At 43.2% G+C, this 72,089-nt stretch overlaps 3 protein-coding genes across 4 annotated transcripts; 1 reads left to right on the forward strand and 2 right to left on the reverse strand.

Moving 5' to 3' along the window:
- The first annotated feature begins 33,350 nt into the window (after nt 1–33,350).
- On the forward strand, nt 33,351–37,565 carry LOC123403822. 2 transcript variants are annotated; one of them, XM_045097738.1, is made up of 12 exons: nt 33,351–34,203; nt 34,447–34,713; nt 34,815–34,889; nt 34,974–35,032; nt 35,120–35,255; nt 35,364–35,460; nt 35,548–35,614; nt 35,834–35,932; nt 36,089–36,178; nt 36,586–36,740; nt 36,979–37,080; nt 37,166–37,565. In XM_045097738.1, exons 2-12 carry the CDS (start codon nt 34,461–34,463, stop codon nt 37,296–37,298), a joined length of 1,266 nt encoding a protein of 421 aa, XP_044953673.1. In that variant the 5' UTR covers nt 33,351–34,203; nt 34,447–34,460; the 3' UTR covers nt 37,299–37,565. The 2 variants fall into 2 exon arrangements, with proteins under 2 accessions (XP_044953673.1, XP_044953674.1); XM_045097739.1 differs by lacking the exon at nt 33,351–34,203 and adding an exon at nt 34,219–34,364.
- Nucleotides 37,566–37,970: 405 nt separating this feature from the next.
- On the reverse strand, nt 37,971–41,117 carry LOC123403823 (alcohol dehydrogenase-like 6). The gene is made up of 10 exons (XM_045097740.1): nt 40,945–41,117; nt 40,734–40,870; nt 40,586–40,632; nt 40,173–40,495; nt 39,959–40,041; nt 39,798–39,873; nt 39,653–39,714; nt 39,052–39,147; nt 38,790–38,951; nt 37,971–38,467 (listed from the first exon to the last, which is right to left on the reverse strand). The coding sequence occupies exons 1-10, from the start codon at nt 40,994–40,996 to the stop codon at nt 38,351–38,353; spliced, it is 1,155 nt and encodes a 384-aa protein (XP_044953675.1). The 5' UTR covers nt 40,997–41,117; the 3' UTR covers nt 37,971–38,350.
- A 286-nt stretch (nt 41,118–41,403) lies between these two features.
- On the reverse strand, nt 41,404–46,862 carry LOC123403820. The gene is made up of 10 exons (XM_045097737.1): nt 46,494–46,862; nt 44,687–44,921; nt 44,422–44,508; nt 44,161–44,330; nt 43,665–43,807; nt 43,402–43,579; nt 42,699–43,296; nt 42,499–42,611; nt 42,171–42,414; nt 41,404–41,862 (listed from the first exon to the last, which is right to left on the reverse strand). Exons 1-10 carry the CDS (start codon nt 46,691–46,693, stop codon nt 41,635–41,637), a joined length of 2,196 nt encoding a protein of 731 aa, XP_044953672.1. The 5' UTR covers nt 46,694–46,862; the 3' UTR covers nt 41,404–41,634.
- Nucleotides 46,863–72,089: the final 25,227 nt, after the last annotated feature.

Genomic DNA, 72,089 nt, shown 5'->3' on the forward strand with positions numbered 1-72,089 from the left:
GTCCTCACAATCCGGCACGCTGCGGAACTCTATCGAGACGAAGCAAACCGGAAACACAAATCAACACACGGAATTCACCACACGATGCACAACACAAATGATGCATGAGCAGCTGAAAACATGCAAGTCACGGCATGACAAATCACACAAACAAACACTACACATTAAGTGAAGTTCAATATACAACATGTTGCATATTGACGAAACTCCACGTTTAATTATTTAGTTCTATCCCGATTAAATACACGGCAATATTAAATGTGGTTAAACATGGCAAGAGGTGAAGCGTAAATAAACTACCTATCTAGGCATTTTAAATGAGGTCGGAAATGACATATAGCACCTCCGGGACGACCTCACATGTTAATTTATAATTCTGTCCAGATCTGAACTAATGCATTTAATTAGTTGTTAAACAGCAAAACAAATAGGTTCACGTGATTCTATGCATCGAGACAAGCAATTTACACATAGAAATCATCTCCAACGGAGCTACGGTTCAAAAGATACAAGCACCGCAAGATATGATGGCATGAATGCAATATGTGTGCAATGACGGTCACGAGCACTACAAAACATACAACCAGCAAGAGATAATGAAACTACATGAGATTCTAAGCAAGTTTCATGTAGGACACGATCAAATCGGAGCTACAGTTCAACAACTACGAGCAAAAGAAGAAATGACTACAATCTGTCAAAATCAGCCACATAACATTTCCTACACCCCACAACTACGGGCTACGCAACTCCGATAAACTCAAGCAAAGCATGACACGAAAGAAGGCAAGAAGCACTACTACAAACAACTAACAACAACTAGCATGGCATCATGGATCACTAGGGAAAGAAGACACAAAATGGCATCCCACACGCCATTTCAGACTTGGTGAAAATTACACCTCATGAAAGTGCAGTTTTTGATCTGAAGCTATATTGACAGCAGCAAAACCTATAGCTATAGGACTCCAAATGGCATGAAAATTCACAGCATGCTAGATAAACATAAGGGCTACAACTAACTCCATTGCACCAACCTCAAAAGAGCTACAGAACAAAAGATAGAAGCAACAGAAGACAGCAACAAAATATAACAGATTCCAGACTTAGAAATATTTCAGCTCCTCAAAATCAGCACTATTTCTAGCAACTTGAGGGCAATCAATCCACACCTAAACATGCTTTTATATTGCAACTAAAAATACCAGGGGCTAGACAAAACATCAAAGAACAAGTCTCTAGTTGACAACTTAATCAAACGGAGCACGGAATAAATCCTACGAAATAGACAAAAGGGCAACATGGCAAAATATCTCGCGAACTAACTTCCTCAAAAGCTAAAACTAATTGCATAGAAAAATCTATAAATGGGATTTTTCTACCCCGGAAACATATAAAATATGTGGGGTTGCAACACAAAATAAAGCCACACATAAATGCGGGAAAATAACCTATATACGGTAAAATAAACTAGAGGCAATTCCCTACACGCAAAAATACAAATGACCGCTCTAAAATGCATGGAAAAATGGTTTCTAAAAGATGGGCATTTTACCTAAGGCGCTCGAGCAATCCGGACCGCAAGAAAAATAAATACGGGACTTTCCCCTATTGGGACAGCACGCTAAACTAGGCGTTTGGCACGTAACACTACGTCAAATAATTATGCAAGTTGAAAAATCGTGTTCTACTCGAAAAGTTACACGAGATACATATGCTACACGTCGCGATCCGATTTACGGATTAAAAGTTACGGGCATTTTAAAATAGCTTTTTTTCTGGAATTTAAATAATTCCGAAAAAACACCTAAATAACTAACGGGCCGGCTGGGGCGCAATATAGGGAAAAGTGCACAGGCGGTGAATACTCACCTCGGGGCCTGGGGAAAGGAGGCCGAGGCTTGGGCCGAATTGGAGGGGCTGGAGGCCACCCCCAGCTGGGCCGGCTCGGGCAAATCGGCCCACTGGCCAGGGCGAAGCGAGGCAGGCCTCAGCCTAGCTCGCGACTGGGCCGACGAGGGGGGGCTGGCGTGGCCCGCTCGGCGCTGGGGCGAGGCGCTCGCCTCCTCCGTCGTTCTCCTCGATCCACAGGGCGGCGGCGCTTGAGTTGGCTCTCCCGTGGACAGAACAGGAGATGGGGCAAGGCACCGGCGCGGGGCGGCCCGTGACGTGCAGCTGGCGCCGGTTGCGCCCGGGATCCGGCGAGGGCGAGGCTCCGGCGGCGGAGGGAGCTGGGCAACGGCCTCCGGCGAGAACGGCGGCGGCTGGCAGAGACGGCCGGAGCTCCGGGCTGCGGGGCGTCCTCCGGCGACGGGTACCGGTAAGGGGCAGCGCTGGATCCGGCGCGGCACGGCGACCGCCTTGGCGGGGCACCTCGGAAGCTGCGGCTCGGGAGCACGGCGAGGAGCGGGGCGGCGGCAGATGGGCTCGGCCGGGCCCGATCTGGGCTCGGCCGGGCCCGATCTGGGCTCGGCCAGGCCCAATCTGGGCTCGGCGGGCCCTGGCGGCGGCTAGGGGTCCGATGGGAGGAGAGAGAGGGTGCGGGAGGCTAGGGTTGGCACGGATTTCGAGGAGAGAGAGAGGGGGTTGTCTAAAATTATGAGGGGGTACTTATAGAGAAAAGGGGGGGCTAGGTTAACCGGAATCGCGTTCCGGATCCAACCGTGCGGTCGGATTCGGACGATTCCGGACGCGGGAATGGGTACGCGGCCGTGTAGAGGGTATATCCGGAGACGAGAGGGAAAACGGGTGATGCAGCAACGCGATTTTAAAACACCAACACACGTCTGACGGTAGACCGAATACGGTGCCGCTACGGTCGACCGTTCGGGTACCAGACGAACTCCGGTTGTGACGAAACTTGACAGGCGGCCTACCTATATTAAAACAACACCGCACGTCAAATCTTAACCCAATCAGAGAAAGTTTTACGCACACTTTAAAAATAGGGTTTCGACGATGTCGCGGGCGCGTGCATGTGCGGTCGGACTCAGAACGGACAACGACGAGAACCGGCAACTACTAACGAATGCAAGTTTTGAAAACTGGCGACAACGGAGATGCCGATGCAATGCATATGATGTGCATGATGCGATGATGATGCGACAAATAAAAATAGACACACGACGAAAACGGAAAGAGAGGGGAATCTTCTGGGCGTCGGTCTCGGGCTGTCACAACTCTCCTACACTACAAGAGGATCTCGCCCCAAGATCCAAGAATGAAAGGGGGAGAGGATGAGAAAGAACAAGAGGTAAAAACTTAGTCGCTTCTTTGACAAACGAGTGAAACCAACGATCCTTGAAGGTTGCAAGGCGATGAGGAATGATATGAGAAAGAAGCAAGAATTCATGGAAAATTTCGGCAGCACTTCCGTAGGAAAATGGGACAAAAAATTCGAAAAGGTAGAAGAAATAGACAATATTCATAACAAACAACTAAATAGAGCAAGGGAACACCATGATCTTGATAGAACAACATGATAGACCCAAAAGAGAAACATCACAAGGCCTCCGGAACAATAGAATAGGAACTAGCTCAAACAGAAGAAGAGGATGAAGAAAAGAATGACAACAATCATCACCATAGAACTGAAGAGCCTACGGACAGAGAATTGACGTAGCAATTGGAAAACCAACAACGAAAAGAACAAGGTAGTAGTGGGCTTATGAAAATCATCTCAACAAATATGAGGTGACAACCAACCACTAAAAGAAACAAGGGTAGAAGAAAGCAAGGATATCAAAACTTCTTACACCAAGAGGGTGCATGAGAACTGGGATTAATGACAAGCACCATGATAGCACAATCCATAGGAAAAGCTTTAGGTTAAATCCAAATGAATATAGCACAATGAAGAAACCATGAGTTAAGAATAATCTCATGATCAAAGGATTGGTGGATTTAATTATCTCATACTTGAAAGGAAATCTCTTCGAGGCTCCTACACTAACAAGAATGTTATAATACCACCTCAAAGGATAAAGGAAGAACAAATGCACTTGGAAATGCAAGATAAGAAAACTTGAGGTTCTCCAATTGAATCATGAAGAACACTTTGAGAATGAATTGATATCACGATGAACCACCATGAAGGACCTCCGTATACAAATGAATGATGCAAAGATATGAAGGAAGAAAGAATAAGATTATGACCTTGCCAAGATTTAGATGAAGCCTCACAAAGAGATACTTAAAAGAACTTGAAACTCCGGAAAAGAAAAGAAAAGAACACTTGAGAAAAAGGAATTGATATTATGAGCCACTCCTGAAGAAGAATTGAAATCTCTTGGAAGAAGGAAGGACAATAGTAAGAATTATGTTATGCTCATCCTTCGTCAAATTAAATTGATGACAAGCAACGGATCTAGCATACAACTTATTCTTCTAGAAATGATTGAGGAGAGATATGAGCACAAACTAGAAGAATTCTTGAAAGAGACACCGGTGAGAATTGAAATGAATGAGGCAACCATGAATGACAGGAGATACATGAGAATGATGAGATCATGATCCACTTAACAGAAAACTTGAATAAGGCACCGGAATAATCAAGAGACGAACGAAGAGGCAACAATTGAGAAGATTTGAGGATGAAAGCTGAAAGCTGAGAATGAAGAATCTTCTGAAATGATGGCCTTTGGAGGATCGATAATGAAACAACTCAGAAATGCACCGGATAGGAAGAAAGGGATACTCATGACACAAACAATTGAGAGGGGGAAAACGAAGCTGAGATGACAATCTTCACAAGAATGGAGCAAGATTTGAGAGAAACACTCCTTCGAATTTGCAAGCTGAGAATGATGACGAGAACAACACCAAGGATAATGAGACACTCCGGAATAAAGAAGAATGCAAGTTTGAGCCAAATATGAGAATTAACTCAAATAGATCTTGAAGAAGGGATATGACTGATGAAAATCATACTTATGTCATAGTTGAAAATTTTATGATCTCCGGGAAAAGATTAAAAGAGCCAGATAAGATCCTGGGAAAACCTGTGGGTTATGGGCCCACTCGGAGAAACCACCGTTAGAAAATATTGCTTGGAAGAGAGATATTTCACTGGTACGAAGAGAACTAGATGAGGTTGAGAACCTCGAAATACTTGAAAGAATTGAAAACACGAAACTTCCGAGATATCTTCAACACCCCGGATAGAAAAAAAAGGAATGAATAACCAAAATCGGTTGACAAGGAACTCCAACATAGGAAGAATTACAAGGATGAAAAGGATATGATGAACACGGATAGCTGAATTAAATTCACTCGTAAAGATGAAAAGAATGAACAAATAAGACACGAAGCTCCTGAGAATCTTCACGATGAATCACCGGTTACGAAAGAAAGAAGAGATAGCGGAAGCATCACTGAAATGGAATGCAGTTGGATGAAATCCAATCACTGAAGAAAGAAAAAGGGCGGGAGGGCGGGGAAAAACAAAGACAACTTGGGATGGATGAGATGAACTCCGGAATAAAATGAGAGAATGATCTTGCAAAATTGGAGAGGATAGAATTACTTGAAGAGAAACACACCGATTGAAAAAGAATTAGCACGACGACTCTGGTTGACAAGAAATGATAAGACAATCTGATTGAGCAAAGAATTGCATTCACATAAAAATATGAGAACACCTCTTGGAAAGATCTGAAATCACCACTTGACATCGAAGCAACTTGAATTACCACATTCAACAAAACAAAGGGTGCGGCTTGCAATTAGCCAGAACAAACTCATGAGAAAGATTTCGTCCGATATTTTCGTGGACAGGAATCCCCTAGATGTCGAATCCCAACCTAACATCATGCATTTGTTGGAAGATTGTCCTATAAGTAACTACATGAATTCCCACCTAAGAATTCCCGAAATTTCTGGTCATGCAATCTGGTACACGGATACAAGGAGTAATATCACACAACTCCTATACTAACCCGTCACCTGTATCACATCCGTCAACACACGACCAGAATCTCACACCTTCATCTACAACAGACCCTCGTGATCACAATGATACAAAGTATGGCAGTACTCCCGAACAATTTGCACCAGTACTGGGGACATCGGGGTTATCTCGCCACTACTAGTATTGAACCAATTACGAACATCCTTCGTTCTGAGATACTAAGAAATCTGAATGATAACGATGTGCTCGAGAATCCCCTAGAGCTCAACTCCCCTGAGACTTAGAGCAGATAGGAGGCACCAAGACAGAACTCCGTCACATCGGCATCATATAGATTCCAAAAATATATGTGTGATCCTAAAAAAATTGAGTGAGAAAAGGAGTAGAGTAAATTATTACGTCAAGATTCCTCACCAGAGCATAGAAGAGGAGAAAAGATAATCCTACTCTCTGATATATAACTAGACTCAAATAGTTTTTCACTAGACTCGACTCGGCCAAGTTCGATCAATCAAGGGGGCTCCTAGGTCGGTACTGCTCTGATACCAACTTGTCACGCCCAAGATGCAACCCTATCCTCAATTTGGCACGAAGGCCTAGTCAGGGATAGAAGCGCATCTCGTCGTGTCGCAAGAATGGATATCGTTACAAGTACATGTACTGAAAAGAAGAGATATATAACAGAGTTGGCTTACACTCGCCACAAGCTACATCAGAGTCACATCAGTACATTACATAATCATCAAGAGTAAGAGCAGGGTCCAACTACGGACGAAAACAAACGAGAAAAAAAAAGAACGACGTCCATCCTTGCTATCCCAGGCTGCCGGCCTGGAACCCATCCTAGATCGATGACGAAGAAGAAGAAGAAGCAACTCCAAATGAGCAATCAACGCGCTCGCGTCAAGTAACCTTTACATGTACCTGCAACTGGTGTTGTAGTAATCTGTGAGCCACAGGGGACTCAGCAATCTCACTTCCAAAGGTATCAAGACTATCAAAGCTTAGTAGGTGAGGCAAGGTTAAGTGGTGAGGTTGCAGCAGCGGCTAAGCAATATATTTGGTGGCTAAACTTACGAGTACAAGAAATAAGGGGGAGAAGATCTACGCATAACGGACGTGAACTACTCATGATCAAATGAATGATCCTGAACACCTACCTACGTCAGACATAACCCCACCGTGTCCTCGATTGGAGAAGGAACTCACGAAAGAGACAGTCACGGTTACGCACACAGTTGGCATATTTTAATTAAGTTAACATCAAGTAATCTAGAACCAATGTTAAACAAAGTTTCCACGTTGCCACATAACCGCGGGCACGGCTTTCCAAAAAGATTTAACCCTGCAGGGGTGCTCCAACTAGTCCATCACAAATTACCACAAGCCGCATAGAAATCCTCAATCACGAAGCTCGCGATCTCGTCGGATTCCCTAGTGGAAAACCTCAACTCTGAGATTACCCAAAGCATCACCGGAATCCCGATGCACAAGATATCTCGTCAAAGGTAAAACTAATCCAGCAAGGCCACCAGGTGTGTCGACGAACCCGATAGGAGCCGCGTATCTCGTTCTCAGGACACACCGTCTATGCATAGTGGACGGTAGCCAAACGTTGAGTTGCCCCGAGGTGGCACCGCCGACTGCTAGGTGGGTGGACCAACACTCATGCGGAGCACTCGCCCGGGGGTTGATTAAATTATCCTCGGGGTCCGGAAAGTCCCTATGCAAGTTTACTAGGTTATTAGGCAAATGTAGTACCAAAGTTGGGCCTTGCCAGACCAGCTTTAATCTAAAACGAATTATCAAGGGGGTCCCCATAACAACCCCGATCATGTTAGGAGCGCTTAATTATGGAACATAACACCGGTAGCCGGAAACTAAGGGGGCAAAGGTGGAACAAAACACCACGCTAGAAAGGCCGAGCCTTCCACATTTTACCAAGTATATAGGTCCATTAAATTAAATAGCATTAATATGGTGATATAACAAGGAACCCATGTTTTCACATGGAAGTAACTGCACCTGCAACTAGCAACGCTAACACAGGGTTAAGCAAGCAGTAACATAGCCAATCAGTGGTTTGCTAGGTTGAACAGGTTGAAGGTTTTCATGGCATTGTTGAGAGGCTGATATTTAACATGTGGTAGGCAACGAGACATAATCGATAGAAACGGTAAACTAGCATGGCAATGATAGTAATGGTATTTGGGGAAATGGTCATCTTGCCTGAGATCTTGCTTGGAAGAAGAATGCCTCCGTGAAGCAGACGAACCGACGTAGTCGAACGGGTTCGCACAATCCGGCACGCTGCGGAACTCTATCGAGACGAAGCAAACCGGAAACACAAATCAACACACAGAATTCACCACACGATGCACAACACAAATGATGCATGAGCAGCTGAAAACATGCAAGTCACGGCATGACAAATCACACAAACAAACACTACACATTAAGTGAAGTTCAATATACAATGGGTTGCATATTGACGAAACTCCACGTTTAATTATTTAGTTCTATCCCGATTAAATACACGGCAATATTAAATGTGGTTAAACATGGCAAGAGGTGAAGCGTAAATAAACTACCTATCTAGGCATTTTAAATGAGGTCGGAAATGACATATAGCACCTCCGAGATGACCTCACATGTTAATTTACAATTCTGTCCAGATCTGAACTAATGCATTTAATTAGTTGTTAAACAGAAAAACAAATAGGTTCACGTGATTCTACGCGTCGAGACAAGCAATTTACACATAGAAATCATCTCCAACGGAGCTACGGTTCAAAAGATACAAGCACCGCAAGATGTGATGGCATGAATGCAATATGTGTGCAATGACGGTCACGAGCACTTCAAAACATACAACCAGCAAGAGATAATGAAACTACATGAGATTCTAAGCAAGTTTCATGTAGGACACGATCAAATCGGAGCTACGGTTCAACAACTACGAGCAAAACAAGAAATGACTACGATCTGTCAAAATCAGCCACATAGCATTTCCTACATCCCACAACTACGGGCTACGCAACTCCGATAAACTCAAGCAAAGCATGACACGAAAGAGGGCAAGAAGCACTACTACAAACAACTAACAACAAATAGCATGGCATCATGGATCACTAGGGAAAGAAGACACAAAATGGCATCCCACACCCCATTTCACACTTAGTGAAAATTACACCTCATGAAAGTGCAGTTTTCGATCTGAAGCTATATTGACAGCAGCAAAACCTATAGCTACAGGACTCCAAATGGCATGAAAATTCACAGCATGCTAGAGAAACATAAGGGTTACAACTAACTCCATTGCACCAACCTTAAAAGAGCTACAGAACAAAAGATAGAAGCAAGAGAAGACAGCAACAAAATATAACAGATTCCAGACTTAGAAATATTTCAGCTCCTCAAAATCAGCACTATTTCTAGCAACTTGAGGGCAATCAATCCACACCTAAACATATTTTTCTATTGCAACTAAAAATACCAGGGGCTAGACAAAACATCAAAGAACAAGTCTCTAGTTGATAACTTAATCAAACGGAGCACGGAATAAATCCTACGAAATAGACAAAAGGGAAACATGGCAAAATATCTCGCGAACTAACTTCCTCAAAAGCTAAAACTAATTGCACAGAAAAATCCATGGGATTTTTCTACCCCAGAAACATATAAAATATGTGGGGTTGCAACACAAAATAAAGCCACACATAAATGCGGGAAAATAACCTATATACGGTAATATAAACTAGAGGCAATTCCCTACACGCAAAAATACAAATGACCGCTCTATAATGCATGGAAAAATGGTTCCTAAAGGATGGGCATTTTACCTAAGGCGCTCGAGCAATCCGGACCGCAAGAAAAATAAATACGGGACGTTCCCCTATTGGGACAGCACGCTAAACTAGGCGTTTGGCACGTAAAACTACGTCAAATAATTATGCAAGTTGGAAAATCGTGTTCTACTCGAAAAGTTACACGAGATACATATGCTACACGTCGCGATCCGATTTACGGATTAAAAGTTACGGGCATTTTAAAATAGCTTTTTTCTGGAATTTAAATAATTCCGAAAAAACACCTAAATAACTAACGGGACGGCTGGGGCGCAATATAGGGAAAAGTGCACAGGCGGGGAATACTCACCTCGGGGCCTGGGAGAGGAGGCCGAGGCTTGGGCCGAATTGGAGGGGCTGGAGGCCACCCCCAGCTGGGCCGGCTCGGGCAAATCGGCCCACTGGCCAGGGCGAAGCGAGGCAGGCCTCGGCCTAGCTCGCGACTGGGCCGACGAGGGGGGGCTGGCGTGGCCTGCTCGGCGCTGGGGCGAGGCGCTCACCTCCTCCGTCGTTCTCCTCGATCCAGGGGGCGGTGGCGCTCGAGTTGGCTCTCCCGTGGACAGAACAGGAGACGGGGCGAGGCACCGGCGCGGGGCGGCCCTCGAGGTGCAGCTGGAGCCGGTTGTGCCCGGGATCCGGCGAGGGCGAGGCTCCGGCGGCGGAGGCAGCTGGGCAATGGCCTCCGGCGAGAACGGCGACGGCTGGCAGAGACGGCCGGAGCTCCGGGCTGCGGGGCGTCCTCCCGCGACGGGTACCGGCAAGGGGCAGCGCTGGATCCGGCGCGGCACGGCGACCGCCTTGATGGGGCACCTCGGAAGCTGCGGCTCGGGAGCACGGCGAGGAGCGGGGCGGCGCGGGAGCACGCGAGGCGGCGGCGGATGGGCTCGGTCGGGCCCGATCTGGGCTCGGCGGGCCCTGGCGGTGGCTGGGGGTCCGATGGGAGGAGAGAGAGGGTGCGGGAGGCTAGGGTTGGCACGGATTTTGAGGAGAGAGAGAGAGGGTTGTCTAAAATTATGAGGGGGGTACTTATAGAGAAAAGGGGGGGCTAGGTTAACCGGAATCGCGTTCCGGATCCAACCGTGCGGTCGGATTCGGACGATTCCGAACGCGGGAATGGATCCGGAACGCGATTCCGGTTAACCTAGCCCCCCCTTTTCTCTATAAGTACCCCCCCCCCCCCTCATAATTTTAGACAACCCTCTCTCTCTCTCCTCAAAATCCGTGCCAACCCTAGCCTCCCGCACCCTGAATGGGTACGCAACCGTGTAGAGGGGATATCCGGAGACGAGAGGGAAAACGGGCGACGCGGCAACGCGATTTTAAAACACCAACACACGTCCGACGGTAGACCGAATACGGTGCCGTTACGGTCGACCGTTCGGGTACCAGACGAACTCCGGTTGCGACGAAACTTGACAGGCGGCCTACCTATATTAAAACAACACCGCACATCAAATCTCAACCCAATCAGAGAAAGTTTTACGCACACTTTAAAAACAGGGTTTCAACGATGCCGCGGGCGCGTGCGTGTGCGGTCGGACTCAGAACGGACAACGACGAGAACCGGCAACTACTAACGAATGCAATTTTTGAAAACTGGCGACAACGGAGATGCCGATGCAATGCAGATGATGTACATGATGCGATGATGATGCGACAAATAAAATTAGACACACGACGAAAACGGAAAGAGAGGGGAATCTTCTAGGCGTCGGTCTCGGGCTGTCACACACCATCACCACCAAAGGGAGACAACTAAGCATTGGTATGGGCAATCCCCTTGGATTTTTTTCAAGCTTGGGGGAGTTGCCCTGGTATCGTATCACCTTTATATCTTTTTCTTTTACATTTGTTTTAGTTCTTTCCTTTTCAGTTTTATTTCTTCTCTTAGTGGAATAAGTCTTTAGTGTTTAGTTTGAGTCTTTTGCCTTGTGTCTCCCCCGATGTATCCGAGCTTGCGAGCTATATAATAAAGAGTATCTTAGTCAAGGATTTTGCTTTGTGCCGTGATCAAAAGTATGAAAAGAATGATAGCATGAAAGATCATGAGGTGATCTTATGGAAAGTGATAGCTTCACATATAACAAGTATGATGATTGAAATTTGTTGAGAATAGACCAACATAGGCCCCAGTCATTGTTGCAACTAATAAGAAGTAATAAGGAAAGAGAGGTTCACATATAAATATATCATCTTAGACACTTTCTATAATTGTGAGCACTCACCAAACTATTACATGCTTAGAAGTAGATGTTGGACAAGGAAGACAACATAATGAATTGTGTTTGCTTGATTCCAAACAATGTTATATGATTAGAGATCCCTTAGCATGTGACGATTGCTTCCACCTCATATTAGCCAAAACTCCCACACCAAGTAGAGATACTACTTGTGCATCCATAAACCTTCAACCCAGTTTTGCCATGAGTGTCCATCATACCTACCTATGGATTGAATAAGATCCCTCAAGTAAGTTTTCATCGGTGTAAGCAATAAAATTGCTCTCTAATATGTATGATCTGTTAGCGTGTGGAAAATAAGCTTTATACGAACATGTGATGAGGAAGACATAAAAGCGACAGACTGCATAATAAAGTTCTTTATCACAGGGGGCAATATAAAGTGACGTTCCTCCACACTAAGAGGACACACATCCAAACCTCAAAAGCGCATGACAACCTCTGCTTCCCTCTGCGAAGGGCCTATCTTGTACCTTTACTTTTTGCCCTTGTAAGAGTCATGGTGATCTTCACCAATTCCTTATTTAGCCTTTTTCTTGGTGAACGTCATATGCTTGGGAAAGATCTATATTCATATATCAACTTGGAGTTGAGTACTTATGATTTATTATTGTTGACTTTACCCTTGAGGTAAATGGTTGGGAGGCAAAACTATAAGCCCCTATCTTTCTCTGTGTCCAACTGAAACTTTGATACCATGAGTACCACGTGAGTTCTAGAAATTGTGGAAAACAAAAGAGATGATTGAGTATGTGGATTTGCTTTGCAAGCTCTTATTTGACTCTTTCTGACAATATGATAAATTGCAATTGCTTCAATTACTATGGACTCTTGTTGGCTACTTCTCGGTAAGGTTTTTGTTTCATACTTTGCTTAGTGAAGGAATTGTACTTTCCCATAAGAATCTCTATGATGTATTGCTGTTCTATGTGTGATCATGATGCCCTCATGTCCGTATTTTGTTTTATCGACACCTTCATCCCTAAACATGTGGACATGTTTTGGGTCTTGGTTTTCGCTTGAGGACAAGCGAGGTCTAAGCTTGGGGGAGTTGATACGTCCATTTTGCATCATGCTTTCATGTTGAAATTTATCGCTTTATGGACTGTTATTATACTTTGTGGAACCTTACTTATGCCTTTTCTCTCTTATTTTGCAAGGTTTATCTGAAGAGGGAGAATACCGGCAGCTGGAATTCTGGATGGAAAAGGAGCAAGTCTGAGTCCTCTATTCTGCGCAACTCCAAATGCCCTGAAAATCAACGTGGATTTTTTAGGAATATATAAAAAATACTGGGCGAAAGAAGTGTCACAGGGGAGCAACCAGGGGCTCACAAGCCTGGTTGCCGCGGCCTACCCCCCTAGCCGCGGCAACAGGGCATGTGGGCACCCTGGTGGCCCACTGGCCCCCCTCTTTTTCTATATGAAGGGTTTCGTCCGAGAAAAAATGAGGGTGGAGCTTTTTCGTGGATTCGCCACCGCCACGACGCGGAACTTGAGCAAAACCAATCTAGGGCTCCGGCAGGACGATCCTGCCAAGGAAACTTCCCTCCCGGAGGGGGAAATCGTCGCCTTCGTCATCACCAACACTCCTCTCGTCGGAAGGGAGTCATCTCCATCAACATCTTCATCAGCACCATCTCCTCTCCAAACACTAGTTCATCTCTTGTAACCAATCTCCGTCTCACGACTGTGATTGGTACTTGTAAGGTTGCTAGTAGTGTTGATTACTCTTTGTAGTTGATGCTAGTTGGATTACTTGGTGGAAGAGTTTATGTTCAGATCCTTGATGCTATTCATTACACCTCTGATCATGATTATGATTATGCTTTGTGAGTAGTTACTTTTGTTCCTGAGGACATGGGATAAGTCATGCTAATAATAGTCATGTGAATTTGGTATTCGTTCGGTATTTTGATATGTTGTATGTTGTTTTTCCTCTAGTGGTGTTATGTGAACGTCGACTGCATAACACTTCACCATATTTGGGCCTAGAGGAAGGCATTGGGGAGTAGTAAGTAGATGATGGGTTTCTAGAGTGACAGAAGCTTAAACCCCAGTCTATGTGTTGCTTCGTAAGGGGCTGATTTGGATCCACTAGTTTAATGCTATGGTTAGGCGTTGTCTTAATTCTTCTTTCGTAGTTGCAGATACTTGCGAGAGGGGTAAATCATAAGTGGGATTCTTGTCCAAGTAAGGGCAGTACCCAAGAGCCGGTCCACCCACATATCAAACTATCAAAGTAACGAACGTGAATCATATGAACATGATGAAACTAGCATGACAGAAATTCTCGTGTGTCCTCGGGAGCGTTTTTCCTCTTATAAGACTTTGCTCAGGCTTGTCCCTTGCTACAAAAGGGATTGGGCCACTTTGCTGCACCGTTGCTACTACTTGTCACTTGTTACTTTTCGCTTGCTACGTTTCACCTCACTACACCATCACTTGTTACCGCTACTTTCAGTGCTTGCAGTTATTACCTTGCTGAAAACCGTTTATCTGAGCCTTCTCCTCCTCGTTGGGTTCGACACTCTTACTTATCGAAAGGACTACGATTGATCCCCTATACTTGTGGGTCATCAACGCTCTTCTCCCACGCCAAAGTCCAGCTGCATGTGGCTCTGGATATCATCTTACATCTGGACGAGGCACAAGACTCAAGAGAGTTAAGGATGGAGGAACAAGACCTACAAAAGAGACTCAAGAAAAGAGTTGTTGGGCTAGCCTTGTTGGAGCATGCTAAGAAAAGGCAAAACTTGAGGATAACAAATATCAAAGAGGGGGACACTAGCACATGTTTCTTTCATCTTCAAATCAACGGGCAGCAACGGGAAAACCTTATTCATAGGCTCAAGCATGGGGTGGCTCGGTCACAAGCCATGAACATAAAAGCAACATCGTCTAGGCACACTTTTCTAACATCATCAAAAAGGGCATGCCGCGTCTCAAGACTATCAACTGGGTTGTTTTACCCGCCTTGGGCCATGACCTTTCCGACCTTGGGGAGGCCATCATGGAGGACAAGGTCAAGGCCGCTATATCTGCTCTTCATGGTGGCAAGGCCCCGGGACCTAATGGCTTCACCAGAAAAAAATTGAAGGTCTATTAGGACATTATCAAAGACGATACGATGCTCATCATCAACAAGTTCTCTAATCTGCATGCAGAAAACTTTCATTGGCTCAACTCGGCGAACATCGACCTCATCCCTAAGAAAGATGGCACAGAGGACATCTCAGATTTCAATCCCATCATCCCGATACATTCCATTCCAAATCTCATTGCAAAAAATTTTGGGACTAGGTTGGCCGTCACGTGAATAGTCTCGTCTCCGTTGCACAAAGCACTTTCATCAAAACGCGGAGTATCCATGACAACTTACTATATGTTTGAAACTTGGCCAGAAAATTCTACCGCAAAAAAACCCCAATGCTCCTCTTCAAGATGGATATCAAGAAGGCTTTTGACTCGGTCAAATGGGCTATATTACTGAGCTACTAACCCACCATGGCTTCCCGAGTCACTTTCAAGGATGGGTGTCGGCCCTCCTTTCCTCGGCCTCCTCAAGGGTCTTGCTTAATAGAATTGCTGGTGACCCGGTCAAGCATGGATGTGGCCTCCGACAGGGGAGCCTCTCTGATCGTTGCTCTTTGTGCTTGCCATTGACCTTTTGCATCACGTCTTGGCTAAGGCCACCTCCCAGGGAGTGCTGCACCCGCTTGGCAACCACTTCATGGGCATCAGAGCCTCTCTATATGCTCACAATGTAGTGGTGTTTTGCGCTCCTATCAAGGAGGATGTAATTTTCATTGTCAACATGCTCCCCTCCTTCGAGGACTCCACCGGGCTTGTCCCTAACTGTGCCAAGAGCATGGTTGCCCCCATCCAGTGCGCTAATGTAGTCCTTTGCGACATTCTGCATCACTTCCTGGTAGGACGGACATCCTTCCGTATCCTCTACCTAGGACTCCCGCTTGCGATTCGACGGCTCAAAAAGATTCATTTGCAACATCTCGAAGATAAAGCGAATGGGAAGCTTGCACCTTGGAGAGGATGATGTGTGGCTATTGCAGGCCGAATGGCCCTAGTCAAAACGGTTATCGCGACGATGGTCATCTACCACATCACTCCTCTGGACCTCCCGATGGAGGTGCTCCATAAACTTGACACTCTAAGGAGGGCCTACCTTTGGGCTGGTACAGACACCGTGTCTGGAGGCAAATGCAAAATTAACTAGGAGCACGTATGTAGGACCAAGGAGTATAGGGGCTTGGGAATTCTTAATCTACAAAAGTTCGCCACTGTGATACGTCTCAAAAGTATCTATAATTTTGCATGGTTTCACGCTGTTATCTTGTCTTCTTTGGTTGTTCTATGTACCTTTTATATCTTTTTGGGACTAACTTATTAATTCAGTGTCAAGTGCGAGTTCCTATTTTTTCCGAGTTTTTGACTCTTTTCAGATCTGATTTTGGAACGGAGTCCAAACGGAAGAAAAACCCCGAAATGATTTGTTTCCGAACGGAAGAAGACCAGGGGGCTTTTGGGCCAAGCCAGGTGGGCTCCAGGGAGCCCACAAGCCTCCACTCCGCCACCAGGGGGAGGCGGCGGTGGGCAGGCTTGTGGCCTCCCTGGCCGCCCCCTGCCTAGGTCTTTGGCCTATAAATTCCCAAATATTCCGCAAAAAATCAGGGGAGCCTCGAAAATACTTTTCCGCCGCCGCAAGCTTCCGTTTCCGCGAGATCTCATCTGGAGACCCTTCCCGAAACCCTGTCAGAGGGGACTTTGGAGTTGGAGGGCTTCTTCATCATCATCATCGCCCCTCCAATGACTCGTGAGTAGTTCACTTCAGACCTACGGGTCCGTGGTTAGTAGCTAGATGGCTTCTTCTCTTTCTTGGATCTTTAATACAAAGTTCTCCATGATCTTCATGGAGATCTATCCGATGTAATCTTCTTTGCGATGTGTTTGTCGAGATTCGATGAATTGTGGATTTGTGATCAGATTATCTATGATATATATTTGAGTCTTTGCTGATTTCTTATATGCATGATTTGATATCCATGTAAGTCTCTCCGAGTCTTGGCTCTTGTTCGGCCAACTAGATCTATGATTCTTGCAATGGGAGCAGTGCTTGGTTTTGGGTTCTGCCATGTGGTGACCTTTCTCAGTGACGGTAGGGGCAGCAAGGCACACATCAAGTAGTGCCATCAAGGGTAAAAAGATGGGGGTTTTATCATTGGTTTGAGATTATCCCTCTACATCATGTCATCTTGCTTAAGGCGTTACTCTGTTCTTATGGACTTAATACACTAGATGCATGCTGGACAGAGGTCGACGTGTGGAGTAATAGTAGTAGATGCAGACAGTATCGGTCTACTTGTTTTGGACATGATGCCTATAGAAATAATCATTGCATAGATATCGTCACGACTTTGCGCGGTTCTATCAATTACTCGACGGTAATTTGTTCACCCACCGTCTACTTGCTTTCATGAGAGAAGCCACTAGTAAACACTATGGCCCCCGGGTCTATTCACGTCCATCGTTTACATCTCCGCTTTTTACTTTGCTTTGTTACTTTGTTGCTTTCAGTTCTCACTTGGAAAACAATCTATAAGGGATTGACAACCCCTTCATAGCGTTGGGAGCAAGTTTTTGTGTTTGTGCAGGATCTTGAGATACTCCTCCACCGGATTGATACCTTGGTTCTCAAACTAAGGGAAATACTTACCACCGCTGTGCTACATCACCCTTTCCGCTTTGAACACCAACGCAAGGCTCCAAGGCCACGGGGGAAATCCTTTGCATACTTGCCTAGGAAGTCCCTTAAGGCGTAGCCGCAGCTGAAGGATTCCAGGTGCCGTCGACACGACAATTTCCGGCGCCGTTGCCGGAGATCTTTTTGAGGTAGCAGAAGTATATCTGGCGCCGTTGCAAGGGAAGCACAGCTGACATCACAGCGCACACGGCTTAGATGGCTATGATTGGAGTGGGACGACTCGCCAAGGGCTTGGTACGGTACGGAGGTCCCCTGCAGCAAGAAGGACCGGACTTCTTCGCGGCCGCCACTAAGGTTACCCTCGGCGATGGCTCCCACGCCAAGTTCTCGGAATCCTCGTGGCTTGATGACATTCGCCCCAAAGACATCGCCCTAAAAATCTTCGTGCTCTCAAGGAAGAAGCGTGGCACCGTGGCCTCGGCCCTCATGAGTGATCACCGGATAACCTTGATTGACACAAGAGCGGGATTATCGCCCGTCCACATTGAACAATTTGTTGCTCTCTGGAACAAGCTCATCAATATTAACATCCAACCGGGTGTCCAGGACACCATCCTATGGAAGCTTTCCAATGATGGGGCTTATTCTGCCAAGATAGCCTACTTAGTGCAATTCAGAGGTCTTATTCATTCCAACTTGCAAACCATCATATGGAAGGCTTGGGGTCCCTCCCAAGTATAATTTTTTTGCATGGTTGGTCACGCAAAATAGGATCTGGATGGCAGACAAACTCCAGCGTTGTGGATGACCCAACTGCGATCGGTGCCCCCTATGTAGTCAGGTGCAAGAGATCGCGGCACACCTCCTATTCAAGTGTCGTTTTTCTAATTGGGGTGTGGAATGAGGTCCCGATGTGGATGCATGTGAAAGACAATATAGGTCTTTGGCCCAACTACATCACGGTAAGAGCATGATGGGATGAAATTATCACCAACAACGTTGCTAAGGAAAGCCTTGGCCTCCTTGCTCCATCTTGTGAGGTGGGAGACTTGGAAAGAGCGAAACGCCCGAGTGTTCATATCCAAGACGACGGGTGTGACGGTAATTGTGTGGACTATTAAGGATAAGACGTCCATCTGGCCCCTCGCGGGTGCTAAACATCTGTGTAATTTGATGCGCGAGAGTAGGCCTATATAATATTCTTGCTTAGCGGGACTGAACTTTTGTAATACTTTCTTTCTTCTTATTCAATGAAATGACAAGTCTTTTCTCTTGTTTAAGAAAAATAATAGAAGCGTGCACGTAATTATTTTAATTGTTATATAGATCAGCATGGACGGACAAAAAAAATAAAGAAACACACCATACTTTTATTAATAGGTATAGCTAAACACATGTTCTTTAATAAAAAGTAAGAAAATAAAGCTCAAAGAAGTTCCCATGACACACATTTCAACCATTTTTTGTAAGGACCACAATTGGCGCCGTTTGCTGTGAGGGATGACATGTGTGAAGGTTTTTGTTGACAGTTTTTTTGTTTGTTTCGCAGGTCATTTTTCTTCAACACATTATGACAGATTTTTCAGGGGAAGACAGTTTCCTTCTAAAACTAAAGTTGTGAGAGAAATGCGTTCAATCTTTCTAATCTACTAATGTATTGCTACCATCGGTCCGGTTCGCGTGCAGCATGATCGCACGAGTTGCCATCAGCCCGCGGGTGGCCGTGCCCGGTCGACGACGCACGCACGGCCATTGGCTCATGGCGCGCCACCGACGGCCGAACCCTCGCTGGGCGCCACCGGGCACCGGCCGCGCGCTTCCCCGCGGCCGAGGACAAAGCCAGCCAGCACGAGCGTTGCGAGGTGACGCCCCGGAGCCGACAGCCCTTTCCCGGTTGCCTCCAGCGTCGGGGCGGGCGGCGGCTCGGTCCGACGGGAAGCCAGATTTGGACAGGCGTGAAGGACGACGGGGCCGCCACGTGGGCCGCCCGGGCCGCTCCGGCGGTGCCTCTGTGTCGCGCGCGTCGACCTCGCGTGCACGTAACTGGTTTTTTCCTCAACATTTCCATCGTGTCACGACCGCTGTTACGGGACACATGACACGAGCCTGCAGAAGTCGTGTCCGCGGACTTCTTCAGTAGATGAACTGGGTGCTACGTGGTATTGCGAGTCGAGATGTGGGTTAGGCGGGGACACATGATCGAGTGTCAGCTTTTCTTTCCTTCCTTCCTCGTAAAAAACGGTGCCTCCGGGTTTCTTTTACCGCGACACGGAACACATCTCACACGAGCAGACGTCACAGAGGAATAAACAGAGAAGAGAAATTGCTGACTACGGAAGTGCAGTAGAAAAACAGACGGAGTGACGGGGGAAGATCAACGCAGAAATCACTAAAGATTAGCCTCTACATTAATTGATGCATACAATCAAATTATTAAACAAAGTAGTCACGAAATACATAATTCGATACAAGTTTACAAATCGAAATGAACTGAAAGCCTACATAATAAAACAGGACCTCAACGCGGCAAGTTTACAATTTTTAAAACTAATTTTTTTTATTTTTATTTTTTTAAATGACCTTTATGAAGGCCGAGCTTCAAAATGTCATTCTCATTGCAACGGACATAATAAACCAGTTAATATATATTACATGAGAACATCTACATATGAACCCTTCAAAATCGACCCCTCAAACGCACGCGGACGCGTCCGGGCGCATTTACGGACACTGACCGGTCACGCCTTAAATAATGCATTCTATATCCGAAAACTTTAAATCTTATATCTTAAATCCGTACAAACTCATGCAACAAAATCTCATGTCTCAAATCCATATAAACTCATGCAACTACTACATTCTGCTACTCCTCACTACTAATATGCCATCAGACTACAAAAAATTGGCATATTTAGCTATGGTGGAGATCATCCACGGCTGTCCTTGCCTTTTCCGGCACCCTTGTCGTCATTGTCGTGGAAGTATCGGTCAAAGACATAGTATTGTTCGAGCCGGATATGCTCGTCGTCGGAGCTGTCCTCGTTGTCGCTCACCTCCCTCTCCTCCTTCGATGTCAGTCCGGTCATTTCACGGGCCGCCCGATTTTGCTCGCGGACGAGGGCACGCGTGTCTCGCCGCTGCCGTTTCTTCAAAATACAGGCGTGAATGGCTTCCTCCTGTGCGGCCGCCCGCTTAGCTGCATCAGCCGCATCCGCCTCCGTCATTTCCTCCGCGAGATAGGCCTCGGCGATCCTTATCCTCTCCTTCCCACGACGGGCAGCCCGTTCCCAATGGGACTCGAAGTCCGTGGGCCAGGTCGATGGATCCGCCCGCCGGGACATGGAGGATCCCTCCGCAGACGAATAGAGCGCCCTATGAACGGACGCTATGGATTTACGACGGACAGATCATGCCGTCAGCCGGGCTTGTCCTCGCGGGAGCGCCGAGTGCAATGTGAACCGCCATTGCCTCCTCCACTCCACACGGGACGACCCTGTTGGAAATATGCCCTAGAGGCAATAATAATTTGTTATTATTATATTTCTTTTTTCATGATAATCGTTTATTATCCATGCTATAATTGTATTGATTGTAAACACAATACTTGTGTTGATACATAGAGAAAACACTGTCCCTAGTAAGTCTCTAGTTGACTAGCTCGATGATCAAAGATGGTCAAGGTTTCCTGGCCATAGGCAAGTGTTGTTACTTGATAACGGGATCACATCATTAGGAGAATCATGTGATGGACTAGACCCAAACTAATAGACGTAGCATGTTGATCGTGTCATTTTGTTGCTATTGTTTTCTGCGTGTCAAGTATTTGTTCCTATGACCATGAGATCATATAACTCACTGACACCGGAGGAATGCTTTGTGTGTATCAAACGTCGCAACGTAACTGGGTGACTGTAAAGATGCTCTACAGGTATCTCCGAAGGTGTTCGTTGAGTTAGTATGGATCAAGACTGGAATTTGTCACTCCGTATGACGGAGACGTATCTCGGGGCCCACTCGGTAAATACAACATCACACACAAGCCTTGCAAGCAATGTGACTTAGTGTAAGTTGCGGGGTCTTGTATTGCGGAACGAGTAAAGAGACTTGCCGGTAAATGAGATTGAAATAGGTATGCGGATACTGAAGATCGAATCTCAGGCAAGTAACATACCGAAGGACAAAGGGAATGACATACGGGATTATATGAATCCTTGGCACTGAGGTTCAAACGATAAGATCTTCATAGAATATGTAGGATCCAATATGGGCATCCAGGTCCCGCTATTGGATATTGACCGAGGAGTCTCTCGTGTCATGTCTACATAGTTCTCGAACCCGCAGGGTCTGCACACTTAAGGTTCGACGTTGTTTTATGCGTATTTGAGTTATATGGTTGGTTACCGAATGTTGTTCGGAGTCCCGTATGAGATCACGGACGTCACGAGGGTTTTCGGAATGGTCCGGAAACGAAGATTGATATATAGGATGACCTCATTTGGTTACCGGAAGGTTTTCGTGCATTACCGGAAAAGTTTTGGGCTCATCGGTAGTGTACTGGGAGTGCCGGGAGGGGTGCCGGGGACCATCAGGAGGGGTGTCACGCCCCAAGGGGTCTCATGGGCTATGGGAAGAGATAAACCAGCCCCTAGTGGGCTGGAATAAGTTCCCACTAAGGCCCATAAGGTTTGAGAAGGAAAAAAACACAAGGTGGAAAGAGTTTCCAAGTGGGAAGGTGGAATCCTACTCCAAGTAGGATTGGAGTAGGACTCCTCCACCTTCAATTTCGGCCAAACCTTTAGGTTTTGAGGCTGCCTCCTCCCCTCCCTCCCTCCTATATGTAGTGGGGTTTTAGGGCTGATTTGAGACAACTTTTTCCACGGCAGCCCGACCACATACCTCCACGGTTTTACATCTAGATCGCGTTTCTGCGGAGCTCAGGCGGAGCCCTGCTGAGATTAGATCACCACCAACCTCCGGAGCGCCGTCACGCTGCCGGAGAACTCATCTACCTCTCCGTTTCTCTTGCTGGATCAAGAAGGCCGAGATCATCGTCGAGCTGTACGTGTGCTGAACGCGGAGGTGCCGTCCGTTCGGCACTAGATCGGAGCAGATCGTGGGACGGATCGCGTGACGGTTCGTGGGACGGTTCGCGGGGCGGATCGAGGGACGTGAGGACGTTCCACTACATCAACCGCGTTCACTAACGCTTCTGCTGTGCGATGTACAAGGGTACGTAGATCGGAAATCCCCTCTCGTAGATGGACATCACCATGATAGGTCTTCGTGCGCATAGGAAAATTTTGTTTCCCATGCGACGTTCCCCAACAGTGGCATCATGAGCTAGGTTCATGCGTAGATGTAATCTCGAGTAGAACACAAAAGTTTTTGTGGGCGGCGATGTGCGTTTTGCTGCCCTCCTTAGTCTTTTCTTGATTCCGCGGTATTGTTGGATCGAAGCGGCTCGGACCGACATTACTCGTACGCTTACGAGAGACTGGTTTCATCGCTACGAGTAACTCTGTTGCTCAAAGATGACCGGCGAGTGTCGGTTTCTCCAACTTTAGTTGAATCGGATTTGACCGAGGAGGTCCTTGGATGAGGTTAAATAGCAATTCATATATCTCCGTTGTGGTGTTTGCGTAAGTAAGATGCGATCCTACTAGATACCCATGGTCACCACGTAAAACATGCAACAACAAATTAGAGGACGTCTAACTTGTTTTTGCAGGGTATGCTTGTGATGTGATATGGACAACGATGTGATGTGATATATTGGATGTATGAGATGATCATGTTGTAATAGTTAATATCGACTTGCACGTCGATGGTACGGCAACCGGCAGGAGCCATAGGGTTGTCTTTAAACTAATGTTTGTGCTTGCAGATGTGTTTACTATATTGCTAGGACGTAGCTTTAGTAGTAGTAGCATGAGTAGCACGACAACCCCGATGGCGACACGTTGATGGAGATCATGGTGTGACGCCGGTGACAAGAAGATCGTGCCGGTGTTTTGGTGATGGAGATCAAGGAGCACGTGATGATGGCCATATCATGTCACTTATGAATTGCATGTGATGTTAATCCTTTTATGCACCTTATTTTGCTTAGAACGACGGTAGCATTATGAGGTGATCTCTCACTAAAATTTCAAGACGAAATTGTGTTCTCCCCGACTGTGCACCGTTTCGACAGTTCTTCGTTTCGAGACACCACGTGATGATCGGGTGTGATAGACTCAACGTTCACATACAACGGGTGCAAAACAGTTGCACACGCGGAACACTTGGGTTAAGCTTGACGAGCCTAGCATGTGCAAACATGGCCTCGGAACACATGAGACCGAAAGGTCGAGCATGAATCGTATAGTTGATATGATTAGCATAGAGATGCTTACCACTGAAACTATTCTCGACTCACGTGATGATCGGACTTGAGATAGTGGATTTGGATCATGTACCATTCAAATGACTAGAGAGATGTACTTTTTTGAGTGGGAGTTCTTAAGTAATATGATTAATTGAAATAATTGTCATGAACATAGTCTAATGGTCTTTGCGAATTACGATGTAGCTTGCGCTATAGCTCTACTGTTTTTATATGTTCCTAGAGAAAATTTAGTTGAAAGTTGATAGTAGCAAACTTTGCAGAGGATTGTCCTCGTTGCTGCGCAGAAGGTTTATGTCCTTAATGCACCACTCGGTGTGCTGCACCTCGAGCGTCGTCTGTGGATGCTGTGAACATCTGACATACACGTTTCTGATGACTACACGATAATTCAGTGCAAAATACTTAATGGCTTAGAAGCAAGGCGCCGAAGACGTTTTGAAGCGTCATGGAACATAAGTGATGTTCTAAAGAGATGAAATTATGATTTCATGCTTGTGCCCTTGTTAAGAGGTACGAGACCTCCGACAAGATTCTTTGTCCACAAAGTAAAGGAGAAAAGCTCGATCGTTGAGCATGTGCTCAGATTGTCTGAGTACGACAATCGCTTGAATCAAGTGGGAGTTAATCTTCCAGATGAGATAGTGATGGTTCTCCAAAGTCACTGCCACCAAGCTATGAGAGCTTCGTGATGAACTATAACATATCAAGGATAGATACAATGATCCTTGAGCGATTCGCGATGTTTGACACTGCGAAAGTAGAAATCAAGAAGGAGCATCAATAGTTGATGGTTAGTAAAACCACTAAGTTTCAAGAAAGGCAAGGGCTAGAAGGGATACTTCGTGAAACGGCAAAACAGTTGCTGCACTAATGAAGTGACCCAAGATTAAACCCAAACCCGAGACTAAGTGCTTCTGTAATGAGGGGAACAGTCACTGAGGCGGAGCAACTCTAGATACTTGGTAGATAAGAAGGCTGGCAAAAGTCGAAAGAAGTATATTTGATATACATGATGTTGATGTGTACTTTACTAGTACTCCTAGTAGCACGAGGGTATTGGATACCGGTTCGGTTGCTAAGTGATTAGTAACACGAAATGAAAGCTACGACATAATTGGAGACTAGCTAAAGGCGAGGTGACGATACGTGTTGGAAGTGTTTCCAAGGTTGATATGATCAAACGTCGCACGCTCCCTCTACCATCGGGATTGGTGTTAAACCTAAATAATTGTTATTTGGTGCTTGCGTTAAGCATGCACATGATTGGATCGTGTTTATTGCAATACGATTATTCATTTAAAGAGAATAATGGTTACTTTATTTGCTTGAATAATCACCTTCAATGGTTTATTGAATCTCGATTGTAGTGTTACACATGTTCATGATATTGGTGCCAAAAGATACGAGGTAATGATGATAGTACCACTTACTTGTTGCACTGCCGCTTGAGTCATGTTGGTATAAATTGCATGAAGAGGCTCCATGCTGATGGATCTTTATACTCACTTGATTTTGAATCACTAGTGACATGCAAATCACACCACATGAGCAAGGCCTTGTTTTCATTGAGATGAAACAAGATAGTAACTTGTTGGAAGTGATACATTTTGAAGTATGCAGTCCAATGGGTGCTGAGGCACGCAGTGGATGTCATTATGTTCTTACTTCAATGACGATTTGAGTAGATACAAGAGTATTTACTTAATGAATCACAAGTCTGAAATATTGAAAAGTTCAATTCTGTTTCGGAGTGAAGTTCGACGTAACAAGAGGATAAACTGTCTACGATATGATCATAGAAATGAATATCTGAGTTACGAGTTTTGGTACGCAGTTAAGACAATGTGGAAATTGTTTCGCAGTTCATGCCACCTGGAACATCATAGTGTGATGATGTGTCTGAACGTCATAGCCACGCACTATTTGGTATGGTGCATGCTATGATGTCTCTTATCGAATTACCACTATCGTTTATGGGTTATGCATTAGAGACAACCGCATTCACTTTAAATAGGGCACCACGTATTTCCGTTGAGATGACACAGTATAGACTGAGGTTTAGAGAAATCTAAACTGTCGTTTCTTGAAAGTTTGGGGCTTCGACACTTATGTGAAAAAGTTTCAGTCTGATAAGCTCGAACCCAAAGAGGATAAATGCATCTTCATAGGATATCCAAAAAGTTGGATACATCTCCTATCTCAGATCCGAAAGCAAAGTGTTTGTTTCTAGAAACGGATCCTTTCTCGAGGAAAGGTTTCTCTCGAAAGAATTGAGTGGGAGGGTGGTAGAACTTGATAAGGTTATTGAACCATCACTTCAACCAGTGTGTAGCAGGGCGCAGGAAGTTGTTCCTGTGGCGCCTACACCAATTGAAGTGAAAGCTGATGATGGTGATCATCGAGCATCGAATCAAGTTACTACAAATCTCGTAGGTTGACAAGGTCGCGTACTACTGCAGAGTGGTACGGTAACCCTGTCTTGGAGGTCATGTTGTTGAGCAACAATGAACCTACGAGTTATGGAGAAAGCAATGGTGGGCCCGGCTTCCGACAAATGGCTAGAGGCCATGAAATCCGAGAGAGGATCCATGTATGAAAACAAAGTGTAGACTTTGGAAGAACTACTTGATGGTCATAGGACTATTGAGTAAAGATGGATCTTTAAAAGGAAGACAGACGATGATGGTGATAAGTCACTATTAAGAAAAGCTCGACTTGTCGCAAAGATGTTTCCGACAAGATGAAACAGTTGACTATGATGAGACTTTCTCACTCGTAGCGATGCTAAAAGTCTGTTAGAATTATGTTAGTAGTTGTTGCATTATTTCTGAAATATTGCACATAGGATGTCAAAACATTGTTTCCTCGACGGTGTCCTTGAGAAAACATTGTATGTGATACAACCAGGAGGTTTTGTCGATCCTAAAGATACTAGCAAGTATGCAAGCTCCAGCGATCCTTCAATGGACTGGTGCAATCATCTCGGAGTTGGAATATACACTTTGATGAGATGATCAAAGATTTTAGGTTTGTACAAGGTTTATGAGAAACTTGTATTTCCAAAGAAGTGAGTGGGAGCACTATAGAATTTTTGATAAGTATATGTGGTTGACATATTGTTGATCAGAAATAATGTAGAATTTCTGTGAAGCATAAAAGGTTGTTTGAAAGGAGTTTTTCAAAGGAATACCTGGATTGAGCTACTTGAATGTTGAGCATCAAGATCTATGGAGATAGATCAAAACGCTTAATAGAAGTTTCAACAAGATGCATGCCTTGACAAGTTTTTGAAGGAATTCGAAATAGATCAGCAAAGAAGGAGTTCTTGACTGTGTTGTAAGGTGTGAATTTGAGTAAGACTCAAAACCCGACCACGGCAGAATAAAGAGAATAGACGAAGGTCGTCTTCTATGCCTTAGCCGTAGACTCTAAAGTATGCCATGCTGGGTACCGCACCTGATGTGTGCCTTGACTCAAAGTCTGTTGAGAGGTACAAAGAGTGATCCATGATTGAATCACTAGCAGCGGTCAAAATTTATCCTTAGTAACTGATGGGCTAAGGATTTTTCTCGATTATGGAGGTGGTTAAAGAGTTCGTCGTAAAGGGTTACGTCGATGCAAGCTTTGACACTAATCCGAATAACTATGAGTAGTGAAACGGATTCGTATAGTAGAGTAGATATTTGGAGCATTTCCGAATAGCACGTAGTAGCAGCATCTATAAGATGACATAAAGATTTGTAAGGAACGCACGGATCTGAAAGTTTAAGAACCGTTGACTAAAACCTCTCTCACGAGAAAGACGTGATCAGACCCCAGAACTATATGGGTGTTGGATTCACTGAAATCACATGATGATGTGAACTAGATTATTGACTCTAGTGCAAGTGGGAGACTGTTGGAAATATGCCCTAGAGGCAATAATAATTAGTTATTATTATATTTCTTTGTTCATGATAATCGTTTATTATCCATGCTATAATTGTATTGATTGTAAACACAATACTTGAGTGGATACATAGAGAAAACACTGTCCCTAGTAAGCCTCTAGTTGACTAGCTCGTTGATCAAAGATGGTCAAGGTTTCCTGGCCATAGGCAAGTGTTGTTACTTGATAACGGGATCACATCATTAGGAGAATCATGTGATGGACTAGACCCAAACTAATAGACGTAGCATGTTGATCGTGTCATTTTGTTGCTATTGTTTTCTGCGTGTCAAGTATTTGTTCCTATGACCATGAGATCATATAACTCACTGACACCGGAGGAATGCTTTGTGTGTATCAAACGTCGCAACGTAACTGGGTGACTATAAAGATGCTCTACAGGTATCTCCGAAGGTGTTCGTTGAGTTAGTATGGATCAAGACTGGGATTTGTCACTCCGTATGACGGAGAGGTATCTCGGGGCCCACTCGGTAAATACAACATCACACACAAGCCTTGCAAGCAATGTGACTTAGTGTAAGTTGCGGGATCTTGTATTACGGAACGAGTAAAGAGACTTGCCGGTAAACGAGATTGAAATAGGTATGCGGATACTGACGATCGAATCTCAGGCAAGTAACATACCGAAGGACAAAGGGAATGACATACAGGATTATATGAATCCTTGGCACTGAGGTTCAAACGATAAGATCTTCGTAGAATATGTAGGATTCAATATGGGCATCCAGGTCCCGCTATTGGATATTGACCGAGGAGTCTCTCGGGTCATGTCTACATAGTTCTCGAACCCGCAGGGTCTGCACACTTAAGGTTCGACGTTGTTTTATGCGTATTTGAGTTATATGGTTGGTTACCGAATGTTGTTCGGAGTCCCGGATGAGATCACGGACATCACGAGGGTTTTCGGAATGGTCCGGAAACGAAGATTGATATATAGGATGACCTCATTTGGTTACCGGAAGGTTTTTCGTGCATTACCGGAAAAGTTTCGGGCTCATCGGTAGTGTACTGGGAGTGCCGGGGACCATCAGGAGGGGTGTCACGCCCCAAGGGGTCTCATGGGCTATGGGAAGAGATAAACCAGCCCCTAGTGGGCTGGAATAAGTTCCCACTAAGGCCCATAAGGTTTGAGAAGGAAAAAAACACAAGGTGGAAAGAGTTTCCAAGTGGAAGGTGGAATCCTACTCCAAGTAGGATTGGAGTAGGACTCCTCCACCTCCAATTTCGGCCAAACCTTTAGGTTTTGAGGCTGCCTCCTCCCCTCCCTCCCTCCTATATATAGTGGGGTTTTAGGGCTGATTTGAGACAACTTTTGCCACGGCAGCCCGACCACATACCTCCACGGTTTTACCTCTAGATCGCGTTTCTGTGGAGCTCGGGCGGAGCCCTGCTGAGATTAGATCACCACCAACCTCCGGAGCGCCGTCACGCTGCCGGAGAACTCATCTACCTCTCCGTATCTCTTGCTGGATCAAGAAGGCCGAGATCATCGTCGAGCTGTACGTGTGCTGAACGCGGAGGTGCCGTCCGTTCGGCACTAGATCGGAGCAGATCGTGGGACGGATCGCGGGACGGTTCGTGGGACGGTTCGCGGGGCGGATCGAGGGACGTGAGGACGTTCCACTACATCAACCGCGTTCACTAACGCTTCTGCTGTGCGATCTACAAGGGTACGTAGATCGGAAATCCCCTCTCGCAGATGGACATCACCATGATAGGTCTTCGTGCGCGTAGGAAAATTTTGTTTCCCATGCGACGTTCCCCAACAAACCCCCAGTCGATCGATCTAGACTGGTCACAGTCGGATCCGCTGGAGGCCATGTCGGAGAAGGCCGAAGATCGCTGGAGGTGAGGTGGGTGGCGAATGGAGTGTATTGGAGTGGAGTGAAGTGGCTAGGGTTTGGTCCGACCAACGAATAAGGACGAATATGTGTGGGATCGATGCGGGCCAGTGTGGGCCAGGCGAGCGTGCCCGGGCGCGTCCGGACTCCTCCATATCCGCCCCCATATTTAGGTTGGATATGTGTGGTGTCGGTCAACCCGTGTGTGTAAGGCCCGTTTGAGAGGTTCAGATGGATCGATTTTTTGTGTCCGGACGTTTGAGTGAGTTTGAGGGGTCCGACTCCGACTGTAGATGCTCTCAGAAGACAAAACAAAACCTAGTGGTAACCCAACATCTCATGCTTGACTTGGAAGCAGCACCGTAGAAAAATGACAAATGAGGAGACACCAGCCACATCCATGATTTAGTTAGGACAACTCCAATGCACGACCTCAAACACACGTCCGTTTGGAAGTGGCAATGGGACCGTGTCCGTTTGGATTTGTGTTTGTGTCGGTCGTGGGCCCAACGCGCGATCGTATCTTCGGCCCCATCTCGTTTGCCAGAGACTAAGTACAATAAAATCAAGCATGGCAAAAATAGTTTAAATCAAACATAACAAATAGTCCATGTCCAAAATAGTCTTTATTTACAATCCAATCGATTTTAAAAAAAAATATCAAATGGTCTTACAAAACCACTCAAAGTTTGTACCCACGAAAAGAGATCAAACCGATAGATCTACTTACTGTCAATGTGATCCCACATTTGCTCAACCAAGTCATCTTGGAGCTGCATATGAGTGTTCCGACCACTCAAACTATTGAAAGGTTGCACGAGGTGGGTGCTCAGGCTCAACATTCTCACCATGAAAATCAAACCCTTGGTCGTAGATGCTGCCATCACGCTCATCTTCAACGATCATGTTGTGCATGATCACACAAGCAGTCATCACCTCTCAAATCTTTTTAGTGCTACATGTCAATGTAGGGTTTCGAACAATACCCCATCGAGACTGAAGCATACCAAATGCACGCTCCACATCTTTCCTAACACTCTCCTTCATTTGGGCAAACCTTTGTCTCTTCTCTTCTTACGGATTGGGTATGATCTTTACAAGAGTGGATCACTGGGGATAGATATCATCAGCTAGGTAATATCCCTTGTTGTAATGGTGGCCATTGATCTCAAAGTTAACCTCCGATGAGTGGCCTTCTGCAAGCCTTGCAAACACTGGAGAATGCTGAAGAACGCAAATATCATTGTGAGAACCAGCCATGCCGAAGAAAGAATGTCATATCCATTGATCTTGTGACGCCACATCTTCAAGTATGACAGTGGCACCTTTCACATGCCCCTTGTATTGTCCCTGCCAAGCAAATGGGCAGTTCTTCCACTTCTAGTGCATACAATCGATACTACCAAGCATACACGGAAATCCCCTCTTGGTATTGATCGACAACAACCTCTCTGTATCAGCGGCATTTGGCTCTCTCGGGTATTGAGGGCCAAACACAGCCAGCACGGCCTTGCAGAAACTGTACATTGATTGGAGACACGTGGACTCACTCTACAAACATACTCATCCACAACATCACCAGGAATTCCATATGCAAGCATGCGAATAGCTGCATTGCATTTCTGGTAAGAAGAGAAACCAAGCTTGCCAAGGGCATCCTCTTTGCACTCAAAGTATGGGTCATATGCAACTGCTCCCTCCCGAATATGATTGAACACATGCCTCCTCATTCGAAAGCGGTGATGAAATTGATGCGGTTTGTAGAGTACGGTTCTCTCAAAGTAATCAGAATAGAGGAGGTTGTGCCCTTTCTCCCTACTGCGGTTAAAGGCTGGAGCATGGCCGGGAATTGATCCCCTGAACCGAGGCCGCATCCTACTGATGTGGTCATGGACGACCAATGCTGCCACCACTATGTGCTCATCGTTCGAGGATGAATCCTCCGATGAACAAATGAAGTTGTGAAAGAAATATGCATCCCCGCTACACATTGTACCTTGCGAGCAAACCGTCGAACACCTTGCGGCCGTGGTGGAGACGCAGACGGAAAGGGCACGTTGAGCCCCTTCGCAGGTAACAAGGTGGACGACTGCGGGTGGAGGGCAAAGTGACAACAAGGAAGGAAGAAAAGGGGTTGTTCCATCGACGGGGAAAGCAAGGTGGACGACGTGCGTGGCGGCAGCGATGGCGAGGGTGGAGCGAGGAAAGTGAAGGAAGAAAACGGTTGTGTCCCCGATGGGCGGTCCAGGGAAGGACAAGGGCGCGCGTCCCGCCCGTCCACGCGTTGTCCGTTTCGCCGCAAATGTGACCCAAACTCGGGGCGGGATTCGATCGAAAGAGGACCGAAAACGAACATTTGTCCGTTTGCCACCGTGCGTTGGGCTACGGTTTATGTCCGTTTACCCCCAAACGGACGCGGGTGGACGATTTGGGGTCATGTGTTGGAGTTGCCCTTACCTCCCACACCTTGCGGCCGTGCAGTGCTACCAAAACTTCATTCCCTATATTAGACCTTAGAACATCTACAAACGCAACCTGCAATTCCGGACCCTCAAACACCCGCAGACACGACTGGACGCGTTCGTCTCTTAAATTTTTATTTTTACAGTCATGTCTCCCATTTTTTTCCCTATACGTCCGGTCACATGCATGTAATTGGTGGAGATAAAATAAGAAAAAAAGAAAAGAATAAACAAAAAAGAAAAGATTGGCCAAATCCTATGTAGCAGATGCAGGACCACTAACTGAACACGTCCAGAGGCACCTCATATATATTCCATATATGACGGCAATATGAGAAGTGGTGGACAGTCCAAACATTTAAAGTGCCTATGAGGGATCCGATTGAATCAACTTTATCTTTCTCTTTTCTCTCCGGTTAATAGTCCCTGTGCCTGTCCGGTCGGGTCGATATTAGGAGTCCGGCTATTGTAGATGCTCTTAGCGTCTCTTGGCTTTCAAGATTTGTCTGCAAATAGTTCTAGTCACTAAGCCATCTAATCTAATAATCATATTAACTGGTTAAAGAAACTTGATTTTCTTTCTTTCGTTTTTTCATCTAATAACAAATGCAGCCACTAGATTTTCTTTGGAGTGCAGATAAGATGAAAGCGAAAGAAAGAGAAAACCAAGCCGGATCAGCTGCCATCATCGTGCATGATAGTTTAGGGCTCCCTGGAAGCTCGGCTTCCTTTGTTGTTCCTCCGAGTCAAATAAAGATCGCTTCGGAGAGAGAAAACGTGGTGTGTGCCTGCTCTGCCCTCACCCTTGTACTATTATCTGTTGGTTACCATGCCACTAATGCTTAATCTAGCTAGCCCACTCAATCCGCAATAATACTCCTCAGCAGAAAATAGCTAGCCACCAGGAGAAGGACCATATAGATAGACAGAGACACGCCAACAAGTATGGATGAATTCTGAAAAAAAAAATGTAAACATGGAAAACAAATGGGAGAAATCATAAAGTGACAACTATTTCACCCTTTTGTTCTCTTTTCTAAAAAACAAATGCCTGTCAGTCAACCTTTCCTTAGCATCGGCAAAAAACTGTTTATCAGTGGGCTGCCACTTCATTCTGGCGACTGCCCAGCAGCAGCAGGCAAGAGGTGGGCGCCTACTCATTGTGGCGTGCCAGTGCCTGGCCAGTTGCCCCCACACATCACCAAGCGCGTAGTACGTGCCTTTAAATATACACGTCGCCGTTCTAGATTTTACAACTCGTTTCCCTCCTCCTCCCCCACCCTAGACTAGACTTCTTCCAGCTCCATCCAACATCAGGACGACCTTGGTTCGTTCTCCTCCACTTCTACTTCCCCAAATCAAATCAAATCAAATCCCAATACACGAGAACTCTTTCTACAACGTACCTTTGCTGCAAGAAGGAGCACATGCGACAAGATTTCTCCCTCGGTTTTCAGCTCCAAACCAGAGTTTAGTAAACCCTTCCATTGCTTCAAGACGAAACCACCGGAGCACAAACATCAAGTGGTCAATTCGGTGCACCATGAGACCTAGCACTGCTTTTCGAGTACTAGGCACATGCCATGCCACTTCTTAATTTCCAGCTCAGCTAGCTAACCCCAACTTGACACAATCTCCGTCATATGCTTTGTCTTTCCCACAAAGGAGCTGCCAACTCTCCACCTCCTTCCATTCGCTCAACTTGCACTCCCCTCCTTTCTCTCATCTTCCTCGCAGTCGCAGAGAACAAGCGAGGCTAAATCTTAAAGGCGAGCGTTTCGGCTCAGATTATCAGTGCGGCCGCTGAGCGAAGCCCGAAAGGCTCACCGTAAAGCAAGGAGCAAAGGTGAGGATCTTTTTCCGATGCTTTTGCACTTCTTGTAGTGCTATCAATCAGGGTGTGTTTTTCCCTTCGATCTCCATGCTTGCTTGCTTCCTAGCCACTTTGTCTCCTGGTCGTTGGTGTCTTGAAACAGTTGATTGCTGAGCTTTGGTTTCACTCCACAGGTTCCTTGGGATAAACTTCTTTCCTCATTCTGCAGTCTTCACAACCCAGCTGACCGGCTCTCCGACAAATTCATTCCTGCAGATAGGGCAGCGTACATGGGCTGTGGGGCGTCGAAATGGAGGGATCCCGGTGTCGTGCGCCAGGGGAGGCCGAGAAGCGTCGGGGAGGTGGTCGTCTTCCTCCCGGGGCTCCGGGTACCGAGGACCGTAGACTTCTCGCAGTCTCTCGGTGATCACCTGGACAAGATCGCCGTCGACAGACTGTCGGCTCTAAGGGCAACAGTCGTGACAATGGCAATGCAGGAATCGGCCATGGCCCTGAAGCCGAGGCGGAGGACGGCGCGGCACGGTGTGTAGAGCAGAGGGGCTCCTGCTTGGCTTGGCTGATGCATATGTGAAACATATACGAGGGGTTTTGTTTTGATCTAGTAGCGTTTGTTTGGTTTTCAGGAGGGTCTGGCACTGCTAACCTTCTCCAGGCTTTGGAAGAGTACCTGCCAGTTCTGCTAGGACTGGTGAAAGAAAGTGAGCATCCTAGTATCATACCAGTGTTTTGCTTGGGTTTTATGATGCCGCTTTCTGGCTGATTCATCATGCGTGATGCTGCAGGCAGTGATCTGAGAAACAAAGCGCAGTTTGTTTGGGCCAACCAAGAGGACGACGCTGAGGTAATTAAGGATGGGTGACATCCATCCATCTTCAGAGATGATCCCTTGGCAAAAGATGCTCAAAGTTACTTCATGGTTTGGTTGCAGGAGACGTCCATGGCCGATGCTTGGTATGAGGTGCTGTCTGTGCTGCACCTGATGGCCATGGTGTGCTTCCTGCAGGCCAACTCCCTGCTTCTTCCGAGGTCATACGGCGACGGCCATGGGCCGAGAGTGTCCGAAGGTTAGTCATTCGGTACTTGCATCTTGGATCAAGAACATTGTTAGTCTTCATGATTTAGTAGACTGCTAAGTGCTAACAACACAAAACGCACATGTCTGTCTGGCGCAGAGAGCAGGCGAGCCACTGTTGATGTTTTCTTGAAAGCAGCTGGATACTTGGATTGTGCAGTTAATCAAGTACTTCCGCAGATACCGCCTGAAAAAAGGTTTAATTCTTGGTTACATCAGTTTATGAATCTCAAAGAGCCCATGTTTAGGATCACATCAACTGAACTCTTTTGTCTTAATTTCAGAAGGGCACTCCCAGTTGATCTAGTTGAGGGAAATCTAAAAGCTCTTAGCTTGCAAGGACTTGGCCAGGTACTCTTCAATAATTTGACAATTTTGGTTTTGTTTTTTGCAAAGTATAAGCCCTTCTTTAAAAACGGAATATATAATGGATTTGCGCATAACCTCATCCAAAACTGAATTACTTCAACCCCGTCACATTGATTGCAATTAAATTTGATATACATGGGTTTATTATTGTACTCTTCTTCTTGGGATGTTTGAGTGACTTACCATCTTCAAATGCTACAGGGAGTTGATATGCAACTTGGATTGGCAATTGATAATCCAAAGGCCACTTTAGCAGTCAAAAGGCGTTTAGCTTGCGAGATGGTCAAATATTGGCAGCAGGTGTTTTTTCTTTCTCTCAGACTTATTTTCAAGGGCTTGTGAAGTTATGAGAATATGGGTCTGTTCTTTCCCATCATACTTCATCATTTTGTTTTTGCATTCAACAGCTATTATGAAATCCTTTCGTGCTTGAATCTATAGGTTCTTGTTCTGCAGATTAAGGATAGCATACCGGAGCTTCCTTTGTTGGATGGATGGGCGAAAAAGCACACACTATTTGTCAAGTGGAAGTATGCTGAAGCAAAGGTGTGCATACCAGTTTACCATTATTTTCTCATAATTCCAAAATATTTTAATTATTTTGATTTCCGAATTGCAAATTTATTCCATGTCTTTAACTGGAAAAAATGAATTTCGATGCAACCAATGGTGGAGTTACATGAGGGCAAAACTCGGCCGTGTACCGCCTAGCTCAGGAGTAGAACTGGGGTGTGATGGCAAAATTTGTGTGCTCTCCTTTAGCCTCCACCACCCACCCCCCACTGCCCGCTATTTCTTTGTAGCTCCGACAACGGATGCAACGTTACATATCCCATTTAGATTGAAGTACACACTCTCTTTGACACGGCGACAGATATATAGTATGTAGATCTCTTTACCTTGCTATCTGGAGACATTCAAACTGGTACTGTTGCTCTTTATATTTTTGTCAGGCTGCTGCATATTACTTCCATGGGTTGATTCTTGATGAGGGAAACACCGAGAAATCACAGGAGATGGCAATATCATCCCTACAAGCGTCAGAGGAGTTTCTGAAAGAGAGCAAAAGAGCCGCTGAGGCCTTCCATTCAACTCCTCCGACATCAAGGTCATCGACAATTTTACTCTTCTTTAGTATTTCATTTATTTGTCCCAAATCTACTACTGTGCCATTTGGCGATTTCTAGGCCTAGTATGAACAAGTTGGCATAAGAAGGAAATAATTCAGAGGAGCCTGCTATTTGAAAGCTGTTGTTGCATAGTATAATAGTTGCATATTTTAACTTGCAGAATTTTGCTTAAAGAAATTAAAATGGAGACTGAATTTTGTACATGTAATGTCGCAGGATGTCAACTCCTTTCGGAACAACCAAATATCTCTTGGACATGATCCCAAAAGAGACATTAAGCAAGCTCCAGGATAACCAGGATCTTAACACCCAGGAAAGGTAATACTAATATTTTCTAGAAGGTGTGACAATTATTTTACCTTTAATGAAACAAACGTTAATCATAAATATTTTCTAAATTCAGAACATCAAATACCGAAATCAGCCGGATCATCAGACCGCCGCCTCCGTTGCCAGATTTCCCATTGGCCCTAAATCCTGAGGAATATGAGCTTCCCCAATTAAACCCTCTGTGGAAGAAGGAAGCTAACCACTAATGAAGTTCCATTACAAAGCTCAGGCAAGAAGAAAGACCTTCTTCTAAAAGGGATCACTCCTCGGCAGCTGAAAAAGAACATAAACTCTGCAGCACTTTAGAGGACAATAGTGAGAAACGAAGTGTATTACGCCGAATGTTAGAAAGAAAAAACAATTTTATTACTGTCGACCAGTTAAAATGAATTACCCAGCAAGGTTCAAGGATGTGAAGAGCATTGTACAGACGGATCTTTTCTTTTGAATTACACAAAATGCTTTTGTTGACAGATTTCTAGCCACCAACTTTGCTAGAAATGTACTTCTGGTGCTGCTTGCTAAAATCGCAGGATGGATTTCAGTCCATTCTGTGAACTTCTGTGAAACTTTTTTTGTGCCAAAACGTGCTAAAAGGGGACCCTGCAACTTGTTTAACTTCAAGCGAAATTATATGTATATAATGTATTAACTCGTACATATTACATGACGCATAGTTCGATAAAAACAATATTATGGCAGTACATATTTTGAAACATGGTGCTTCCACGATTGAACTTTAACAGATACTAAGAGTGGTTACTAGCCGAGGATACCCCTTGAAGCACACACAAATAACAGTTTTTTTTAAATAGAATTATTTACAAAGGACCATACAATGAGTCCTCGATCCAAATAATGTAAAACTCGTCCATTACGAAATAATTTTATTTTCAGTTTTAGAACAGTCAGTTTTACATAATTCACCCCATCAAGAAGCTCAGATATTAGAACAATACTGCACAATGCACCAAACATGCATACAACATTATAATCACTGAAGTTAGATTACACGAATAATTCTTGGCATGGGGCATATAAGGAATTCCAAGAGAATATCAGTATGATACGTAATCTCCTCGACAACTATAACACCATAATTCCAAGGTGAGACACCAATAGATATAGTGGTGTTAGAGCTTCAATGTGTTGATGTCATGAAAACTCGAGCCAGGAGCAAGATCAAGTGAAAAATTACTGATAAGAAAACCACCAAAATTGTACAGGTATGATGACATTGATGTATAAATCAATCCTGTCACTTTGCCATGTGAATCACGCATCGCAAACACCTGTTTTCTAGCATCAGTTCAAGCGCCTTGTTGATGTCACTGAATGGCATATCATGTGTGACAAGGTCATCAATTTGGATTTCCTGAGAAGTTGCATGACAGAATGGTCAATGCATATATGAGGTCTACGCTTTCCAAATAATTTGTCGCAGCTGAAAACCATATTTACACATGCCCTATTTATTGAATGTATTGTGGTGTGGCAATCATTGATCCTGCAATGTCACGTCTATTATACTAGTATCATCTTTACTTGCCTCCACCATCACACACCACACTAAAGAGGGACAAACTAATTACACCAAGACGAATAATGGAGTTCAGTTGCTTAATTTAGAATTGTTAACTGTAAGTATGGAAAAAGCATTACAAAACATTTGGTTCTGTAAAAGTTATCCAAATTACCTTGTTTGTGTACTTCTCCACTAACAAAGGTATATCAGATTTCGGCCTCCATCCTCCAAACAAAGACCCCTTCAGTGTTCTTCCAGAGAGAAGCAATCCATAATGAGCAGAAACTTCTGGTTTTGCTTTTGGTACACCAAGAGTTACAGTGAGTCCCCATCCCTGACAAGACCAAACATGAGCGGACAAAATGCATCTGAACATGATAGTAAACTTTATGGCACACGGTTACTAGAAATGAAAAAGATGAACAGAAAATTACATCAGAACATGATTGCAACGCAGTCGAGACTACTCCCGTATCACCCACACATTCAAAAGAGTAATCAGCCCCTCCATCAGTAAGCCGTTTTACTACCTGAAAGGATGAACAAAATGTCATTCCTATGTTGTTTATCAGGTTGGGATCAATCGGTTACAAACATTGGAAATGAAAACCAGTACCACATCCATTTTTGACCTTTCACTCTTATAAATGGAGTCGTTACCTTGTTATAAGAGCATACATGAAAAGCATGTAACCCAATGCTTGCTTACTGTGCACAATCTTGTTGGACAAGTATTGCCTAGGCAAAGAACTTCTACGGTCTTGCTTTATTTTAAGGTTTTACAAAATTTAAAGGTTAGCACAGTCTATGAGTGAACACATCAGTTTGTTTGCGTAAACAAAATACCAATTGTACCCAAAGATGCAGCTAAGATAATCATATAAACTGTAAGTGGTCAGTAATTCAATTTTCTCAGTCAATTTGAATTAATTAATTTATTTTTCTGCCTCCCTTGACCAAGGGAGCCCGGTTCCACTATAATCACATAACGGAACAAACCCAAAAGCCAAATTCAGTCAATTTCAAGGAAAGTACCTGCTGAACAGGTTCATTCAATTCGGCAGGATTAATAAAATCTGTAACGCCAAAAGCCTTCCCTGTGCCACAGACATACCAAGTAAGTTCACAGAAAAATATTGCTACAGAAGTGTACAGTTATTATTTTGTACTGCAAAAATACCCTTTTCTTGCTTATCAGGATTGGTATCTACTCCGATAATCTTGGAAGCTCCCCGTAGCTTAGCACCTTGAGCGACCTAAATCAGTAGATATGGGTCTCAGAATAGCAGTTCTTGATATGCGTTTTCGTAACTTACAAGAGCAGCTTCCGTAGACACTCACCGAAAGTCCTACAGTTCCCAGACCAAATATAACTACACTTGATCCCTTGGATACATCAGCAACATTCCAAGCCGCACCAAGGCCTAAAGAAGAGATTATAACATATAAACAGCGGATGATCAGATATCATCCAAACATGCCGGCACGCAAGATGACTGAATAATTTGAACACCAGCAGTTGTTTGCAAGCTTCAAAAGAGCAGGCAAAGGGTACCTGCGGAGGCGCCGCAGCTGAGCAGGCATATCCTGTCCATGGGCATGGCGGGGCTGACCTTGACCGCGCAGCCCGAGTGAACGACCGCGTACTCGCTGAAGCTCGACACGGCGCAGTAGTGGTACACGGGCTTCCCGCCGATGGAGAAGCGGGTGGTCTGGTCGCTGTGCATGACGCCCTTCCTCTCCAGGCCGAGCCTCTGGCACATGTTGCTTTTCCCCGACACGCAGTGCTTGCAGCTCATGCACTCCCCGATGAAGACGGTGAGCGCGTGGTCTCCGGCTTGGAACTCGGTCACCCCTTCCCCGACGCTCTCGACCACCCTGCAGACCGGACCGGAGGTGTTAGGGTGTCGGCGTCGTGACTTGTGTGAGCAATGCAACAGAAGGAGATAGAGAGATTGTGATACGGACCCGGATGCTTCGTGGCCGAAAATTCTGGGGAACAGATCGGGCTGCGCCTGCGATTCGGATTAGACAAGACTCGGGATGAGATGCAAATGCAGGGGACTCCTTAGTCGGGGCGGGGGGGAGAAGAGCTGTTGGTGGTGGCGGTGCGTACCGTGGACTGCCACTGGGTGACGTCGCTGCGGCAGATGGAGGTGGAGACGACCTTGACGCGGATCTCCATGGGCCCCGGCGGGGCGACCTCCACGTCCTCCATCACCAGCGCCTGCCCCGGCCCCCATGCCACCGCCGCTGCACGCAATCAGACACTCATCGGGTCAGGAGCACGCATTCACGCGACGAAACCAGAAGGGCGGATTGGTCACCTCGGCAGGTGATGGCCGCCGGAGGGGAGGAGGACGATGCAGCGGCGGCCATTGCGGGAGATTTGCCTGCTCCTTTGCTGCCTGTGCGAATTCTGGTGGAGACAAGTCAAACAATCATACCTCCTTCGTTTCGCTTTAGTAGGGGAGGAGGGTTAGGTAGGAGTGCCCCTGCCGCTACCAACCACCGTTGCTCAATGCAATGCTGGTGCTGCTGCCCGCCAACACTGTAACAAGAAACTTGAACAATTCGAGGAATCATAAGCAACGGCTCAGACCTTGTCCAGACACCAGATCACCTGAGGTTTGTCAATTCGAGGGCAGCAATTCCTATGCTAGAGATGGCCAACCTTTTGCATAGCCGCAAAACAACATGATCTAGGCAACCTTCATAGCCGTCAGGAACAAAAAGAGAATTATCTCTGCTTACAGAACTTGTATCGGAACTTGGAAGCCCAATAATTCGACGCAACTGTTTGTATACACACATGTCTAGCTTTTTATGCATCGATAACGATGACAAATGTACAATTATTACATTGTTAATCAGGGGAACATCATTAGCATTCAGCACTACAAATGTAGAAACGATTCACAGGGTAATCAGGGGTGATATCTGTACATGTTAGCTGGCTATATAGGAGGTTGGGGAAAATTGTGAGCTCTTGGTTGCAATGGACACAGAGCTCATAGTCATATCTTTTTCTTGTCTTCGTTAGGTCTGATCATCTGTACAGGAGCAGCTGGAATACGGGCCCACCACTCTTTAATTCGTCTTCGGAACTTCTCTGTGTGTAGCTTCCTTAGTGGCATCTCCCTCGTGTAAACCTCCAGGACTGCCATCAAGAGTAGATGCTTAGGAGGCACAAAGACAACAACCGCAGCTGCAACAAGAAGTGCCACTGCGACTATTTCAGTTGCCTGCACAGGGAAAAATTGGAGATTAGCATTATGACGGTTTGATCTCATTGCATAGTTACAAAGAGAACTTATTTTGGAATGATGTGCACTGCTGGATGTAAACTATCACAGATGTATAGACAAATATTGGGCTAGAAATGGATCATATCTGATGAGTCAAATAAATGCTATCACTAAGTTGTGTCAAATTGTAAAACAAAATACATCGAAGTGGTAATCACATCAAGAGATTATCGATGCACTGCGAGTTTTCTAGACTATTCCTCAATAAACAAGACTTATATTCAAAAGCAGCAGCAAGGACAAACCTTTGGAACAGCTGCAAACAACAGAGCTCTGAATTTGAGAAGAACAATATTTACAGCCTGTAGGGTATCTTCCAATTTTGATACAGCGTCCTGCAAGATCAAGATTTGCTCGACAGGATTTTTAGTTGGAGGGGGTCTTACTTCAAGCACTTCCAACATTTTTCCTTCTTCACTGTACTTATGCCAAAGCATAACGACGGCAAAGACTACGAAAACAGAGGGCACAGTGTAACTGACAAGCCCGCTACATAACAAAGAAAAAAACATATTAAGCAAAGCGACATACGTAAGCATACTTGATAGGATCCAGCAACCACAACGAAATTACCTTTGGATAACATAGAAGATAAAAGCTAAGAACAAAAATGATTTCAGAGGATCTTCCCACTTGGTTAACGAGTAAATAAGTTTGCCTGCATGAATGAACGAAAAAAGTATCTCCTGCAAAATAAGGGGCAACCATCAGAAATCAAATGGCAATAATCTACTTGTACAATACATCATTTGGGTGTAACCATTGGAAAAGACCTGCATGAGGGCTACATTTGCATCAAGACCTTCCACCTTCACTTGATCAACCGTAGCGCGTGCTGCCTCTATTCTTTCAGAATAAAGAAATGACTCTTGCAAAGCAGCCTCCAGAGATTTTGTTACACCAACACAAACAGCACAAAAGCTTATCTCCTTTTCAGTTTCATTTTTTCTCTTCAGCAAGTTAAATCCCATTCTAGAGAGAGCGTATAATGAAAATGGTACAGAATGAGTCTGCGCTGCTTTGTCAACTGCTGGCTCAGTTGCCAAATGGCTCAACGAAGTGTCCAACAGTTGGAAGTAGTTGTTGTATAGGGCCTCTAATACCATATCCCCTTTTGGGAGCTTTTCAGCTAAGCTAAAAGTGAGTGTTGTCTTGAAGTGAGAGGGAGCAATATGAAAAGCTTCTTTCACAGCAGAGTATCTCAAGATGCCCAGGATAGCCTTCGAGAGTGCCTCTGCTCTCTGAATATCTTCAAGGTTGAATTTTCTGATAAATTTATTCACCTGCATTACTTCACGAGTGATTGCTAACCAGTAGTTTCTTCGTGAGGGGCTCCCTAACTCAGGAAAGTCGAAATAAATTGGTTCTGTTCTGCAAATATGGTGCTGTTAGTTTTGAAGGAAACCTATGAAAGTACACCTACAGTGCTCAGTAACATAAGTAGCACTAGAGAACTCTTCCCATTTCAATACTTACAAAGTGCTTGATTTGTACATCATAGCTTTATCAAACAGACGAACACCCAATGGTCCAGTAAAATCTCGCTTGATCACTTGATTTGAATCTGTTGCTAAATCATATTTAACAATCTTATCACCATAACCAACTCTGATACTCTGAAAATAAAGAGCATGTGTTGTAAGGATCAATGTTCCTGCCAAAAATAAAGAGATGATTAGTGGATTCCCAAAATGAAGCATGCCTGCAATTAAAAATCAAATGCCATTCAGTCAGTTCACCTGGCCAAGCTGATATCCCAACATGCTGCAATACAGGATGAATAGGCTTGTCACCATCAATAGCTAAGATACATTCCCCAGCATCAAGATTAAAACTTGAAGCAAGTGATGACTGCATAACTCCTTTGATAGACCTGAATACCCTACACAATAACATGGATATTTCTCTTAATATCTTTACTGAATCAACCATAGCTTCATCGCATACCATTTCCTGGTCAAAAGGTTTGTTTGGGAAAGCTTCTAATCTAGGGTTCAATGTCCCTGAAAAAAGAACCTGGGGCGATAGAAAGCACTACCAACATAGTATCAATTCCACAATAAAAACACCTAATGCTGCAACCACAGTTGTAGAGAACACGAACTTGGTCTATTTAATTTGAAGCCATCACTAACAGTGATCAAAGGATATTCATACATTAATTCCATAGACATTAACAAAGGGTAGGGCAAATAAATAATGAGAGTTTGATCATCTATCAACTGTATTTCTTACCGGTCTAAACTTTTGAGATACTTGTCGTATACGAAATAATGTAACCGGCCACCAGATGAACACGTAAGTGCATCAAATAGATTGTGGACAGTAACCAAGTCAGCTATTATTGGGCATGAAGGTGCTATTCGTGTAAAAGCACTTAATCCAACTGTCTTCATGTCGTTAACCTAAAAATGAACAGCACTAAATCATCATGTGCACACACATGAAGAAATGTGGTTGTAACAAAAAAATCAATGTTTTGTAAACAGAACTAACTTGAACAGCTAAACTTGTGGAATTCGTATAGAAAATTGATCCCTCGTCTTCATCTTCAATATCCACGGGATTACACAAGGTAGAATTCTGACAATCACAATAAATAGAAAGAATGATGAATATCATAAAGTTAGAACTGTAAACTTCTCTTCAGAAAATGCAGGTGTCATTTACTTATTTATGTTTCAAACACGACTGTTTGATAAAGAAAAAAGGGAAGACGAATGGTATATGGTGAGCAACTGCGGCAATGAAGATTTCTCACATTTTTTAGCAATCCTTCCTCAGAACCTGGGTTTTCCCAAGCAAGCATCATATCAAACATTAAACGTCGAAGATTCATATCAGCCAAATAGTCTGGACGTGTAGTTACTTCATGGAGAGCTTTGTGGCAGCAGTACTCTAATAGTTCTCTGGCATATGTATTGGGTTCCTTACAATTATCTGGGAAATCAGCCTCATAACTTTGCTGCAAGTTCTCAGTTGCAACAGCAAGAATCCTGAAATTGTAAAATTGAGAAAACTAAGCACTTGACTTTAGAACTAATCGTTTTGAGAGGAACTGAAGTAGAAGCTTGTCAGACATCACAGCAACGATATGAAGTGGAAATTTTAGGAGCGAATAGGGTGATGTCATGTTTTTAAGGCTAATTACAAAGTTCTTCAAAGTATAGAACTTGACTTCATCAAAAAGGTGCGCTCGGATTTAGCTGATTCGACTGTGGCTAACTTATGCTGCTTTACTTTCTCTCTCACAACAAGACCAGATACATTAAGAACCGCTGTATATCTTGCAATTACTAGCAAGAAACCTGGTGCGTTGCTATGGGCCACAACTTTTTACTGCATGTTAGGCTAATTACTTATGAAATTGAGGTGTTGCTAGGCATATCCACAAATTCGTCATAGATCAGGATGTCTTCGCAAAACATATTTAAGTTGGGTGATGAGCAATCTGGCAATCCTGTGTGTCTCAACAATTGTATGGCACAATCAATTATTACCTTTAGTAGGAGTATCGACATGTTGACATTAGCAGAGTATCAAAATCGAAGTGTGTCGTATAAATGTCAAGAAATGGATAGCTATTATTGCATTCGATTTCCACAATGTAAGTGTTCATGCACAGAAAATCAGCAGCCCCACCATTCAATTTCTGCGGTTAGTACAGGTAGAAGGAAACAGGACATCACCGCCAATTGCTCATTTTATATATGATGAGTAATGACATGTGCACATTACCGAAGTATCGAAGCGTGTCATACAAATGTCCAGAAATAACTGGCTATTATTATCTCTCGACTTCCAGAATGTAACAGTTTATGCAGAGAAAATCAGCAGCCTCATTATCCTCTCTATATGAGCTAGTTTTAGTGGATGGCAGCTAAAATTTGATTAACCGTAGTGGTGTGACTATGCTGATTGGTCGTTGTTTTCAGTGGATCCTGCCAGATGCAGAATATATCAATTGAATGTGCAGTCTAGCAAAATGGTGAAGTCAAAAATTACAGATATTATGCCCTATGCATGAAGAAAGTCAATGTCAACAGTCATACACCAAAACCACGTGAATCCCTGAAACTCAAAGGGAGATCCATTGAAGCACTATAAATTCATGTCCAGGTGTCCAACTAAAAGAGAGTATTCTATATACATCAACTCTTGTACTCTACCCACCCTGAGGACAATAACTGGTGTGATGTCTACTGCCGACGATGAGAATGAAAGCACGCTGCTATATTTTGTTTAACAAAAGGGGAGAAAATAAGTAATACAGAAAAGCACGCATGCGCTTCCTGTTGAATTAAGCCAATTAAATTAACAGTCAGCGACCAATCATATCGTAGGTGCTGAACAGGCTAAGATGATCTCAGATATGCATGGAGCATTCCACCACACGCCTCAGATGAACCAATCGAACGCTTTGGAGCAAGCAATCGGCAGCAGTTGGGTGAGTGCGTCGAGAAGCAAAGAGTAATATACATGGCTTGAATCGAACTTCTACCCTCGATCCCTACTACTAGTCTGCTACCGGAGCGAGTAATTTGAGGTTGGGAAGGGGCCCTGCGCACCGTGAGCAGCGTGAGACGACCGAGTTGGCGACGGACGAGAGCTGCGGGATGCCTCCGTCGGCGCCGCCGCCCTCGCCATCGGCCGCCGCGGGGGAGCGGGAGGTGGTGGAGGCGACGAAGGCGGCGGCCGACTGGCGGGAGAGGCGGGCGAGGAAGGTGCGGATGGGCTTCTCGCGCACCCACGTCTCCACGATCCCCATGCCGACCTCGCTCCCCCCTCGAGGCCTCGACTCCTCCTTGACCCTTCGGGGGCTTTGATTGGACTGGAAGCCTTCCTCCCTCCCCTTGCTTTGAGGGCTGTGCTACTGCTGCCGGTTGCTGTTCCTTCCCTCTTCGTTTCCTCGCCTCGGTTTCTTCCGCCGTGTCGGCACGCACGTCTCGTGCGCTTCCACCGCGGTGTACCGTACCGGCCAAAGGTAGCACCAGCCGCAACACTAACACTAAAAAAAAAAAAAACGGTAGCGCCAGCTGTGTAGGATGACGGCGCTGACGGGGCTGGCTGAGTTGGCAAGGTAGTCCGCTTTCGCGCCAGCCGCCAGCACAGCGGAAATTTTGCTGTCCAAGGGAAATGAGATTGAATGAAAGTGAATGGACGATTAATCCTGATTTTTATTGATTATCAAGTACATATGCGTCTGGAAAAGGTGTACGGAGGCATGTCTGTTGACAATAAAGAGGGAAGAGACATGACTGTTCGGGGTTGGACATCCTTTGCTAATTAATTTCTAACACTTTCCTTGTACAACACCGTTTTTTGAAAGTTTCATTGATGAAAGCTTCTTGCATATAGATCTTCCATCTCGATAAATCTTCCATATAATCTTAAGATTCTTTCCAAAAAACCTGTGAAAAAAAAATGAAAAGGATAGAATAGATACGTTGCTAAAACTCTTTTAAACCGAGTGGAAAAAGTAAGGAGAAAATGATGCAACATATGGTGATTGTTGTCTCTTGATAACTTATATGAGAAAAACCTTTGAAGGAGAAAACTCATCGAGAAGTTTAGAGAACAATTAATATGTCTTGAGTACTTCGTTTAAAAACCATGATAGGAAAAATAGGAAGTATGACATATGATCTTTGCGAAGATATTGCCACACTGAAAACTATTATGAGAAACTTTGAAAGAAAACTCATAAGGGAAAAAAGTGCAATCGTACATGCCATTGAAAACTCCTTTAAAACCCAATGGGAAAAATACAAGGAGAAAATGATATGGCATATAAAGACACTTGTGTTTATATTGTCTTGTTAAAAACCTTTATGAGAAACCATTAGGGGGGAACTCATCAAGGGAAAAAGAGTACAATATATGCAATCTGATGATTGTTAATAGGTTATAGTTTGGGAGATTACTTCTCGTGGACTTTGCAAATATGGAGGATGTCTCATATCAATTCCATTGACATGAACACGGGATTGTGTATAATCTGTTGGATTACAACAATGTTTTCTTTGCAAATTATTTCCTCACTTTTCTATAAATCTGCGGGGATAAGGAATGTCCGAGCAATGTAATTTATGATATTGCTCTTCATATAACCTGTAAGTATTGAGTAACACAAGTGGAAGTATCTTGATAAATCAAATTATGTGATTCTGATGAATCTCAACCACATGATTTTGAGTGTGGTTAACCATTCTACTGAGTTATGCATATTTTGCAATGCTTTTAGATAAAGCAATTATGTGAGAACGATAACTGGAAATAACCATTAAAATCCATTTAGATGACTTCCATGCGAAGGCTATTCCAGCAAATTCAGTCATTGATATGGCGTCGTCGGGATCAAATAAAGAGCCAATATCATTACATCATATCATGGCCATATCTTCTATTTCCTGATGGAAATATTCAAAATTTACTGTAATCTTCAGATATAAGATGATATTACTTATATCAACTATATACCTTTTGTTGGGGGTTGCACTCCGAATAAAGATAGCAAATATAGTGTCAGGCCTAACGTAGTTTGCAAGTATATGAGTGCTTTGACATTAGTGAGATATAGAACTTCAGGTCCTAGTATCACTTCATTATCACCCCTGGGTATGAATGGATTTGTACCTTATCAAAGGTAGTATGACCATACATGTCTTTTTTGTTATGATATATCCACACTGAACTTCTCGTATATGTTTTGGATATATGTAGGCTGATATGTATTCTTGATAGAATGCTCAAGTTGTAAACTTAAGCTAAATTTGGTTAAATCCAAACTTTCCGTCTTGAGATGATTTTGTGTATGTTTATGTCTAGTAGAGTCATTAATGATGAAATCATCGATATACACTGAGGTGATATAAGGGATTCAAATTTGGGATTCCTTTGTTAACACATAAACAATAATCAATCTTTGAGTAATCCTTCGGAAGAAGAAAATCATTTAGTCGGTAGCACCATATGATTTCCGACTATTTCGAGCCATAGAGTGACTTCTGAAATTTTACACAAATATGTTGCGATTTATTTTGGATTTGGAATTGTAAGCCCTTGAGGGACTTTGTTATAAAATTTTGAAACAAGTGACCTATATGAGTATGTAGTCACTGCATCTATTAATTGCATGGATAATATTTTTTGTACTGGCAATGGTATTTATTATCGAAACATAATTCCACTCATACCAAGATGGTATGTTACATTGTAATCGTTGTCGGGTCTCTACGTGAACCCTTTTGCTACAAGCCTCGCTTTCTCACCACCTCATTTACTTTGACTATGAATGAGAAGTTTTAGTATTCTATAAGAAAGATACTTATGAGGAGTAGGTATTACTGTGGTAAATACCACTCGTTTGCAGAGCGAGACTATTCTTCATTACTTGCTTCCTTTTATGTGAACCAATATGAGTGCAAGAGGCACTCTACCATGGATTTTGGGTTAGGGCCCAAAAGGTTTTAGCAATTTTGAGAAGAAATATATGTCGACAAATGTAGTCTTTATTTTATATAATTCTGATGGAATCGATAAAATTTGTGGAAATGTATTTATCCCTTTTAACTCCTCGTGATTTCCTACAACAACGGAGTCAAGGTGTTTCGATGTCCCGACACAAAAACATTTGTGCACATTTATGTCGGGCCTTGGATGATGAGTATCCACTTAGGTGTCTTTCAACTTGATGTTGAATTACATTTACTGGTTAAGGATTTAATTTCCTCTATTTCCACGGAAGCATATGCGAGATTATATCTTGTGTGGTCAGATTTATCCCGCTATTGCTCTCATTTGGGGAGAAGAGTGGTTTATTTGTTACCTCCACTCTTTATGACACTTTACTGCAGGAATATAAAATTGAGTGACACCTTTGTCATCAGTAAACGAATGTGGAAGATTTGCAATGAGTTGCAAATATGTGATTCTAAACTTCTAGTTCACATTCTTTGAGTACGTGGATATAAGGACTGAATGTCAATAACATTTCTAATTTATTTATTGGCATTCTTTGTGGTACTTATCTCCCCTAATGCCAAAAATGTCTGTATTGCTGACGCAATCAGCATGCGGGCTGTGAACAATTTTGATTGACGGATAAATTGTTACTCCTCACATAGATCCCTAATTTTCCGTGAGAGCCCATTGATGTACGCTAGAGTGGTGATATTGGTATGTAACCAGATTATCGCGGATAGGAAATACTTTGTTGATTTCCACGTAATTACTACAAGGGGAAAGTAGTATGCTATGCAGTCGGTATGATTTATATCGTACTTACGGTGTGTAATGTCGTATTTATCTAGAAAGAGGCTAGTAACTTACAATTCTATAAGTTTGGTCATATTATTAATTTCACTATCTTTGATAAGATATTTAACTAAACCATTCTCGGTATGCACATAAAATATTATGTATAATCAAACATTGCTTGTGAAATGAGTTCAACGAAGTTGTCCATTCGAATGGATTTATCCCTTGTTTAGGATAATTTGCTCTTACTTTGAGAATTTCAGCAATTAATTTAGTTATATCATTCATGATTTTGTGTGACAAGAGACACACTTGAAATCATTTTATAAATGTTTCTATGAGTATCATGAAGTGGCTATATAATACCACATAATGGTTGAGTAATCCACATATCTTCTGAATGTGTTCAAGGAAGAATGAGTGGATCATTTGAATTTTTAAGGTGAGAGAGCCTTAAAACTTATTTCCCCTACGGAACATGCGGTGTATATAAAATTTGATGATTTGGGAAATATTGTAAGTTAAAAAGTTGTGACCAATAGAATTGCCAATAATTTTTCTAATCAACCCCAAACCAGGATTGTAAGGCTTAATACCAAATTTTTTGTAAGATTTAGAAAAATTATTGTGCACACAACAAGCTGAGCATGAATTGATTCATGCATTCAAAATTTATCAAATATAATGTCCAAGCAATAGGATATTGGACACCGCACTACATGTAGTAGCACAAGTATAGGCTAATGTTATTTTGGGAATAATTAGGATATTACATGAGGTCACCCATATTACTGAAAAATTAATTATGCAGACATATCATAGGCATAAAGGAATTGATCATTCTTTTACTACACTATATTTTTGGTTCTCCTTCTGATGAAGATTTGAGAACAATCATTTACGAGGATATTTCCTGGTTGTATGTTTGCAAATTTCCAACTATCTCAATGAACTTATTTGCCTTCTTAATAAATTCATGGTGTGGTTTGTCCATATGTTTGACAGTTTGGTAATCATATGCACGATATTTATGTAACCACACATTTGACAAACTTGAGAGTTGTCTTTGTGATCATTTGAAAATGATCAATTACCAATTAAAAGGTAATTATGTCATTGGTTGTCTTTAGCCTCCACTTTACTTTGAATTCCTCATGGTTTAATTTTGTGACCACTAACTTGCATAATATTCTCAATGCTAGCAAATATTTGAAGCACCCATTGAGTGAATATGATGATTTGAAGAAATAACATGTTTCTTTACCATGAAAATGGTAATACCATAATAAGAGGATGCAAAGTGTATTATGGGCTTTTCAATCGGATTCAAATACGAAAAATATGTGATCATATAATCTCAACTCAAAGTTGATTTTATAACTACCAAAATTGTAAGTTGCAATAGACTTGAGGCCTTGAAAAAGTATTGGGTGATCATTCCAAATGTGCTCATGGAAGCATGTTTCTCTTAAGGGAAATATTCAAGGTGAATAAATATTCATCCATTATGTACTTAGTTTGAGAACTAAGTGAAGTTGGTGACAGCCGAAATACATATGAACATACTTAGCTATTAAGAGAATATCCATGACACATATTCCGAAGGTGGAGTTATAGTGGCCACAAATGCCGCATGTGGATATAATGACTCATGTCATGAATCATCTTACAATAAATACTCCTATCAAATCATGCATTTACTCTATTTGGAAATATCAGCCATGCATTATTTAAAAATGCTAATGCATTTCTTTAATTTACTTCTAGGAGTAAGTGGCATCTATGAATAAATGATTTGTTTGAGAACAATCATGGCCAAGGTGATCCTTGGTGAACATGGGTGTATCCTTCAATACAACACATGTCATGAAATTATTGCTAATGTTTTGGACTTCATTCTTGAGGAAGTGTGTGACTTTAGAGTCACTGCTAAAACGTATTGACTTGCATGCTTAACATTGGTTAGTCATTATGAAAATATAACCACGATGTGATGTGGACCTTGCGAAAGTGTTGAGACACCCCAACCATTGCCATAAATCACGGGATCCATCTTGATGGATGGAAGACACTATAATTAGAAATAGTGAAGCAGGCTCCATTTCCATGTATTTTACCAATGTAATAGAAGGTAATCATTGGAGTATGCAAAAATTTGAATAATTCTTTATGACGTATTCAAACAAAATGGGGCTTGAATAATTGATATTGGTAGATAATACCATTCAACATGCAATAATCATGCATGAATTTATTATGATAGTAAATCATTTTAGTGAACAACAACAATTGCTTCAGAGGAGCAAAATTTAGAATAGCTGATGCTTTTATAACCATATGTGTAGATATCAATTTATATAGGATACACTTTGAAGATAATCACAAATATGTGTAGATCTCGCAGTAATAGAAAACATAGTCTGACTTTTGTCAGTAGATGTTCATATCTATTACCTTATGTTATGCTATATTTACGAAAATCACTTTGAAGGTAGTCATATGTTAGGATGACATGATGTAGACCTCATCATAGTATTGGATAATCTCTAAATTATGAAGTAGATGCCATCAATACCTTGTGATCCACAAGTGTGACTTGAGGTAGTCATATTAAGCATGCCACTTCTTAATTCTTGTTTGAATTTACATCAATACTTGCAAGGAAATTGAATTTCTATTGCAAAAATTTAGTTGTTGTCCACAGTAACATGTTATATTGATTGCATGAGGCAAACAAATTGAACATGTTTTTTTTCTTTTGTATGCTTTACATCAATTAAAATCTAAGTTTGAAGACTTAAAACTGCAATCTTAAAGTACATGGTTGAATGAATAAATACCAAACAAGATAATATCCCCAATTTCTTTCTCTCTTGTGTGTGCGTACACGGTGCCCATTGAAAACATCCCCGGTGTTGCTCGCTTTCTAGATGAAGCTAAGCGATTGTAGCCGCAGTCTACGGCAGGAACTATAGTGGATAACGCCGCCGAGGTGCACTGCATAATGTTGTTGCGTCGGGCACTTGGAGATGGGGAGCCGCCGCCCAGCCTTATGCGCTCGCCGGAGGGCGTCGCCATGGAGGGCTGGCCAATAGCCATGTCTTTGGGTGCGGACCAGCCAAAGGGCTGCACAATTGGGCCCGGTGTGAAGGTCTCGCCATGGCCTCCATGAACAATGCACAAAGCAGCAGGTACGTCACTGTTCCTTTTTCATTTGGTGTCGCGTCTTGCAGCCGTCGGCGGTTAGCAGCGCCATGAACGCGTGGGAGGGCGAAGCAGTGTTGGTCCGGGAGCGTCACGCGTGTTGGGAGTCACCGTCGTCGTGGCTTGTGCCTCATCGGTATGACACAACTGTTCCGCAAGGAGATGTGCCTCTGCTGCCGGAAGGCATGGCTGCCGGCGATGGTTGGAAATGACGTGGAGGCTCTTTCTTGTGTGCGGCATGTCGCTCTCGGTTACGAGCGTTCTGATAACGTGTTAGAGTAAAACGAGATTGAATGAAAGTGAACGGAAGATTAGTCCTAATTTCTATTGATTCTCAAGTGTATATACATCTCGAAGAGGTGGGAAGAAGAGGTGTATGTTCGAAGGTATCCCTCCAGAACAGGTGCCTGTTGGCAATAGAGAGAGAGAGAAGAGACATGACAATCTAGGGTTGGACACCCTTTGCTAATAAATTTCTAACAGTAATATATATATTTTGCGAATAGGCCCACATATCTACTCCCTCCGCCCGGGAATTCTTATCTTAGATTTGTCTAGATATGAATGTATCTAGTCACATTATAGTATTTAGATACATTCATTTCTAGAAACTTAAGACAAGAATTTTGGGACGAAGGGAGTAATACTAAACCCAACAAGATACAAGTAGCAGCCCACAAAGATAAAAAATTTATAATGAAGTTCCTGAGGGGCCACCGAACCGCCGCAGGACGCGGCGCTATGCATGATCGCTGGCGAAACTCCATAGCTGACGGGAAGTCTCTGAACTTAGGTCTTGAGGACCAGCACCCCGACAAGATAGCCGTGTTTGGCAAGGTCTCTCATAGATCTAAACACCACAAGCTCATGTACGATCAACAACTTCGGTCGTCGTAGACCGCCGTAGCACCGCCACATTGCTGACAAACACTCCACGACAAGAGCAGAGCCCATCTCGATGCGACAAAGGAAAAGATGGGGGACAAAATCACAAAAAATAGGTCACCACTCTCGTCGCGGTGACCACATCCTGAACACCAAAGCCGAGCAGATCGAAAGACGTGAGAGCACATACCTCTAGCGACTCGCCGGCTCCGCTCAAGACTTTGCCGGAAAAGGGAACGAGCGTCAGCATAATTATTCCAAACATGCACCATCTCCCCAGCATGACGGAACCTTCCGGACAAACTAACCCTACTATCTAGACACCGAGGCCCAGATCCGGGGTTCCCCCACTCTCCCACTGCCGAAGCGGCCGGCAGAGAGGGAGGGAACCACCGTCCTGGCCGACGGCGGAACGAGGATACCTAGACCACCTTTTTTTCGCTCGGGGGCTAAATTGATTAGTTAAATTTTTGTTTTTTACAAGAGTAGAAATTTTGTTGGCAGTGAGAACCCTTTTTAACTTGGGTCGGCATTCATCCCAAGTCTGAACCGTTCTTTTCACTTAGGAAATTTTGTTGGTTGGTTCTGGAAAAAGTGTAGTATAGTAGAGATGGATAGGTTGCAGTCATAGGATTGTGCTCCCATCCATAGTCGCACCCCCGTCGACGGCCTTTGCCTCCCTCCGTATGTTGTTGCGATCTTGCCCCCACACTATTACCATCCCCTCCCTCGTTGGAGCCCCGCCCCCTACCCCGCCCATGTCCTCCTCCGTTCGCCTGGTCCGGCGCACACATTATGGACACCCTGGTGTGAATGAGTAACAATGGGCCTAGCAAACATAATACAATGAAAAAAAAATACTTTCACCGTTATTTATCCTGTATTCTGAGAATTATTATAAACTCATAAACATCAAATTGTAATTAAATTAGCAAATAAAATATGTGATTGTGGCCCCTCAAGGGTTACCTCTGGTTCTTCCGACCACATCCTCGACCTCATTTTCATCTTCGTCTGGCACCCTCTCATAGTGAGCTCCGTAGTAATCTCACCGATCACTTCATCTACTTGGGTAACCTTGGGAAACACCGGCACCTTCTACCTTCTACCGATTACACCACAATCATTGTCGAGTGATGCAAATAGTAATTGTATTATAAGATACATGTACTCAACCATAAATAACTATTGAATAAATACAACATGGTGAAGTGCACCGGGAGGGGGAAGGCAGATGCCCCCCTCCCACTTCATAATAGTGTTAACATTATGTTGTGCAAATTACATTCTTTATAATTTATTTAGGTATGTAGATTTATTGGTCCTTTATTTGATATAGGCCCTAGGCCGATGATGTCAGCTATGCTAATGCACAAAAGTCCTTCCAATGGTGCCAGAAACAGGTGTATCGGCGGCACCAGGAATCCTTCAGTTGTGGCTACGCCTTAAGGGACTTCCTAGGCAAGTATGCAAAGGATTCCCCTCGTGGCCTTGGAGCCTTGCGTTGGTGTTCCCTTGAAGCGAAAAGGGTGATGTAGCACAGTGACGATAAATATTTCCCTCAGTTTGAGAACCAAGGTATCAATCCAGTGGAGGAGTATCACAAGATCCTGCACAAACACAAAAGCTTGCTCCCAACACTATGAAGGGGTTGTCAATCCCTTATAGATTGTTTCCCAAGTGAGAACTGAAAGCAACAAAGTAACAAAGCAAAGTAAAAGCGGAGGTGTAAACGATGGATGTGAATAGACCCGGGGGCCGTAGTATTTACTAGTGACCTCTCTCATGAAAGCAAGTAGACGGTGGGTGAACAAATTACTGTCGAGCAATTGATAGAACCGCGCAAAGTCGTGACGATATCTATGCAATGATTATATCTATAGGCATCACGTCCAAAACAAGTAGACCGATACTTTTTGCATCTACTACTATTACTCCACACGTCGACCGCTATCCAGCATGCATCTAGTGTATTAAGTCCATAAGAACAGAGTAATGCCTTAAGCAAGATGACATGATGTAGAGGGATAATATCAAACCAATGATAAAAACCCCATCTTTTTACCCTTGATGGCAACTACTTGATGTGTGCCTTGCTGCCCCTACTTTCACTGGGAAAGGTCACCACATGGTAGAACCCAAAACCAAGCACTTCTCCCATTGCAAGAATCATAGATCTAGTTGGCCAAACAAAACCCATGACTCGGAGAGACTTACAAGGATATCAAATCATGCATATAAGAAATCAGCAAAGACTCAAATATATATCATAGATAATCTGATCACAACTCCACAATTCATCGGATCTCGACAAACACACCGCCAAAGAAGATTACATCGGATAGATCTCCATGAAGATCATGGAGAACTTTGTATTGAAGATCCAAGAGAGAGAAGAAGCCATCTAGCTACTAACTACGGACCCATAGGTCTGAAGTGAACTACTCATGAGTCATTGGAGGGGCGATGATGATGATGAAGAAGCCCTCCAACTCCAAAGTCCCCTCCGGCAGGGCGCCGGGAAGGGTCTCCAGATGAGATCTCGCGGAAACGGAAGCTTGCGGCGGCGAAAAAGTATTTTCGAGGCTCCCCTGACTTTTTGCGGAATATTTGGGAATTTATAGGCCAAAGATCTAGGCCAGGGGGCGACCAGGGAGGCCACAAGCCTGCCCACCACTGCCTCCCCCCTCGTGGCGGAGTGGGGGCTTGTGGGCTCCCTGGAGCCCACCTGGCTTGGCCCAAAGGCCCCCTGGTCTTCTTCCGTTCGGGAAAAAATCATTTCGGGGTTTTTCTTCTGTTTGGACTCCGTTCCAAAATCAGATCTGAAAAGAGTCAAAAACACGGAAAAACAGGAACTGACAGTTGGCACTGAATTAATAAGTTAGTCCCAAAAAAGATATAAAAGGTACATAAAACAACCAAAGAAGACAAGATAACATCGTGAAATCATCAAAAATTATAGATACGTTTGAGACGTATCAAGCATCCCCAAGCTTAACTCCTGCTCGTCCTCGAGTAGGGAAGTGATAAAGAATGAATTTTTGATGCTTTCATGCTACCTAGCATAGGTGTCCTTTGTAATTCCTCTTATGTGACGTGAATGTTCAGATACATTAGATTCAAAACAATAGTTTGCTATTGACGTGGAAACAATAATAATTCAAGCAAACTAGCAAGGTAATCATGAACTTTCAAAATAACAAGGCCAAAAGAAAGTTATCCCTACAAAAGCATATAGTCTGGCTATGCTCTATCATCATTGCACAACGAATTTAAATCATGCACAACCCCGGTATTGGCCAAGTAATTGTTTCACACCTTTACTTTCTCAAACCTTTTCAACTCTCACGCAATACATGAGCGTGAGCCATGGTTATAGCACTATAGATGGTGTGGAATGTGGTGGAGGTTGCAAGACAAAAAGGAGAAGATAGTCACATTAACTAGGCATATCAATGAGCTGTGGAGATGCTCATCAATATATATCAATGTGAATGAGTAGGGATTGCCATACAAATGATGCACTAGAGCTATGAATATGTGAAAGCTCTTAAAGAAAACTAGTGGGTGTGCATCCAACTTGCTTGCTCACGAAGACCTACGACAATTTTGAGGAAGCCTATCATTGGAATATACAAGCCAAGTTATATAATGAAAATTTCCCACTAGCTATATGGTGGTGACAAAACGAGAGACTCTCAATCATGAAGATCATGGTGCTTAATATGCACAAGTGTGGAAAAAGTGGTAGCATTGTCCCTTCTCTCTTTTTCTCTCATTTTATTTTTATTTTTTTGGTGGGCTCTTTGGCCTCTTTTTTTATGGGCTTCTTTGGCCTCTTTTATTTCCTCACATGAGACAATGCTCCATTAATGATGATCATCACACTTTCAACTCAAAACTTAGAGTAACGATGACTCTATATGGAATGCCTTCAGTAGTGTACTGTGGCAATGATCTAGCATGGCATAGACATCAATGGAAACATCGTGCTAGCTATCTTACGATCATGCAATGGCAATGTAGACGTGGTGGCACATGTCATGGTGGTAGTTGTATGGCAATATATCTCGGAATGACTTTGAAAAAAAGCCATAGTAGGTAGGTATGGTGGCTATTTTGAGGGAGGCTAATGGTGGGTTTTGTGCACCGGCGAAAGTTGCACGACACTAATTAAGAAGATAGTGATGGTGGAAGGTGAAAGTGCATCTAAACCATGGACTCAACATTAGTCATGAAGAACTCATATACTTGTTGCAAAAGTTTTATTAGTAATCGAAACAAAGCATTCAACGCATACTCCTAGGGGAAGGGTTGGTAGGTATAAACCATCACGCGATCCCGACCGCCACGCAAAGGATGACAAACAATATACTAATCATGCTCAGATTTCATCACATAGCGGTTCACCATACGTGCATGCTATGGGAATCACTAACTTCAACACAAGTATTTATAGATCCACAACACCTTACTAGCATGACTTCAATATTACCATAACCACAACTCAAAACTAATTGAGATGAATCAAACTTCTCTAACTATTCAATGCACATGAAGGTGGAAGTTTTCGTATCCCTCTGGATAACTACCCCTTTTGAGACTACTTTCAAAGCATAGATAAACTACCAAGCCACGCACCGCTGTGCTCTAAAAGATATAAGTGAAGCACATAGAGAAAAAGTATCTAGCGCAAAAGATATAAGTGAAGCACATGTGAGCTGAATTGTCTACTAAAATATATAAGTGAAGCTCGACAAAATCACGGTGTGTGCATGTCTCTCTCTCTAGGTGTGCATCAAGGATGATTATGACAAAAAAAAGACTCCTACGATACAAGACGCTCCAAGCAAAAACACATAACATGTGGTGAATAAAAATATAGCCCCAAGTAACGTTAACGATGGATTGAAGACGAGGGGATGCCTTCCCGGGGCATCCCCAAGCTTAGGATTTTACGCCATCCTTGAATCTCTTGGGGTGTCTTGGGCATCCCCAAGCTTGAGATCTTGCCACTCTTTATCTCTTTGTCCATAAGAACTTCACCCAAAACTTGAAAACTTCACAACACGAAACTTAAACAGAAACTCGTGATAACATTAGTACAAGAAAGCAAACCACCACTTCCTTAGGTACTGTAGAAAACTTAAATTCTACTTGTGCTGATGTTGGATTACTGTACTTTCAATCTTCCATGGCTAATACCCCCGATACTATCCATAGTTTCATCAAAATAAGCAACCAACACAACAAAAATAGAATCTGTTAACAGCAGACCAGTCTGTAGCAATCTGTTTATTTCGTATACCTCTGGTACTTCAAAAATTCTGAAAACTTACGAAAGCCTTAAGAATTTTCGTAGCAATCAGCATAAAAAAGAATCAACTCAAAAGCTCTTACAGAAAAAACTGAAAATTCTTTTCGTGAGCAGAAAATTTATGTCTTTTCCAGCATGACCAAACGATCATCCCCAAGACTAACCATAACGGTTTTGCTTGGCACTGACGCAAAAAGAAACACAAAAAACACAATCATAGCAGAATTATGAAAGTGTGGGAAACACAAAACATAAATAAAAAGGATAGATTCGTTGGGTTGCCTTCCAACAAGCGCTTTAGTTTAACGCCCTTAGCTAGGCGAAAGGTGATGAAATGACGTATAGTCATCTTTGGTGCTCAAACCATAGGTAGTGTGATCATTTATCATCTTAAGATTTTCATCTTTATTAGATGACTCACCACTAGCTTTAGGAACAAAAACAGGCTTGACGGTCTTTTTGAGAGTAAGATTTGGAGTATTTTGCACAGCGGCAAAAGCGGAACCCAAGTTGGTTATGACATCTTCTAATTTACCAATTCTAGAAGAATCATTAACTATAAGTTCCTTCTCCTTTAAAATTTTCAAAAAGTTTCTCACCTTGGATCCATACTGAGTAATTTGATTGTGGATCTTTCTATCCAAACCCTCAATAAGTTCAACTGTGGCAATTTTGTTTTCAATAGCGTCAAGCCTTTGCATCACGTGTTCCAAGGTCAAGATAGTTCCATGAACCATGAGCGGGGGTGAGCCTACCAAATTAATGATAGCTCTGTAGGAGTCAACAGTATGGCTCCCCAAAAAGTTCCCGCCTACAATGGTATCAAGGATATACCTATTCCAAGGAGAAATTCAAACATAGAAACTGCGAAGGAGGATGGTAGTGGATTGCTTACGAGTAGATCTACTTTGATCATTGCAAATCCTGTACCAAGCGTCCTTCAAATTTTCTTCCGCATTCTGCCTGAAATTGAGAACTTCATTTTTAGGGGTGTCGTTTGGAGTGGTGGGTCTAGTCATTGATGGACTATCTTACATACAAACGAGCAGGAAGAGAGAGTGAAACGGGCAAGAGAAAACAACGAAGGAGAAAGGCAAATGAAAACGGAAAATGTGAAGTGGGGGAGAGGAAAACGAGAGGCAACTGGCAACAAAAGTAAATGCAAGAGAAGAGTTTGTGAGACCTACTTGGATAGATCTTGATTTCTCCTCCCCGGCAATGGCGCCAGAAATGCTTCTCATGTCAGTTATGCTAATGCACAAAAGTCCTTCCAATGGCGCCAGAAACAGGTGTGTCGACGGCACCAGGAATCCTTCAGCTGGGCTACGCCTTAAGGGACTTCCTAGGCAAGTATGCAAAGGATTTCCCCCGTGTCCTTGGAGCCTTGCGTTGGTGTTCCCTTGAAGCGGAAAGGGTGATGTAGCACAGTGACAGTAAGTATTTCCCTCAGTTTGAGACCCAAGGTATCAATCCGGTGGAGGAGTATCACAAGATCCTGCACAAACACAAAAGCTTGCTCCCAACGCTATGAAGGGGTTGTCAATCCCTTATGGATTGTTTGCCAAGTGAGAACTGAAAGCAACAAAGTAACAAAGCAAAGTAAAAGCGAAGGTGTAAACGATGGATGTGAATAGGCCCGGGGGCCGTAGTGTTTACTAGTGGCTTCTCTCATGAAAGCAAGTAGACGGTGGGTGAACAAATTACTGTCGAGCAATTGATAGAACCGCGCAAAGTCGTGACGATATCTATGCAATGATTATATCTATAGGCATCACGTCCAAAACAAGTAGACGGATACTTTCTGCATCTACTACTATTACTCCACACGTCGACCGCTATCCAGCATGCATCTAGTGTATTAAGTCCATAAGAACAGAGTAACGCCTTAAGCAAGATGACATGATGTAGAGGGATAATCTCAAACCAATGATAAAAACCCCATCTTTTTACCCTTGATGGCAACTACTTGATGTGTGCCTTGCTGCCCCTACTGTCACTGGGAAAGGTCACCACATGGTAGAACCCAAAACCAAGCACTTCTCCCATTGCAAGAATCATAGATCTAGTTGGCCAAACAAAACCCAAGACTCGGAGAGACTTACAAGGATATCAAATCATGCACATAAGAAATCAGCAAAGACTCAAATATATATCTTAGATAATCTGATCACAAATCCACAATTGTTCGGATCTCGACAAACACACCGCCAAAGAAGATTACATCGGATAGATCTCCATGAAGATCATGGAGAACTTTGTATTGAAGATCCAAGAGAGAGAAGAAGCCATCTAGCTACTAACTATGGACCCGTAGGTCTGAAGTGAACTACTCACGAGTCATTGGAGGGGCGATGATGATGATGAAGAAGCCCTCCAACTCCAAAGTCCCCTCCAGCAGGGCGCCGGGAAGGGTCTCCAGATGAGATCTCGCGGAAACGGAAGCTTGCGGCGGCGGAAAAGTATTTTCGAGGCTCCCCTGATTTTTTGCGGAATATTTGGGAATTTATAGGCCAAAGATCTAGGTCTGGGGGCGGCCAGGGAGGCCACAAGCCTGCCCACCGCCGCCTCCCCCTGGTGGCGGAGTGGGGGCTTGTGGGCTCCCTGGAGCCCACCTGGCTTGGCCCAAAGGCCCCCTGATCTTCTTCTGTTCGGGAAAAAATCATTTCGGGGTTTTTCTTCCATTTGGACTCGGTTCCAAAATCAGATCTGAAAAGAGTCAAAAACACGGAAAAAACAGGAACTAGCACTTGGCACTGAATTAATAAGTTAGTCCCAAAAAAGATATAAAAGGTACATAAACCAACCAAAGAAGACAAGATAACAGCGTGAAATCGCCAAAAATTATAGATACGTTTGAGACGTATCAGCTGGTGCAACTTTTGACATGGTGTGAGGTTATTTTCTCACACTGTTATTTGAAGAGGTTTGTTCTGAGATGTTATCAAACTCCTTAAAGAGTCCAAATGCATATGCGGGTTTTATGAAGGATTTCTAGGGTGAAAACTATACAATCTCCATGCATATAAAGAAGGATGCAAAGTTTGAACCACACCAACGATATATCATGTTGGTTCCATCACGAGAAAACCCAAGTAAATCACAAACTATCCACACGCTAGTGTAGGTGATGAAGCCTCGTCCTAGAGATGGTGATGGAAGTAAGGTGCTACAAGTCGAAGTCATCTGATCGCCGAATAAGATAGATATTTTCTATGGAATGAGATAATAAATGTGTAGAATAGACGAATAGCTATCGGTGCAACCGTGCAACGCCCTTTTGAAATCACATTTCTCACTGAAATGGTATGGAAGCGCTCAAGACAGTTCATCAATCTCAACCAGGAATTATTTTAAACATATCGGGCTAAAACAATCATGTAAACTGCTTTTAATGTTTAGTTTTCTTGCGTGGTTCTCTATCTAATGTGAAAAATGAGTTTGATGTAGGCTTTGTTCAAATGTTTCCAAATTTGTTTCTATTGCTATTCTATTCTAACTTTCTATATATATTGGTGTCTCTTTTTTGCATTCTTTGTGCAATTATAAATCCTTAAATTGATGTTGTAGGCTACTAGTTTGTGTTAATAATGCGATACTGAAGATTAGTATGCTAGAATTCAGAATGACCTTGATGGTTTTGGTCTGAAAGAATCACAAAATGTAGCTGTTATAAGTTGCGTTTAGTGACCAATTGTTGTCACAAAAAGTGTGTGAGGCTAATATGGGGTCCACCTGGCACAGGTAAAATTAGAACAATTGTCATGATTTGACGCATACTTTTAAAGAACAAACTCGATGTTATTGCTTGTGCCCGAGTAACAAAGCTGTGAAAAAGGTGAAAGGACGTGGATGTCGCTGCTACCTCTTGAGCTTGCGTTGGTTTTCCCTTGAAGAGGAAACGGTGATGCAACGAAGTAGATAAGTATTTCCCTCGGTTTGTTGAGAACCAAGGTATCATTCCCGTAGGAGGAACAAGCAAGGCCCCAATCGTAGTACCTACACAAATAATCAAACTCTTGCACCCAACCGCTAAAAAGGGGTTGTCGATCCCTTCAGAGTTATTTGCAAGGATTAGATCTGATAGAGATAGATGTAAAAGATTGTGGAAACAAAGGTAAATAAATTGCAGCAAGATATTTTTTTGGTATTTTTGGTTTATAGATATGAAAATATAATATGGAAAATAGATCCGGGGCCATAAGTTTCACTAGAGGCTTCTCTCATAAAGGAAAATAATACGGTGGGTGAACAAATTACTGTCGAGCAATTGGTTGAAAAGCGAATAATTATGAAGATATCCAAGGCAATGATTATGCTTATAGTCAGCACGTCCATGTCAAGTAGACCAAAACGATTCTGCATCTACTACTATTACTCCACACATCGATCGACTCCTGCCTGCATCTAGAGTATTAAGTTCATGAAGAACAAAGTAATGCATTAAGTAAGATGACACAATGTAGAGGGATAAACTCAAGCAATATGATGAAAACCCCATCTTTTTATCCTCGATGGAAACAATACAATACGTGCCTCGCTACCCCTACTATGTCACTGGGTGAGGACACCGCAAGATTGAATCCAAAACTAATAACTTCTCCCATTGCAAGAATTACCAATCTAGTTGGCCAAAGCAAACCAATAACTCGAAGAGACTTGCTAAGTTACGAAATCATGCATATAAGAATTCAGAAGAAATTCAAATAATATTGATAGTTAATCTGAACATAAACTCACAATTCATCAGATCTCGATAAACACACCGCAAAAGAGTATTACATCTGATAGATCTCCCTAAAGATCATGACAAACATGGCATTGAAGATCAAAGAGAGAGAAGAAGCCATCTAGCTACTAGCTATGGACCTGTAGGCCTGTGGTGAACTACTCACGCATCATCGGAGGGGCAATGGAGTTGATGTAGATGCCCTTCGTGATCAATTCCCTCTCCGACAGATTACCGAAAAAGGTTCCCTGATTGGATCTGACGGGAACAAAGGCTCTCGACGGCGTAAAAGTATTTTCATGGCTCTCTTTAGCGATGGGCGAATATTTGGGAATTTATAGGCCAAAGAATAGGGTTAGGAGGTCTGCACGGGACCCACAAGCCAGGGGTGCCCCCCTAGGGCGTGCCCTGCAGCCTTGTGGCCTCCCAGCAAGTGCCCTGCCCCCTACTCCAAGTCTTCTGGTTTCTTCTGGTCCAAGAAAAATCATTCCAAAGATTTTATTCCGTTTGGACTCCGTTTAATATTCCTTATCTACAATACTCAAAAACAAGAAAAAAACAGAAACTGACACTAGGCTCTAGATTAAAAGGTTAGTCCCAAAAATAATATAAAACAACATATTAATGTATATAAAACATCCAAAATAGATAATATAATATCATGGAACAATAAAAAATTATAGATACGTTGGAGACGTATCAAGCATCCCCAAGTTTAATTCCTGCTCGTCCTCGAGTAGGTAAATGATAAAGACAGAATTTTTGATGTGGAATGGTACCTAACATATTGATCCATGTAATATTCTCTATTGTGACATGAATATTCAGATCCATAAGATTCAAAACAAAAGTCTAATATTGACATAAAAACAATAATACTTCAAGCATACTAATAAGGCAATTGCTTCCTTTGAAAATAACATGGTCTTAGAAAGTTATCCCTACAAAATCATATGGTTTGGCTATGCTCCATCTTCACCACACAAAGTATCAAAATCATGCACAACCCCGATGAAAATCAAGCAATTGTTTCACACTTTTTATGTTCTCAAACCTTTTCAACTCTCACGCAATACATGAGCGTGAGCCATGGATATAACACTATAGGTGGAATAGAGTATGGTGGAGGTTGCAAAAAAAAGATAGTCTTACATCAACTAGGCATATCAACGGGCTATGGAGATGCCCATCAATATAGATATCAATGTGAGTGAGTAGGGATTGACATGCAAAAAGGAAACTAAGTGGTTGTACAAAAGATGTAATTCCACTAGTTATATGAAAGTGACAAAATAGGAGACTCTCTATGAAGAACATGGTGCTACTTTGAAGCAAAAGTGTGGAAAAAGATAGTTGCATTGTCCCTTCTCTCTTTCTCTCATTTTTTTTATTTTTTTTTTCTTTCTTTTCTTTTTTTGTGTGGGCTTCTTTGGCCTCTGTTAATTTTTATGGGCTTCACTGGCCTCTTTTATTTTTTTGTGATGTCTGGAGACTCATCCCGACTTGTGAGGGAATCATAGCTTCCATCATCCTTTTCTCACACGGGACAATGCTCCAATAATTCAAATCATCACACTTTTATTTACTTACAACTCCAATATTACAACTTGATATCTATAACAAAATATGACTCTATAAGCAGTACGGAAGTGATGGTGCGTGTCATAAAAATGGGACGGTGGTGTTGCATGGCAATATATCTCAGAATAGCTATGAAAATGCCATAATAGGTAGATATGGTGGCTGTTTTGAGAAAAACATATGGTGGTTGTTTTGAGGAAAGTGGGTTTAATGTACCGGCGAGAGTTGTGCGGTACTAGAGAGGCTAGCAGAGGTGGAAGGGTGATATTGCGTATAATCCATGAACTCAACATTAGTCATGAAGAATTCACATACTTATTGCAAAAGCCTATTAGTTATCGAAGCAAAGTATTAGACGCATGCTCCTAGGAGAAGGGTTGGTAGGGGTTAACCATCGCGCGATCCCGACCTCCACACAAAGGTTGACAATCATTAAACAAATCATGCTCCGACTTCATCACATAATGGTTCACCATACGTGCATGCTACGGGAATCACAAGCTTTAACACAAGTATTTCTTCTAATTCACAATTACTTACTAGCATGACTCTCATATTACCATCTTCATATCTCAAAACTAGATGCAAGGAATCGAACTTCTCATCATATTCAATGCACTTTATATGAAAGTTTTTATTATATCCCTCTTGGATGCCCATAATATTATGACTAAATTCATAACCTAAACCAATTACAATGTTGTTTAAAGAACTCTCAAAATATTATAAGTCAGGTACGAGAGTCTAATAATTTCCGTAAAACACCACACCGCCATGCTCTAAAAGATATAAGTGAAGCACTAGAGTAACATTGCCTAGCTCAAAAGATATAAGTGAAGCACAAAGAGTATTCTAATAAATTCACGATTCAGCGCATCTCTATCAAAAGTTGTGTGCAGCAAGGATGATTGTGTCAAACTAAAAAGTAAAGACTCATATCATACAAGACGCTCCAAGCAAAACACATATCATGTGGTGAATAAAAATATAGCCTCAAGTAAATTTACCGATGGATTGAAGACGAAAGAGGGGATGCCTTCCGGGGCACACCCAAGCTTAGGCTCTTTGTTATCCTTGAATATGTCTTGGGGTGACTTGGGCATCCCCGAGCTCAGGCTCTTGCCAGTCCTTATTCCGTAGTCCATCAAATCTTTACCCAAAAGTTGAAAACTTCACAACAGAAAACTCAACAGAAAACTCATGAGATCCATTAGTATAAGAAAAATAAATCACCACTTTAGGTACTGTTGCGAAATCGTTCTTTATTTATATTGATGTAATATTTACTGTATTCCAACTTCTCCATGGTTCATACCCCCCCGATACAAACCATAGATTCATCAAAATAAGTAAACAACACAAAGAAAACCAAATCTATCAAAAATAGAACAATCTCTAGCGATCTGTTTACTTTGAATACTCATGTAAATCCAAAAATTCTGAAAAATTAGGACAATATGTGAAATTTGTAAATAAATCTTGTGTAAGGGTAATCAAAATGTTCAAATGGTTGAGGTTTCCACTCATATGTTTAAGGGGTTATTGATATTGTTGTAACTCGATTAAGTGCTTATGTAAGTCACTCAATTTGTGGAGAATTTGAACTCCCTCTTCTGAGAAATTAAACCCCCTTTTTAGTGGAGGAACTCCCAAAATTCCCTCTAAAACTTCATAAGCAGCGTTTGTGTCCAAATCAATAAAATTCCCTTTTGATGCAAAATCTAAGAGTTCTCTATGATGTAAAACCGATCCAATGTAAAAATTTCTGAGCAAAACCTTTGCATCTCCTTTTAGGTTGGAGATACGACAAGATTCGATTGGCCTATTGATACGTCCTGAACGTATCTATAATTTCTGCTTGTCCACGATCTTTTGGGTGACAATGTTATATGTTTTGTTACACTTTTATATCATTTTACATATATTTGGACTAACCAACTAACTCAGTGCACCCAGTGCTAGTTTCTGTCTGCTGATGTCTATTTTGCAGGGGCTTTGACCCAATTTTCCAAAGCCCAAAAAAACTAAAAATATATATAAAAAATCAGCGAAACAGAAGCTTCGGGATCACCGAAGGAGGGCCATAGGGGGGCTCGGGGCCTCACAGGCGGCCTGCTGGCGCGACCAGGCCATAGGCTGCGCCAGGAGGTCGCCTGAGTGGGTCCCACCTCTTCCGGTGCCCTCCTTTGGCCTATATTTAGAGTTTTGTGAGGAAACCCTCATAGACTTTCTGGAATCACGAATTTCTCCATCGTTTCGCCGCCGCAGCGCTTCCAAGATCGGGAGCGTAAGGAGACCTCTTCCCGGCACCCAGCCGGAGGGAGGATTGACCTCCGGGAGCTTCTCCACCACCATGGACGCTTCCCGGATGTGCCGTGAGTAGTCCTCCTTGGACCATGAGTCCACGACCAGTAGCTATGTGATGTCTTCTCTCCAATCTTGTGCTTCAATGGTTAGTCCTTGTGAGCTGCCTTACATGATCAAGGCATCTATGTAATTCTCTTGCTTTTGCTATGCTCGGTTTGTTGGGATCCGATGGATTATGAGATTATGTTCAGATTGTTATGAGTTATATATTTGATTATCCTTTTATATTATGTTCCTTAGTGATTATTGCATGTTCTTCGTTGCTTTTTATTGCTTTGGCCAAGTAGTAGATCGTAACTCCAAGAGGGAGCGTTATGCGTAATTGTGGGTTCGGGCCCCTCGATGTCTAGCTTGAGTGACAGAAACATGAGACTAGGGGATGTGCTTGTTTCCACCAGGGAGAAAACAACGGTGCTTGTGACCATGGTTGCAAGGATTGTTTACCTTACGCATAGTTCATTAATGCATTTGTCCGTTGCTTTGAATTTACACTTCGGGTGGGGCTCGCAACTTAATACCGGAGAGATGTTCTGGATAGATATCTCAAGGTGGATGATTAGTAAGTAGATGCTGATGAATAAACGGTCTACTTGTCTTGGCGTACTGCCCATTACTATTGAACCTCTAACTATCAAGTAGCATAATTAGCATTGCGGTGCGATCATAATTCTATCAATTGCCCAACTGTGATTTGTTTACCCAGGCATAGTTGTTTATTGTCTTTTGGGAGAGAGACATCACTAATGAACATCATGTGACTCCGGTCCATATCACCATCATTGCCTACACCTCCATCATTTACTGCTTTCATTTACTTTTCAGTTGCAATCACTATTACCTTCCCGCTTTTGTTTTGATCATTTGCAAACTACAAGGCCGGAGAGATTGACAACCTCTGTGTACTGATACGTCTCCAACATATCTATAATTTTTGATGGTTCCATGCTATTATCTTGTCAAACTTTGGATGTTTTGTATGCCTTTTATATCCTTTTTGGGACTAACTTATTAACTCAGTGCCAAGTGTCAGTTCCTGTTTTTTCCGTGTTTTTGACCCTTTTCAGAGGAGGATTTTAAACGGTGTCCAAACGGAATAAAACTTCCGAAAAGATTTTTTCCGGAACAAAAGATACGCACGGGACGTGAGAACCAAGGCAGAAGCCACCACGGGACGCCACAAGCCCCCTAGGCGCGACCAGGGGGCGCCTAGCACGCTTGTGGGCCCCCTCTGGCTCGTCTGCCCTACCTCTTCCGCCTATCAATTCCTGAAAAATCCAAAACTGCGAGAGAGATCCACGAAAATACTTTTCTGCCGCCGCAAGCTTCTGTCTCCGCAAGATCCCATCTGGGGCATGTTCTGGTGCCCTGCCGGAGGGGGGATTCAGATACGGAGGGCTTCTTCATCAACACCATGACCTCTCCGATGATGCGTGAATAGTTCACCATAGACCTTCGGGTCCATAGCTAGTAGCTAGATGGCTTCTTCTCTCTCTTGGATGTTCAATACAAAGTTCTCCATGATCTTCATGGAGATCTATCCGATGTAATCTTATTTTGCGGTGTGTTTGTCGAGATCCGATGAATTGTGGATTTATGATCAGATTATCTATGAATCTTATTTGAGTTTCTTCTGATCTCTTATATCCATGATTTCAGATCCTTGTAATTCTCTTCGAGTTGTGGGTTTTGTTTGGCCAACTTGATCTATGATTCTTGCAATGGTAGAAGTGCTTGGTTTTGGGTTCATACCGTGAAGTGACCTCACCCAGTGACAAAAGGGGTAGCAAGGCACACATCATGTTGTTGCCATCAAGGGTAAAAATATGGGGTTTACATCATTGGTTTGAGTTTATCCCTCTACATCATGTCATCTTGCTTAAAGCGTTACTATGTTCGTCATGAACTCAATACACTAGATGCATGCTGGATAGCGGTTGATGTGCGGAGTAATAGTAGTAGATGCAGATAGTATCGGTCTACTTGTCTCGGGCGTGATGCCTATATGTTTGATCATTGCCTTAGATATCGTCATGACTTTGCGCGGTTCTATTAATTGCTCGACAGTAATTTGTTCACCCACCGTAATATTTGCTATTTTGAGAGAAGCCTCTAGTGAACACTATGGCCTCCGGGTCTACTTCACATCATATTTTCAGCCTTACACTTTTACTCCGTTGCACTTTTCGCCTTCAGATCTCACTTTGCAATCAATCTTGAAGGGATTGACAACCCCTTTATAGCGTTGGGTGCAAGCTCGTTTTTGTTTGCGCAGGTACTTTGGACACTTGGCTTGATTCTCTTACTGGATTGATACCTTGGTTCTCAAACTGAGGGAAATACTTACTGCTCCTGTGTTGCATCACCCTTTCCTCTTCAAGGGAAAAACCAATGCAAGCTCAAGAGACCGCCGGGGATTTCTGGCGCCGTTGCCGGGGAGGATCAAGTTAAGAATAGTCTCCCGTTAACATGTCAATTTATGGCATCGGGGATTATTCTAGTTGAAGCTCATCCAAGTAAGTGTCGCAAACTCATCTTTTGCATTTTTTGCCTCTCGTTTTCCTCTCCCCCACTTCTGAAAAACAAAAATTTACAAAAATATTTGCCTTTTTCGTTCGCCCTTTCTTTCGCTTGCTTTCTGTTTGCTTGTGTTGCCATGTGCCTTCAATATGCTTGCATCTTCGCTTGCTGAAAATCTATTGATATGGATCCTCATCCACTTGCTAATCTCTTTAAGAGATCCAATTATGTTAATCCAATTGCTAGTGAGTTGAGTGCACTTGACTTTCTCTATGGAGTTTTGCTTGAGATGCGTGAATCTGAAAATCGTGATGAAGAAATTTATGAAGTGATTCACGAGGGCTCCTTGAATGAAAAGCATGATTGCAATGATTTCATTAATGAAAATCATGCTAAAAATATGAAAAACCCTAAGCATGGGGATGCTAGTTTTGCTATGTCCACTACTTGTTGCAATGATCATGATTGGGGTAATGATTTTTCTTATGATCTTGAAAATTTGTTTAAGCCTCATGATGATTATGATATTTGCAATAATATTGAAAGTGGGATTGGAGAAGTCATGACTTTAGTTGATGATAATCCCACGATTTTTGAAGAGCGTCAACTTTGCATGCATGTGGATCATGAAAAGAATATCCTTTGTGATAGCTATATTGTTGAATTTGATTATGATCCCACATGTAATTGTTATGAGAGAGGAAAATATTGTGGTAGAAACTTTCATATCACTATTTCAACTCTCGTTATGTTGAGATTGCTATTGCCTCTTTCTTCTTCCTTGCATATGGTAACTATTGGTTGTCTTGACAATCTGTTTTCCTATAAAATGCCTATGCATAGGAAGTATGTTAGACTTAGATGTGATTTTCACATGCTTTATGATGCTCTCGTTGTGCCTCAATTCTTGTCTTTTGTGTGAGCATCATTGAATTATCAATGCCTAGCTAAGGGCGTTAAACAATAGCGCTTGTTGGGAGGCAACCCAATGAATTTATCTTTGCTTTTTTGCTTTCTGTTTTGTTGCGTCCACACCATCATAATTCTGTTATGATTGTGTTTTTTGTGTTTGATCCAAGCAAAACCTTTATGACTAGTTTGGTGTGGGTTGTTTGATCCTGCTGGAAAAAGACAAAAAAAATTCGCTCACAAAATTATGTTTCATTTTTATTCAGAAAGAGCTTTTTAGTTGATTCTTTTTTGCTTCTGGTTGATATGGCTTTTGCCCAGGCTGTCGTAATTGTGCAGAATTTTTGAGGTACCAGAAGTATACGAAGTATACAGATTTCTACAATCTAGTCTGTTTTT

The sequence above is a fragment of the Hordeum vulgare genome, chromosome 6H, assembly GCF_904849725.1.
Source record: "Hordeum vulgare subsp. vulgare chromosome 6H, MorexV3_pseudomolecules_assembly, whole genome shotgun sequence".
NCBI lineage: Eukaryota > Viridiplantae > Streptophyta > Magnoliopsida > Poales > Poaceae > Hordeum > Hordeum vulgare.

What these genes read in the sequence shown, in the direction of transcription:
- LOC123403822 (XM_045097738.1), top strand. Translation starts at nt 34,461, where the DNA reads ATGGGCTGTGGGGCGTCGAAATGGAGGGATCCCGGTGTCGTGCGCCAG. An exon ending in ACCAAGAGGACGACGCTGAG is followed by an intron (nt 35,033 to 35,119) that starts GTAATTAAGGAT and finishes GTTTGGTTGCAG; the next exon opens with GAGACGTCCATGGCCGATGC. An exon ending in GATCTTAACACCCAGGAAAG is followed by an intron (nt 37,081 to 37,165) that starts GTAATACTAATA and finishes TTCTAAATTCAG; the next exon opens with AACATCAAATACCGAAATCA.
- LOC123403823 (XM_045097740.1), bottom strand. Translation starts at nt 40,996, where the DNA reads ATGGCCGCCGCTGCATCGTCCTCCTCCCCTCCGGCGGCCATCACCTGC. An exon ending in GGCGGCCATCACCTGCCGAG is followed by an intron (nt 40,871 to 40,944) that starts GTGACCAATCCG and finishes GATTGCGTGCAG; the next exon opens with CGGCGGTGGCATGGGGGCCG. An exon ending in TGGAGAAGTACACAAACAAG is followed by an intron (nt 38,468 to 38,789) that starts GTAATTTGGATA and finishes GCAACTTCTCAG; the next exon opens with GAAATCCAAATTGATGACCT.
- LOC123403820 (XM_045097737.1), bottom strand. Translation starts at nt 46,693, where the DNA reads ATGGGGATCGTGGAGACGTGGGTGCGCGAGAAGCCCATCCGCACCTTC. An exon ending in ATCTTCTATGTTATCCAAAG is followed by an intron (nt 42,415 to 42,498) that starts GTAATTTCGTTG and finishes TTTGTTATGTAG; the next exon opens with CGGGCTTGTCAGTTACACTG. An exon ending in TGTTTGCAGCTGTTCCAAAG is followed by an intron (nt 41,863 to 42,170) that starts GTTTGTCCTTGC and finishes TTCCCTGTGCAG; the next exon opens with GCAACTGAAATAGTCGCAGT.